Source organism: Scylla paramamosain, chromosome 10 (genome assembly GCF_035594125.1).
Source record: "Scylla paramamosain isolate STU-SP2022 chromosome 10, ASM3559412v1, whole genome shotgun sequence".
In the NCBI taxonomy this organism is placed as follows: Eukaryota; Metazoa; Arthropoda; class Malacostraca; order Decapoda; family Portunidae; genus Scylla; species Scylla paramamosain.
In genome coordinates, this window is record NC_087160.1 from 22078650 (window position 1) to 22144431 (window position 65782).

The 65782-nt window shown below is 39.8% G+C and overlaps 2 protein-coding genes and 1 long non-coding RNA gene across 6 annotated transcripts in view; all 3 read left to right on the forward strand.

The window, feature by feature from the left end:
* LOC135104356 (uncharacterized) overlaps positions 1 to 1047 on the forward strand; it is a 33741-nt gene extending 32694 nt beyond the window's left edge. Inside the window, exon 3 of the long non-coding RNA XR_010270416.1 lies at positions 623 to 1047. This is a non-coding gene — a long non-coding RNA (uncharacterized LOC135104356). The remainder of the gene's footprint in view (positions 1 to 622) is intronic.
* A 15542-nt stretch (positions 1048 to 16589) lies between these two features.
* LOC135104357 (sialin-like) lies at positions 16590 to 44600 on the forward strand. Its single transcript, XM_064011673.1, has 11 exons — positions 16590 to 16731; positions 35474 to 35686; positions 36189 to 36448; positions 37009 to 37242; positions 38223 to 38310; positions 40014 to 40240; positions 40423 to 40572; positions 40978 to 41110; positions 41834 to 42075; positions 42792 to 42918; positions 43570 to 44600. The coding sequence occupies exons 2-11, from the start codon at positions 35563 to 35565 to the stop codon at positions 43647 to 43649; spliced, it is 1665 nt and encodes a 554-aa protein (XP_063867743.1). The 5' UTR covers positions 16590 to 16731; positions 35474 to 35562; the 3' UTR covers positions 43650 to 44600.
* A 3131-nt stretch (positions 44601 to 47731) lies between these two features.
* LOC135104358 (2-acylglycerol O-acyltransferase 1-like) lies at positions 47732 to 60723 on the forward strand. Of its 4 annotated transcripts, none has more exons than XM_064011674.1 (9): positions 47732 to 47924; positions 50748 to 51090; positions 51583 to 51780; positions 52287 to 52355; positions 53948 to 54128; positions 54752 to 54836; positions 55393 to 55567; positions 55793 to 55992; positions 56400 to 60723. In XM_064011674.1, the coding sequence occupies exons 2-9, from the start codon at positions 50777 to 50779 to the stop codon at positions 56552 to 56554; spliced, it is 1377 nt and encodes a 458-aa protein (XP_063867744.1). In that variant the 5' UTR covers positions 47732 to 47924; positions 50748 to 50776; the 3' UTR covers positions 56555 to 60723. The 4 variants fall into 4 exon arrangements, with proteins under 4 accessions (XP_063867744.1, XP_063867746.1, XP_063867745.1 ...); XM_064011676.1 differs by lacking the exon at positions 47732 to 47924 and adding an exon at positions 48017 to 48174; XM_064011675.1 differs by lacking the exon at positions 47732 to 47924 and adding an exon at positions 50364 to 50478.
* The last annotated feature ends 5059 nt before the right edge of the window (positions 60724 to 65782 follow it).

The window sequence follows — 65782 nt, forward strand, 5'->3', positions numbered from 1 at the left end:
ATTATTATCATTATTTTTTTTTTTTAATGTCTGTGTCTGTGTCTGTGTCTGTGTTTGCTTTTGGGAATATGCATGTGTGGATATTTGTGTGGGGTCTTTGTGAGTGTGTGTGTGTGTGTGTGTGTCCTTGTGTGTGTGTGTGTGTGTGTGTGTGTGTGTGTAAGTGGATGGTAATGTAAAAGAAGTTGCAAGAGTTGCAAGAGTTTAGGAGGCGTTATTATTATTATTATTATTATCATTATTATTATTATTATTGTTGTTGTTGTTGTTGTTGTTGTTGTTGTTGTTGTTGTTGTTATTATTATCATTATTATTATTATTATCCTATGGTGATGACGACGACGATGACGATGATGATGATTATAATGATAGTGGTGATGATGACGACAATAACGAGGATGATGATGAGGAGGGTAATGATAACAACGCAAGATAAACCTAATACATCTTTAGCATTATTAGTAGCATTCCAATCATCACTCACATCACATAACACTAATACCGTAAATGCCATAAATACCACTAATACCATAAACAACCCATTTTAACATCACATACATTCTTCCTCTTTACCACGTCACTAGAGAACACAAGGTACTAACGCACATTTACTTTTACACAGATGCAAATGGAACCGAAAGCTTTGGACCAGCACTAGGCAGCGAGCGTCGTTCTTCCCTTCTTCCCTCTCTCAAATAATTCCTCATCCCGTTCTCCTTCAGGATTTTCAAAACTTGCAACCCTAACCACACAGATGCGCGAGGTAAGAACGTAACTTGATCTCCGTACAAAACAAAGATTCTTGCTTGTCATGTGTGAGTTTTTTACGGGCTGTTTTTTTGGTAATCAGTTGTTTGATTGTCTGAGCTGATGGCGACGCAAAACTGTGTCATTTGATGTTGTGTGTGTATATAATATAATATTGTCATCAAGCTGGCCGGGTGTTGCATTAAGGATCTTTGCTCACTTAGTTACGATGTTCAGTATTAAAGTCATGGTATGAGTAAAGGTGTCAGGGGAACTTGAAAGGTTTTAAAGGACGTGTAATGAAAAAAAAAAAAAAAAAAAAGCTTACTTTGTTATTATATTGAGTGTTAAAGCCAAGGTGTTAGTGATGGTGTCAGGGGAACTTGAAAGGTTTAAAGAATGTGCAGTAGTAGGAGTATTTGTTCGTTTTTTTTTTTTTCCTTTATGTAAGAGAGGATCTGGCCAAGGGTAACAAAACTAATAAAAACATGCTCGCTAACGGCACAAAAAAAAAAAAAAAAATAATAATCCACTGAACGTACCAGTCCCCCCCCCCAAAAAAAAGAAAAAGGTCAAACAGTTGTTATTATTATCTATTTATTGTTTGCTTATTGGCTTCTTTATATTGTTTATTTGATTTATCTATTTATTTCATATATTTAGCTATTGACTTTTTATGTTTATGATTTATCTATTTGTTTATTTATTTATTTATTAATTTTGTTCTACTTTTTTCTTTACTTATCATTATTATTATTATTATTATTATTATTATTATTATTATTATTATTATTATTATTATCATCATTATTATTATTATTTTTCTTTTGCTGAGCGATGGATCAGACAATCGAACTCTCAAAGACTACCGCCCTGTGGTACTCCGCGGCCTTGGCGACTCTGACTCATATACCATCTACTCGGGGACGCTTCCCTAAGGTCGTGTTGTGGGCGGGCGTGGGGGTGGTGGGGGTTGGAGTGGACCTTGACTCCTTCCTTGTTTACTATCAGGCTCCTCTTCTTGTCCTCCTCGTTCTCGTCGTCGTCCTTCTCCTCGATTTTTCTTCCATTTTTTCATCGAGTTCTCCTTTCGTCTCGTTCCTGTCCTCATTCTTGTCCTCGTTCTTGTCGTAGTCGTTAATTCTCACCCCTGGCCTGCTTCTTCTTGTCTTCGTTCCCTGTATCCTGTTAATTTTTCCTCCTACTCCTCTTTTACTACTTTTCCTTCTTCTACCTCCCTAACTATCACCACCATCAACACCACTATTACTACATCATCACAAAACATTATCAAACTTCCTTACGGTTCTCTTCGTCTGCACTCATCCTAAATAGACTCCCTTCACTCACCACCTATCTCCCTAACCTACGTACCCAGGCAGCAGGCAAAAACAGCACGAGTCCCAGCTGCCAGTTGTTGGTCAGCCCGAATCCTTGTTATTGGGGAGGTCACGACGAGAGAGAGAGAGAGAGAGAGAGAGAGAGAGAGAGAGAGAGAGAGAGAGAGAGAGAGAGAGAGAGAGAGAGAGAGAGAGAGAGAGAGAGAGAGAGAGAGAGAGAGAAGTTCGTTCTCTCTCTCTCTCTCTCTCTCTCTCTCTCTCTCTCTCTCTCTCTCTCTCTCTCTCTCTCTCTCTCTCTCTCTCTCTCAAACAACTAAGCAATTATCATTAATTTTAATAAACAACCTCCCCAGTAACAGTGAGAGACCCTCCTCCTCCTCCTCCTCCTCCTCCTCCTCCTCCTCCTTCTCCTCCTCCTCTGCCTCTTCCCTTGACATTGCTCAGCCAGATAACAAAAAGGAACTGATATGTAACCTTTCTTATTACACACACACACACACACACACACACACACACACACACACACACACACACACACACACGAAGGATATATTGGACGAACAGACGTACAGACAAATAGGAAGCCACCAGGATTTACTATTTAAACCCGCGTCTTGATGTAGTTCAGCTGTAACGCGTCACTGTACATGTAAAGCATGAACAGGGAGAGCACACCTGCCTAGTACTTACAATAATAACACCTTTTTTGGATGTTGGGGTAGGAATTAAGTGTGTCGTAGAGTGAGAGAGAATGAGAGAAACAGACAGACGGACAGAGATACAAAGAGTGGGTTGGAATCAGGCAGGAAGGCGCGTCATAATGGTCTCTCACTCCTTTTAATGGCACGTAATGCGGCTTTCCGTCACCACCACCTTCACCACCATCAACACCAACACTGAGCCACCGCTGGGTACTGCGAGGGTCATCTACAGGGGACGCGTGAGGAAGAAAGGCACCACACTCAGTACTTTAAGCGGCCGCAGGCTTTTGATGGTGTTGCTTCGGCCTGGGAAAGCGGATGGGACTGCCAGTGAATTGTGGAAGGAAGATGGAAGAGCAGGAACAGGAGGAGGAGGAGGAGGAGGAGGAGGAGGCGTTGAATTGTATATATGTGTGTGTGTGTGTGTGCTTGTGTAGTAGTAGTAGTAGTAGCAGTAGTAGTAGTAGTAGTAGTAAATGTAGTAGTAGATACATAAATTAATAAACACAACACGACTAATATCCTTACTTATAAACAGAACAATTAACATATAAAGAAATATGCACAAACGCCTACAAAACCAATAAAAAAAAAAAAACTAAACACATGAAACACAGAACTAATATAAACTAACACATACATTTCACACACAGAAAAGACATTGATACAAAGTAAACAGACACACGAGATGAGATACAAGGATAAACATAAACCAGTACACCAATTCAAATACACCTCTGTAATCTGAGAGACTTCAGAGGCCACGGGGGGAAATCTATCTAGGTCCACAACTATCTCATATCACATGTGTGTGTGTGGTGCGGGGTTGCGGGGCTGTAGGGTTGGCTTCAATAACAAATGCGAAGCGATGATTGCGTGCGCTTGTGGCTAAAGTTAGGTCAGGTGGGTGGGTAGAACTGAGGTTGCCCACACGCGCCGTCAGTGACATGAAAACTTCACTCCGTTGTCTGAGGAATGCACGGTGATGCCACATGCAAGTGACGTCAACGGAAATGAGTGCATGAACACGAGTCTTGGCTTTATCGTCTCCGCCACTCGACTCTGTGGCTTCTGTTCCGTAGAAAAGTTTTCTTCTCTTATCAGAGATTACTAGTCGGGTTCTCGATGTTTTTTTTTTTTTTGTCGTTGTCAGGCAATGTAAAGATTAAAGCGCATTCTTCTCTCATCAGGATTATTTTCAAAGGCTGCATGAATGATTGGTCGGGTTCGCGATGCTGTTTTTCTCATTGATGATACAGACTACTTATTAAACCAAGACTAGAATTATGGGAAAATCCTGGAAAATGCAGAATATTTACTAAATCATCTCAAGAATCATGGAAAACATTCTGGAAAAGCCTTAATTGTTCCCACTAGGTTCTGTTAAAAGTAGTCGACATAAAACACGCTTCTCTTTTGTCTCTGCGTACTCAGCCAATTATTCGGCAGAAATAGACCTTTATTAAACTTCAACCAACCAGTGCTATTGGAAATGTGAAAACTTGAAGAAATCCGTAGGAAAATGTTAAGATATCTTTGTGAAATATGTGTGGAGCTGGAGGTCAGAGTTATTATCGTCACTATTATCATTATCATTATTATTATTACTATTGTTATTATTATTATTATTATTATTATTATTATTATTATTATTATTATTATTATTATTATTATTATTATTATTATCATTATTATTATTATTTATTCTCATTATTATTTTTATTTATTAATTTTTTTAGAGGAAGACACTGAGGAAGAGAAATTATTCCTGTATCTAGCGGCAAAGAAAATGAGGGAGTGAAGAGGTTTGATAACATCTGAGTACCGTCAGTTTTCAAAAGGGCGATACAAGACACTTCATCAGGACCGAAACTCTTCTATATAAAGATGGCGTGATAAGATCTACTAGTGCTATCAGGAATGGCTACGTCAGTGGATGAGTGAGGGAAGGAAGGAAGGAAGGAAGGCAGGAAGAGGTGAAGTAAAGTGAAATTATTAGAACATAACAACGTAAGAAAATAAGGAAAGTTGCAAGAAGCCATCAGATCTACACGTGGCGGTCCCTGTATGAAACATTTATTTCCACCTATCGTCCCCATTCATAAACTGGTCTAATCTTCTTTTAAAGCTCCCTGGACACCCAGCACTAACAACCTGATTACTGAGTCCGTTCCATTCATTTACCACTCTATTTGAAAGCCAGCTCCTTCCTATCTCTTCCTATCTCTTTCTTGAATCTAAATTTTCCAAGTTTGAAGCCGTTATTTCTTGTTTTATCCTGATTCCTGATCCTGAGAGTTTTGCTGACGTCAACCTTGTTATAACCACTATACCACTTAAAGACTTCTATCAGATCCCCTCTTAACTTATGTCTCTCTAAGGAATGTAAATTCAATAGCTTGTCTCATTTCGTATGATTAAAAATTATCTTGCATGGCACAGCAACAACTAAGGTCATATGGCGCCGGAATATGAAACTGCATAAAAAAAAGTAATGTTAAAACGAAATGTAAATGCAAAAGAAATAAAATATAGTTCAAATTTAAAAGAAAAAAAATTAGAGGATTGGGGGTTTGAGCTTGGAAGGGGTGAGTGAGTGAGGAAAGGAAGGAAGGAAGCAAGGGGGCTGAGAGATAACCAGACTGACATTAAGTTGAGTAATAGAGACTGATCGTAAATCTTAACTCGAGGGGCAAATGACGATATGGACGTCTATTTAAAAGCGGAGTGGAGGGATGAATATATAAAATCATTGGAGTTATCTGCCGCGACGTGCCAGTAATGACGAAAACAGCAAAATTCAAGGAAGGTTGAGGTATAACCAAAGTTTATATTTTGTGCACCCTTATGAACCTCGAGTATTGCATAATGATTGCATATATTTTTCTTAGTAAAGGGGCAGTTTTCGTTCAGCTCCATGTAATAAGATATCGTCTCTGAAGTTTCACGTATAGCCAAGGTTCACATCACGGACACTCTTATGAATCTCGAGTATTGGGAAATGTAATGATTTTTTTTTTTTTTTTTAGTGAAGGAGCAGTTTTTGTTCAGTTCTATGTAAAAATTATAAGGTATTGCCTCGGAAGGTTTACGTATAGCCAAGGTTCATATTCTGTATACTCTTAAGAATTTCGCGTATCGCATAATAATGTGAGAATTTTCCAAAACTGAAGATGATTTTAGCTCAGTTCCACGTAAAAAATAGTAAGGGAACGAGTCTCAAGGTAATGGAAGGCTGTCCTGGGTTGTCACTAGTATCGATGTCACGGAGTCCAGGGAATTTGATGTCTATAAACCAAATAGAAATTATAATATGGACTAATGAACTGATTTGTATTAAGAGTCCTGCAAAGACCAAGAAGTAGCGGGGATGTAATAGATATAGTTTTTATTTTATTTTATTTATTTATTTTTTTGTCTGCAGCATTTTATAGAATAAGATACCAAGAAGAACTGAGAATGTAATAGATAAATACTGTTTTTATCTATCTATTTATGTATTAATCAATTAATTTATTTTATTATTTTATTATTTTATATATTTATCTATTTATTTATTTTATTTATTTATTTATTTTTTTGTCTGCAACACGGCATCACTACCTGAGTTAGCAGTACTCCTTTCATTAGCCGTCACTTCTGCCTTCCCTACCACAGCACAAGGAGTGAGAGTGAACCATGATCCTTTAGCGATAAGATTAGATCAGATGTATGAGGCTGCGGCGATATCAGCCAACCCTCGCATCTTGGGGGTTAGGTTAGGTAAGGTTAGCACAGGTTAGGTTAAGTAAGGTTAGGGTTGGTTAAGTTAAATTATATTATGTTAGCGTATATGAAGTTGGACTGGGTTAGTTAAAGTTAGGTAAGATAAGAATAGTTTACATTTTACTCTTTCCGTGACATGTGGTTAGGCTGTTAGATTGGGTTAGGTTCTATTTTCTTTCTTTTTTCTGTCCCAATATTCCCTCATAATGTGTATATCAATCATTTTATAACTACACAACTAAATTCACACCGCTTATACGCATGCTCAATCAGCAACACAAGAAAGAAAATAAACAACAGAAAAACTAGTAGAGGAAGCCGCCAAGTAGTTGTGCGGGCGATCACCCCAACCTTCAGTGTCCCCTCCACCACCCTTACCCTTAACACCCATTCCCCACCCACCTGTACCCTTCACTCACCCATACACTATCCTTTCCTTAGCTCCACTTCACTGCACTCTCCACACTCTTACCTCCACCCTAACTCTTTTTCTATTTCCCTCCACTCTCTCCACCCAATACCAGATCTTCCTTTCCACTTCACTGCATTCTTCCACACTCTAACCTCCTCCTTAGACTCTCTTCATCCACTACCACGCTCTCTTCCCATTCCACTGCATTCCACTCTCTTACCTGCACTCTAACCCTTTTATTTTTCCCTCCAGACTCTCATATTAACCATCACACTTTTTTTTTCCTTATTAACTCATCCTGACACATCTTGACTCACCCACACATCCACACACCCACACGCACCCACACGCAAACGCTCACTCACACGCCCTCCTCCCTCATGATTGTCATGAAAAGGAGTGAGTAAATGCGGAAGTTCTGTGGGCGTGAGGAGTGAGGGAGGGAGTGAGAGAGGGTTGAGTGAGGGAGGAAGGGAGAGAGAGAAAGAGGAGTGCCAAAAAAACTTAGTCAAGGCCGCGTCACACACACACACACACACACACACACACACACACACACACACACACACACACAAACACACACAGTCAGTCAGTGAACAATGTTAAAAAAAAATGAGGTTCAAGGATTCACAAAAAAAGAAAAAAAAAACATTTATGTATTTAATCCTGTTATTCTTTATGAGTTTTGTTTTCCTTCTTCTCACTTCGTTATCGCAAAATTGAATCACAGTGGTAGGGGGTTGTAAAATGGAGGAGGAGGAGGAGGAGGAGGAGGAGGAGGAGGAGGAGGAGGAGGAGGAGGAGGAGGAGGAGGAGGAGAAGAAGAAGAAGGACGACGACGAGGACGAGGAGGAGGAGGAGGAGGTACCAGACTAATACGAGTGTGATTCCGTTTAGTGAAGCATTTTCTGTCTTAAACATGTACAGTCACAGTCAACAGTTAAGCAACATACATCACTGGCTTTCAGTTCATTTTATTTGTGTATGTGTGTCAGGGAGACTGGCCAAGGGCAAAAAATAGATGAAAAAAGTTCGTTCACAATACCGATCCCCCAAAAAAAGAATCAGGAGGGGAACAACCAAGAAAGATAACCAATTTAGTTCTGAGGCGTCTTGATGCTCCTCTTGTGAAACATTTCAAACCGTAGGAAGGGGAAACTTAGGAACAGGACAAGAGTTCTAGAGTTTGCCTGAGAAAGAGACGAAAGAGTGAAGATACTGGTTAACTCTTGTATTACTAGTTTACAGAATAAATGTGAGAGTGAGTGGAGAGCCTTGTGGAGGGAAAAGATGGGGAGGTATGTAGTTAGGAAATTCAGAAGAGCAGTAATCATGGAAATAACGGTAGATGACAGTAAGAGATGCAACATTGTGGTGAGTGAGAGATTCATTTGACTCTGTTTACCGTTTTCCCTTCCCTCTTAAATCCCTTGATAATAACGGTGGAAAACAGTAAGAGATGCAATACTGCGGTGGTGAGGGATTCATGGCAGCCTGTTTATCCTTTTCCTTCACTCCTAAGTCCCCTAATCTGTTAAAGATCAGTTAAATATAAAAAGACTGTCAACAGATTAGACTAAACAATATATTATTATTAAACTTCTCTCCCTGCTCACTCCCGTGCTTGTGACTCTACCCTGCATCTCCCAGCTTTATTTGTCAGGCGTCCAGTTTAGCAAGGATTAAACACTCCACGCATAAAAACAACAGAGAACTTAACTTTTTATCCTTCTATAGTTTGTGAATGGGCAGAGCAGATCTTGTGGTGTTCAATGCCCCTAAGACTTAATTCCATCTATCTATTCATCATAGCCTTCAAAACTCAATTCCTTCACTGTCTACTCATCATAATCTTAAAAAAAAACTCTATTGCTTTCCTATCTAGTTTTCGTCATAGCCTCAAAAACTCGACTCCTTCACATATCTACTCGTGACAACCTCTAACATTCTATTTCCTTCGTCTACCTATTCGTCATGGCTAAAAAAAAAAAAAAAGTAAAATTGAAAATAAATAAATAAAAGAAAAAATAAATAAATTCACTTAACTACTTACCATAACCTTAAACACACAATTTCATCTTTTTACACGCCATAACCTCAAACAACTTAATCCCTTCACCATCTACTCGTCACAACCTTCTACAATACCTCCTCTTCTCCAATGACACTCAACCTATCCTCCTTCTCATACCATACCTGGAGTGTCCTTTATGAATAGAGAAGAAGAAACGCAGTGGAAGTGAATCCATTAAGATTATCTGATTCTTGACCACGAGTGCCAGTCCGGTGCACATGCCTGTGGTTACCTTGATCCTCAATGCGTCCTGATAACAAGAGGCAAGGAATGCTCAGGTGAAGGTTAGACATGGCAAGGACACTATACAAGGGCATTAAAAACGGGAAAGAGAGAAAGATAGAGATAGAGATAGATGGAGAGAGAGAGAGAGAGAGAGAGAGAGAGAGAGAGAGAGAGAGAGAGAGAGAGAGAGAGAGAGAGAGAGAGAGAGAGAGAGAGACTGACACATCACACGTGCATACCATTAATTAGAGCTGCAGCAGATTGCAACATCCTCGTTATGACCTCAGAACGGCGGCAAAAGTTCTACTGACGTCACGGGAGTTTGCGAGATGCCAGGTGTCACTTAATCTTCCAGGTAACCACGAGTCTCATGAAGCTCTAGCATACTTGTGTCAATTACGTTTTCATTTACACTTTATTTAAGAGCGTTGCTTTATTTACCCAACGAAATCACATGGCTCGTATATATTTTGAAACACTTTGCCTTCTAATATAGACTGCCTTCCAGGGATCTCAGGTAGTGTTACTCGGGTTCTCAAGTCTTTCATTTTCCTAGAGATGATGTTATTTTAATTACCTTACAAAATCACATGGCTCGTATATTTGAAAACACTTTGCTTTCTAATAAAGACTTTTTTTTCAAGGGTTTCAGATGTTATTAATGATTTTCTCAAGGCTGTTATCCTTTATTTATTTATTTATTTATTATTTATTTATTTATTTATTTATTTTTGCTTTTGATGACTATTTTAGTTATCCTACAAAATAATGAGACCCATATATTTTAAGACACTCTTGGTTTCTAAGAACATGGACTGTTTTTTCAAAGACCCCAGATATTGTTGGCTGGGTTTTTTATTTTTTTTTTTCTGTAGATGATACTGATTATTAAACAATTACTAGAATCGTAACACCAATGAACACCACAGTAACGTGCATCGTAGTAACGATGGAGTGTTTAAGAATGCGGTTCCAGTAATGTTATAAACTCAGACTTTTTTGGTTACCCTTACCAGATCCAGCAAACTCCCGAGCTCGTTTTCTTTCTTGCATGAAACTTAGAAAGAAACTCAAGAATCAATAGCCCGTATTTTGAAGCGCATGTGACTACTATTTTCATTAGGTGCAAAGCTTATTACTAGAGTTCTCGAAGGTTTTATTTTCAGACTGATGATGCAGTCATGAAAACACCATTCTGAAGAGAGAGAGAGAGAGAGAGAGAGAGAGAGAGAGAGAGAGAGAGAGAGAGAGAGAGAGAGAGAGAGAGAGAGAGAGAGAGAGAGAGAGAGAGAGAGAGAGAGAGAGAGAGAGAGAGAGAGAGAGAGAGAATAATGATCTTGTACTGTGGATTTAGTGTTATGAATTGTTGCATATTACAGTGAAATGGTAATGTATGCAGTAGAAAGACGGCTATGATAGAAAAAGGACAGCGAGGGAAACCCGAGCAAGCACCAGCCACGCCCTGCAGTGAGAGAGAGGCTGTGTTGATTGTTGCGTCATATCAGCAGCGTGGCAGAGCTTAACGCGGTGATATACTGACTTACATACGGCGATTGTTAGTATTATGCGACACTCTCACCTCTCGGGCCAGACGCCAAGAACAAGGAAACGTAGCTGCCAGATGGCTATGTGGTGTGTGTGTGTGTGTGTGTGTGTGTGTGTGTGTATGTGTGTGTGTGTATGTGTGTCCTAAATGTGGGTCACTTCTTGTCAACATCTTCATACACCCACACACACACACACACACACACACACACACACACACACACACACACACACACACACACACACACATACTTGTCTTATATGCTTGAAACTTAATACTTACTGAGATATTTATTGTAGTCGACAGAGAAAGAACTTACTCTTTGCTAGAACTATTCATGAGAGCTGTTTCCTCATTCGCTTCTTTTCTCTTTTCTCTACAATAATAATTCACTGGGTTACAAAAAAAAAAAAATTGTAAATTGTCTATGTTATTTCAACTGATTTAGGACATTTTGCACCGCTGAATTCGAAAATGACATCCGTTTCTCTCGATCAGGTCAGGTTTTTGTGCTAAGTTGATTTTAAAAAATTCGATCTTCTGACTAAATCGATTACATTTTTGTGATATTATAAATTGATTTTTGTTAATATTTCTCATCAGAAAGAGGTTTTAAGAGAGAAAAAACCGTTTTCTAACACAATGTATAAAATAAATGTTACAAACTTCGATTTCTGAAAACTGAATAATAGGCAATGATAAAGGTAAGTACATGTAAATTGAACGTTACATCAGGGCATGAACTTCCGTTTATTCGAACCTCTAGAATGCTCAGCGGCAGGGATGTCTCTCTTCAGTCCAGCAGTAATCAGTAATCAGCCATCATGACTGCATTACAGCGTCCCTGATACCAGGTCTCCATCTCCTTTATGTCCTGATGGAATCTCTCCCCCTGTTCGTCGCTCATTGATCCTAGATTCTCAGGAAACCGATCCATATGTGAGAATAAGTAATGCATTTTGATGCTCATGTTGCATCCGAGGTTTCTAAAAGCAGTCAGCATATTGGTGACAAGTTCTGCATAGTTCCTGGCTTTGTTGTTGCCAAGAAAGTTCTTCACGACCAGAACAAAAGCCTTCCACGTTTCCAGGTCCACTTCGTTTATTGAGTTCTCAAAGTTAGGATCTCTGATGAGCTGATGGACTTAAGGACCATCAAAGATGCCAGCTTTCAATTTCTCCATGGTCAATCCTGGAAAAGCCTGGCACAAGTAAGTGAAGCAGCTATCATCCTTGCCCAGAGCTTTGAAGAACTGTTTAATCAAGCCGAGCTTGATGTGCAGTGGTGGGAAGAGTACTCTGTCTCTGTCTACCAAAGGGTTCTTGATGACGTTCCTTGCTCTTCAAGGCACCAATTCCTCCCGCACAGGCCAGTCTTTCTTCGTATAATGCTGAACAGTGTCCCTACTATCTCACATGCACAGAAAGCATGGGTACTTGGTGAAGCCGGACTGCTGTCCCAACAAAAAAATTCACCATCTTCAGGTCAATACAAATAAACCACTGATGCTGATCATAACGAATTTTCTCCAGCACATACTTCACCGCTTCATACTTCTCCTTCAGCGTAGTCGAGTGAGCAAGGGGTACAGAGGCAAACTGGTTGCCGTTGTGCAGCAGAACACATTTCAGCGATCACTTGCTGCTGTCAGTGAACAGTCTCCAATCTTTGGGTTCGTACTGTGGCACTCCAAGCATGTGCAGAAGCTGAACAATATCTGTACAGTACACCAAGTCCTTCTCTTCAAAGATAAAATAGAGGTACTCTCGATGCCTGTTGCGGTAAAAGGTGATGCGAGTACTGTCAGACAAGAGGTTTTTTTCCTTCAATCTGGATGCCAACAGTTCGGCAGAGGACTTTGACAAGCTGAGATCGCGAACTAGATCATTTAGCTCCTTTTGGGAAAAAGGATGTGGAGCATCATCGTTAAGAACCACTCCTTCATTTTCTTGAACACTGGAGGAATCTTCGTCACTAATGTTAGGAAGTTCCCCAAAGACAGTTACTGGAATTTCATCACAGAGCTACAGAACGACGTGCTGATTCAAGATCAGGATACTTGAGACTGTTCCGGTTCTTTCTGTTGATCCCAGTCACATCAATATTGCAGAAGTAGCAGCCAGTGCCATGATTTGTCGGCTCCCTCCAAACCATAGGAATCCCAAACTTCAGACAGCTTTTCTTCCCTTTGGTCCATTGACGCAGATACTCGGTGCATGCCTGGCATACCATGAGTGGCGCCCAAGCTTTATCCTGATCACTAAGTTTGATACCAAAATAAGCATGGTAAGCACGCTTTATGAAACTTGTGACCAGTTCCTGTTAGGAACAATGGTGTATTCGGACAGATGTAGCAGAATATATCGGGCTTATTTTTGCAGGATCTTCTGGTCGAAGCCATTTTATTCACCTGTAAAATAAAAATATCAATTAGTTATAAACTGGCGCATGCAAACTCTCCAGAGGTCGTTTATTTCAAGAAATAAAAAAGAATCTTGTATCATATAAAGCGAAAATACCCGTACATGTAAACAAAAATGTCAAAAATCATGTGGCGTGGTTCAAAAAGTTGACCTGATTGAGCAAAACCAATGCTATTTTTGGATTCAGCACTTCAAAATTACTCAAAATCAGTTGAAAAACCTTAGACAATTTTTTTGGTCATTGACCAGTGTATAATAATAGTAATGGTAATAATAATATAATCTTGCAGTGGTGCGCGGTGTTGTGTTGTGCTCGGTGAAAAGTTTACAGGTTCATTATCCTCTCTTACACTTCCGCGCTTCCTGATGATAATAAATTCTAGCACACGTCTTTTGCTTTTTCTATTTTGTCGAGATTATACTGTGGCTGTCTTAAGTTTTCGTGAATAATGATAGTGAGAACAGTAACAATAATAATAATAGTAGTGATGATAGTGATAAATATAATAGAAAAGTTATGGAAAGAACAAAAATAGCAATGATTATAGTGATGATAATAATGATGAAAATAATAGAAGAGTTAAGGAAAGAAAAAAGAAAAGTAACAATAATAAGTTATAATAATTATACAAAATTATAAAAAAAACAAGTGATAAGAGAAGAATAAGAAAAGAAGAATGAAATGAAGTATATTTATTTGTCTCTTTATTTATTCATTCATTTATCTATCTATTTATCTGTCTGTCTATCTATCTATCTATATATTTATCTATCTGTCTATCTATCTATCTATCTATATATCAATTATTTACTTAACTATTATAATTTCTCTTATGAATCTTCAAATGCAGATTAGAAAGAAAATATTTCCTACCTCCTTTGTTTCGCCACAATACATGGTAATGGCTGACTGGAATAGTGAATGTGTGGTAGTAGAAGTAGTAGTAGTAGTAGTAGTAGTAGTAGTAGTAGTAGTGACAGCATTGGTAGTGTTAATAGGACTAGTGGTGGGAGGGGTGAGGTATTGACACATCGGACACTAAGAATAGCTGTCAGAATTCCTTGCGTGCTGAACAATAAGTAACTAGTTCAATGTCATCTCCATTTAAGTGCTGTCTTTCTCCTCCTCCTCCTCCTCCTCCTTCTCCTTCTCTTATATCACCTGCCTGCTGGGTTCCTTCTGTTCATCGTTTGTTTATTCTCTTCGTCTGTCTGTGTTTCGGAGTGTGTGCTTGCTTCTCTTCCTTCTGTGCGTTCGTGAAGTGTTGAAATGATGGTTATGAAGCTCTTGGGTGTTGTATTCGTGGTAGTGGTGGTGGTGGTGGTGGTGGTGGGAGTGGGAGTGGTACATAAGAACAAAAGAAATAAGAGAAGCTGCAAGAAGCCATCAGGCCTCCATGTGGCGGTCCCTGTACGAAATATAGCTACCTATTTCCACATATCATCCCCATCTATAAATATGTATAATCTTCTCTTAAAGGTCCCTAACGGCTCAGCACTAACAACTTGATTACTGAGTCCGTTCCATTCATCTACCACTCCATATGTATTTTAGTAGTCAATTAATCAGTCAGTCTTTCTTTATTTCATAATATACAGTCAGCTGTACTCGTACATCACACAGTATTGCGTTTATGAAATCCTCTACTGGGTTCATGAATTTGCACCCAGCTGATTCGTGCTAAAATAATTACAATATCATAATTTAAAATGTAAACCAGACACGTTTTCTTAAAATAATTAGAAAAACTATATAATATAATTCCATTTAAAAACAAGGTCTTAATAAAAATAAAAGTCGAAGAGTTCTTATTAAGATTTAAAATATCCATAAGAAAAAATAGTTTGCATTGAAATAGTAGTAGTAGTAGTAGTAGTAGTACTAGTAGTAGTAGTAGTAGCAGTAGTAGTAGTAATGGTAGTAGTAGTAGTTGCTATTGTTGTTATTGTTGTGGTTTTCTTCTTCTGATCTTGGTGGTGATGATGATAATGGTAGTGGCGATGATATAGTGACTGAGGTGATGATGGTGGCGATAACGATGGTAGTACTGTACGAGTAGTCACACACACACACACACACACACATACATGTTTTTAACGGTGTCTTTAGTAACAGATTAACAAGATTTCTACATTATCAACAGGAAAAACACTCTTGAGAACGCGACTAATCATCTCTGTGGCCTTTGAAAATAGTCATGGTGAAAAAGAAGAGTGTTTCTAAATATGTGGCTTATTAAATTCCCTGGTGTGCTGAGAATCAATTTCAGGGTTTGTAAGGAGAGTAAAGGGGCAGTCATCTGATCAGGCGTAAAGCTGAGGGAGAAAGCCAAGGGGAAGTACAGAGCGTTATCGGACTCCTGACAGGTTTGCATCACCTTAAGTTTACTGATCACCTGTATTAATTTGTGATTGCTGCTATTTCTGTTCTTTTATTTCTTACTTGTCGTTCTTGTCATTCTCTCTCTCTCTCTCTCTCTCTCTCTCTCTCTCTCTCTCTCTCTCTCTCTCTCTCTCTCTCTCTCTCTCTCTCTCTCTCTCTCTCATGCTTTTTCCTCTTCCACCTTCACTTTCATGGATGACGCAACACTTCTGAAACACACACACACACACACACACACACACACACACACACACACACACACACACACACACACACACACACACACACCGTTGAAGAAATGTAGAACATCAGAGAGAGAGAGAGAGAGAGAGAGAGAGAGAGAGAGAGAGAGAGAGAGAGAGAGAGAGAGAGACAAGGTCAGCCGGGGGAGAGTGAAAGATGTGCGTGGGGAGAGAGAGGGTGTCTGTGGAGGAATCGCCGGCCTGCTTTTCTCTCTCCCTCACACTCAACACTGTGGCGAGGTTGCGTCATCCACACAGGCATCCCCGATCCATGTGCTTCCGGCCCGCCACGATATCCCACGCTATCGATCTCGCCGCTGTCCGTGAGTCGCTATTCCGTATACAAAATCTACGCCTGTTTATCATCCTCCTTCCGCGCTGAATGTCGGTAAGTGGGTAAGAGCAGTGCGAGTAAGTGGATTGATTCATCCCATTCATGATCCAGTAGCAGGAGGCCGGGCGTCTTTCATTGTTGTCTGTCATTCATCATTCCGTCCTTTACTGGCACTGACGAGAGCCCTCCTTATGTCATGAATGTTGGGGCAGAGTCACGACATAGGCCGGGCCAGGACAGAGAGGGGCGTGGGGTATGTGCGTGATTCCTTGCTTTTTTTTGCATTTGATAGTCCTAGTGAGGGTCTAGCTGGAGGTGTGGGCGTGGGGGAGGGAGGGAGTGTTGGGGTGCGGGGGGAGCTGGCCATGTGCGCGTGGCAAGAGGGAGTGCAGGCCGCCACACCCGCCGTCGCAGTGCCTCTGTTTACCTCTGGACGCTGCAGCGAGCAGACGCGCGCCCCGCACTCCTCTCCACGTGCTGAGGCCACGCGGCTCAGCATCTTACTCTCTTCTTAACTCAAGGGACTCTGCGTTCATCAGGTAACGCGACACCAGCTCCTGTACACTTAGCATCCACGGGGCTGTCACTTGGCGCCTCGTGTGTCGGTCCATTATTCCTAAACATTTTCGATCTCGACTACTTTTTAACAGGCTTTAGTGGAAGTTATCAGTCTTCAAGGGTGTTTTCATGCTTGTAGTGACAGTTTAACAGGGATTCTACACCATCATAGGGGAAAAACACCATTGAGAACGCAGCTACTCTTCTTTATGGTCTTTGAAAATAATTCTGACGAGAGAGAAGCGCGTTTGGGAGTACGGGCTTGAAGTGCTGGGAGTACTGAGCGACGTAGCATCCGGAGTGTGAGGGCTGCATCACTCCCACAGCTTTAGTTAGCTCCAACCACCTGACTGTCGCGCCACACTTGTTGATGTTCGCCACTCTGATTTCCTTCAACTCGGGCCACTGCCATTCCCTTCTCTCCCTCCCTCTCTGGCTTATTTTACTTTCGGGTGGGTCTTCTTCTCTTCTTTTTTTTTTTTTTTTTTCGCGCCACACGATGTTCACGACTGACTTCTCTCTCCTCTGGCGTCTGCATTCCCTTCTCTCCCTCTCCTCCTTCCCAAATGTATAGTGTCTGTGGTTTATTTTACTCTCCCTTCCTTCCTACTCTTTTCAGTGTATAACTCTAGTTTTTGCTTATCATAGACGAGTATCTTTTCGTCTATCTCTCTCCTGTTCTCGTGTAGCTTGTTTCCTGTGTTCTAGTAATATTTTAAGTCGCCTCAATGTTGTCTGTAACTAGACGTGTGTGGTTTGGTAAGCTATTGGCCGTTAAAGTGTGTGTGTGTGTGTGTGTGTGTGTGTGTGTGTGTGTGTGTGTGTGTGTGTGTGTGTGTGTGTGTGTGTGTGTACTCCAACCCTCCAATTATGACGTAAGGCCACGCGTGAGGAAAATCTCTTGCTTACCCAGTTACGACACAAGCAAACTTTCCGGTGAAGAGAGAGAGAAAGACGTCTTTACCTAATTAAGGCAGTGCTGAGACTTGACTTTGCTGTTACAGACTTCGTGAAGATAATTGGGGGGTGTACATGACAGATGGCTGAGAATTTTCCTACATTTTATTGGGGATGAGGAAGAATAGTACTGTTATTTAGTCTATAGTATATTCATGATTATATTCTTGGTTGAATTTGTGATCAGCAGTTTGCTATTGTTTCGTTATAGGTAGATAGACAGGCACACATTTACACAGATAGATTAACAAATGGATATATTACCTTCCCCCTCACTCACACACCTCAGCTTACTATTCAAATTAAACCAAATCAATAGAATCATGCATACCCTCCGCTGAACGCACTAACACACACGCACTAAGGCAGAAATAACAATAAAAAATGCATCATATCCATCTCTGAACACACACACACACACACACACACATGCACAGAAATGACAACCAAAAAAGACATACCCTTCATTCAACACGCTATGTATCACACACACGCACTGAGAGGCAGACATGACAGAACAGGAAGTCCTTTCATGAATGCGTAATTGTAGTGGTGTAGTCGTATACTTGTCTTTCACTAGCACACTCTTACCCCCTTACCATCTACGTGGTGTCCGATGAGAGTGGCAGGTACTGTTGATGAATTAGAGTATTCCTGTACGTGGTGTGACTGCTTAGGTGTCAAGGTTGCTGTGAAAGTAATTGTACATGGTCAGTATCTATTCTACTGGTTCGTGGACTAGGTTACGGTGGCTGTTGTTTTGAGTGTCAGTGTGCCTTGTTGACTTGAGTGTGCTTCATTTCTGTCGTTCGGGAGTTTTCTTGTTTTTAGTGTGTTTTTGTTGTTTTGGTGGGCTTTTTTGTGTGTTTTTTGTATGTTTTTTCATTGCAATAGTAATCTTTTTTTTTCTTTTTATGGATTTATTTTTACATTTTAGGGATATTTTTTTTCCCTTTTAGCGTATCTTCTTCTTTCTGTAATGTGATTTTTCATTCGTTTAGCGAGTTTTTTTTTTGTTTCCTGTACCGAGCCTTTTATACCTTCATCATGTTCCCTTTAGCGTGATTTTTTTTTTTTCCCCCTTTAGCAGACTTTTTTTTCCGAATTTCATTTTGCCCTCATGTCTTCCTCTGTAATACATAAAGAGAGGCAATATTTCAGTGAGTTACCAACAGTTATGGTGGCGAATGTGTGTGAGATTGCAATAAAAGTACATGAGAATATAATGAGACTGCAAAGGCAATTCCTGAGCACTTAAACCTTATTAACTGCCATTAAATTCATAACCTATCCAACCTTTTTGATTTAACCGGCATCTGTTTGCACACTTGCCTCGTTTTATTTATTTTTATGTAGGAAGGATACTGGCCAAGGGCAACAAAAATCTAATAAAAAAAATGCTAAAAAAATTTGCTAAGTTCCTTCCTTTTTGAGCCTTCTTGAGCCAATCTATATCAAGCTCAATGCTCGTGCGGTGTTGTGGTGGTCGTCTAGGTGAGCACGCAATATTGTGAAGATTTTTTTCATATATTGGTCAAGGGCAATAAAAAAAAAAAAAAAAACGCCCACTGAGGTGACACCCTAAAGATTAAGGGCGAAAATGAATGTGGTGTTATGATGATAAAAGTTATGTGAGGTCAGTGTCTCTGTTGTATTGTTAGTGATTGTGTGTTGTTAGTATCTGTCAGTGTACAAGGCTATGGCGAACAGCTGGTGGTTATGGTGACGAGTGGTGTGGGATATAATGATTGCAGTTGTGAGTAATCAGTACCGTTGTAGTTTTACGTCCGCCAAAACAATGCGTTATAGTGACAGAATGTTTGTAAGGTCAGTATTGTCATCGCTTTAACGAACAAGATGCTCAAGTAATTTTTCTGCGTTTTAGGGGAGTCGAGGAAAAAAAAAGGTCTTATCTCCATAACTCTCATTTAGTCAGAAACAGGGGAATTTCAGACCACTCACACGCTATCCGGGACAAAAAACAACTAGACCAACACCTGCACCGCTAGATAGAGAATTTATCTAGGCAAAAAATCTCCGAAAAATACCAGTCAGTTTGTGTATGAGAGTGACGAGAAACTTGACAAGGAGTATGATATGAGTCCGTCTTAGTGGGCAGCGCCGTGCATGCAGCTGTTCTCCTTTCGCAGCTGCTTGGCTAAGAATGAGTGAGGCAATGCATTCACCTTGACAACTGTGGGCGGAAGGCGAGACTGCGTGGAGGCTATGGAGGCGTAGAAGCTGAGGAGGAGTGGTGGAGTGCTATGCTGGGCTTGTGGGACGGTCAAGGGGATGTCAGGGTGAAAGGAAATGCGCTGATGAAGGGACTGTGTAGGCAGGAGGGCAAGTGGGCAAGGGCATGAAGCGGCTAGAAGTGCAGAGGAGCGCAGAGAGGGATAGAAATAGTCAAGTTACTAGGAGCCGTCAGCCGTATAGTGTGAAATCCTGTTATGTTTAGACTCTCACGCTCAAAGGCGGAATTTTGTGACGTTGTGATGTTGTGGCGTGGAAGAAATGTGTTTGTGTTATGCTTGTGTTATCTTATCATTGTTTTTACTTTCTTATCTTAGTTCCTTTTATATGTCATAGTGGATCCTTGCAACATTATGTACGTTAGTTTCTCTCTCTCTCTCTCTCTCTCTCTCTCTCTCTCTCTCTCTCTCTCTCTCTCTCTCTCTCTCTCTCTCTCTCTCTCCTCTCTCTCTCTCTCTCTCTCTCTCTCTCTCTCTCTCTCTCTCTCTCTCTCTCTCTCTCTTGTAACTCCAGTCTCTCAAGCATATAACAGCTGGATAGAAAAACTCAACTAACACCAGCGTATCTATGAGTAAATAAAGCCACGAAGGTGTTGAAGGAGTAATTGGAAGGAAAAGTGATCCATGACCGTTACTCACACTTACTAGGTGATGGAACACGTGTGGCTGTGAGGTACGGCAATAGACAAAGTAAAACAATGTAAAAAAGAAAACAATATGTAAGTGGTGGGTGACGGTTGATAGTGTGTGTGTGTGTGTGTGTGTGTGTGTGTGTGTGTGTGTGGTTGAGAGAGAGAGAGAGAGAGAGAGAGAGAGAGAGAGAGAGAGAGAGAGAGAGAGAGAGAGAGAGAGAGAGAGAGAGAGAGAGAGAGAGAGAGAGAGAGAGAGAATGAAGTTAATAGGGCAATTTATACCATATTTCCAATTACACTTTTAAACTTCTAATAATTATACTTTATTAATTTTTACTTAGAGGAGTAGCGATTCAACTTCTATCTTTTCTCTCTGTCTCTCTCTTTGAATCTTTATATATATATATATATATATATATATATATATATATATATATATATATATATATATATATATATATATATATATATATATATATATATATATATATATATATATATATATATATATATATATATATATATATATATATATATATATATATATATATATATATATATATATATATATATATATATATATATATATATATATATATATATATATATATATATATATATATATATATATATATATATATATAATTGATCAGTCTCAAAAGCAGAATCTTTTCTCTAGACTGTTTGCGTTATGGGCCTTCTTTTGTTCTTGCATAGCCACAGTGGATGAACAGTCTTCGTGTTATTCTGTCTGTTGCGTATTCTTGTACATTCACCATCATTATGTCTTTCTTCATTGCACTCATAAACAGTCTTGATTTTTTTGATTTTTTATTTTTTTGCTTTCTATTTACTTTTCCGCCCTCCTTTAGGCCTTCTCCATCTTGCTTCATCTGCTGGGCCTTCTTCTTATACATCTGTCACCCGTATGTCTTTCTTTAGTCTGCTGCTCTTCCTTCAGGCTCCGTCTTCTACATCCTTTTTTTTTTTTTTGTGACATGTATCGCCAGTATGTCTTCCTTCACTGCATTCATAAACATCCCCTGTAATTTTCTCTCTTCTTCCTTCTTCCACCTCACATCGTCTACGTGTTTTTCTTTTGCATCTATATCTTCCTTCATTGTATTCATAAAACTTTCTCTTTGGTCTTCCTCTCTTCCTCCTCCACACATACTCCTGATCTCTCCTCTACGCAAGGCCACCGCACCATAGCCTCACCTCCCTTGTCCTTTAGAGGCAGAATAAACGAACGCAGGGTGGCAATGTACTAAACACCAAGTACTAAACACCAAGTCTCGTGGCGTATGTAAATAATCTTCATAATCCTCCACTTCGGCGTCTTAGAACCTGCAGGTGTGAAGATCGGGGAGCGTGACTGCAGCAAACCTGTCTATGGCGAGGAGAGGGGAGGGGGCGGAGACGAGGGTTAGGTTTAGGTGGCAGGAGGAGGAGGAGGAGGAGGAGGAGGAGGAGGAGGAGGAGGAGGAGGAGGAGGAGGAGGAGGAGGAGGGCATTGGTATGGTTTCCTGTTTATTCTGTTATCTTTTACTTCCTGTGTTCCTCTTACTTTAACTTAGTTTTCCATTATGAGTAGTGTGTTATATTCTCTCTCTCTCTCTCTCTCTCTCTCTCTCTCTCTCTCTCTCTCTCTCTCTCTCTCTCTCTCTCTCTCTCTCTCTCTCTCTCTCTCTCTGCACCCTGCCACTATCCACTACACAAATTCTCTCAACCACATTCACATTCAGTCTTCATTCCTTCCTCTTCTGAACACACGAGGGAGATACGAAAGGCGAGGGAAAGGCAAGGGGAAGGCCGGGGGGGAAGGCTGGGAGGGTTAGGTCTCTGTCACTTACCCTGGCAACACCCTGCAGGCATTGACCCCGCCAGGCACGCGGCATAAAGTCAGGTATAGATAGATGTTTTAGAGCAGCAGCAACAACATGAACAGCAAGCCAGGAATATTTTCTGATGTTTCATGATCTTTCATTTGTCTCCTATCAAGCTGGTCTGTTCTCTCTCTCTCTCTCTCTCTCTCTCTCTCTCTCTCTCTCTCTCTCTCTCTCTCTCTCTCTCTCTCCTCTCTCTCTCTCCTCTCTCTCTCTCTCTCTCTCTCTCTCTCTCTCTCTCTCTCTCTCTCTCTATGTTTCTCTTCTTTTTTGGTCGTGATGTTCTTGTTTTGATCGTCTTTTCTTTATTTATATATTCATCTTACTTTCTCCTATTTTTTTTCTTGTTCTATCTTGAGGATCTTGTCTTGAGCGTATCTGTATATTTACACATTCGTCTTGCTTTTTTTTTTCTCTTCAATCTGGTTTAGCTTCCTTTTACCTGGATTTTTTCCTGTTTTCGTCTGGTATTTGTTTTTTTTTATACTTAGATTTTTCTTGCTTTCGTCGTTTTCCTTTTTTTTTTTTTTTTACTTTGATTTTTCTTGCTTTCCTCTGGTTTTCTTTCTTTCACTTTGTCTGCTGTCGCGGTGCATGACTTCTCAGTTTCGTAGTGAAATTTTCTTTGATTATAGGGTAGCCAAGGACATTCATGCATCTGCGAACTGGTCTTTATTACTCTCTCATCCTCAAATCAACGTCAACTAAATATTCCACACTATCCATAAACTTTTAATGCAATATAAGTCCTATAAACGTAAGCATTTATCTTCGTTTCAAGGTGAAGGTTATTCATGAGCTCACATCACCAATGATAAAACGTAGTGATTGAGGACTTCCAAAACCCTACATTGATTTCAGAACGTTGTCACTTGAGTTTATGATCATTAGTCAACCACTCTGACGAACTAACTGCGCAGAGAGAGAGAGAGAGAGAGAGAGAGAGAGAGAGAGAGAGAGAGAGAGAGAGAGAGCACATTCACTCTAGGAGACGCTGCATTAATCAAACCTCAAGGCACTGTAGCGAGGTCATATGGAGACACTACACTCATTCATCAAGTTATAGTCAATGAAGTGGTTGGTGAGAGTACTAAGCAGACTACACGTCTGCTTAGTGTAGTCTCCTTGTACACTTGTACACGTGTAGGCCTCCTTGTGTATTCCTCTCCACACAAATGACTTACCTGGTGGGCGCAGAACCAAACCCGGTGTGCGCAGTTTGAAAGGAAAGATACTGAGGAAACAAAGAGAACAGTGCATAAATGCTAGATAATAAGAGAAAAAGACAGAGAGAGAAAAAAAAAAAGAAAACGGAAGACTCATGGAGAAGGGACATGTCAGGGAGTACCGTTTTAAAAGCTAAACTCTCGAGTAACAGTTGGACTCTTCGTACTGTTTGTCCCACATCACCAAGCAACACTACACTACACTGCGTACACTCGTCACATCCTCATTCATCGTCAGGCACAGGCACAGGCGTCCGGTCACTTAATCTCTGCTTCTCTTTCCTTCTTTCTTTCTTTCTTTCTTTCTTTCCTATTTTCATTCATTCTTCTTTCTTTCTTTCTTTCTTTTTTTCTTTCTTTCTTTCTCCTTGTTCTTCTTGTTCTTGTTCTTGCTCTTGTTCTTCTTTCCGCTCCTTCCGTTAGGTATCGCCACAAGGAATCAACTAACACACTCAGGTTTCTGCGTCTTCCTCAGTCACGTCTTTTCTTCATTGCATTCACAAACCTTTACTTAGTTCTCCCTCCCTCTCTCCTGCAGTGTACGAGTAGATCCACCTCCAGCATCCTCTTCCCCACATACTCCTCATTATTTAAACTTTCTCTGCTTGCTTGTTTTATATATATATATATATACATATATATATATATATATATATATATATATATATATATATATATATATATATATATATATATATATATATATATATATATATATATATATATATATATACATATATATATATATATATATATATATATATATATATATATATATATATATATATATATATATATATATATATATATATATATATATATATATATATATACACACACATATAATTTTATTTATTTATTTTTTTCTCAGCCACCCCTATTTGTACTTGAAGTCTTTTGTATGTTTAATGCAGCGTAGAAATATAAATTAAGCTCCTGTTCTTGTGTGTGAGTCTGTGCGAACTATTCTATTTACTTATTTACTTATTTATATATTTGTTTATTTATTTATTTGTGTATTATCTATTTTACCTATTTTATATTAGTTATCTATTAATCTGTATTATTTCATTTATGTATTTATTTATTTGCTTATTTTATCTATTATCTTTTTATAGTGCTTATAAGACGATCGTAATATGACAGTCGTGGTCGCCAAGAGAGAGAGAGAGAGAGAGAGAGAGAGAGAGAGAGAGAGAGAGAGAGAGAGAGTCAGATCTTAGTGCTCGCCGCCATCTGCTTGACGTTCATTATATCCTCGTAAAAGGTGGAGCTGTACCCTGTCTTCGCCGCGAGTCTTCCCGCCTGTTTTATTTTAGGTCTGCGTTTTGAAACGGTTTGTTTTCTTGTAAGGAATATCTCTTCACTGTCATACACAAGTTGTGTAAGTAATTTTAAGGTATTCTTTATCACTCGGCGCTCCTCTTGTGTTGTGTTGCTGTGTTCTGTCCGGGGCGTGAGTTGTTTTAAATTTGCCTCAATCTTGATATGATAAGAAAGATCAGTTTCTCATCTCGATTTCCCGAAAACATGGAAAAAAAAAAAAATACTGTTTATGGAGGTGACGATTTTCAAAACACCCTACATGCTATTAGTTAAGTTTATATAAATGTTTTTTTTTTTTTTTCATTAATGGTGTATAGTTATTGTTGAAGTATCACTAGAACCATGAAAACATCCTCAAAAAATATGATGTTTTCCGTAATGATAGTGTACAGTTAGCGTAGCAACAGAATCACGAAAACATCCTCAAAAATCCGAGCGACTTCCAGTAGAGTTAAGAGTGCTCGAGATAAGACGCTGCCACGCTTGGGAATGCGACCCCTGGTGATGATGGGAGCGTTATTACGCATGCCTTGTTTACCTTAATGTTCGCTTTTAGATAACAAAGGGAATCTGGCCGGGTCCATAATCTGATCAAAATAAACAAGGCCATTGCACGGAACTTTCTCTGGAGACAAACAAGTAAAATAGAAGAGTTTAACGAAAAGTAATTTCTTGCCTTGTTTATTTTGAAATTCGCGTTCAGGTAACAGAGGACATTTGGCCGGGACCATAATCTAATAAAAATAAAAGAGGTCATTGCACGAAACTTCCTCTAGAGACAAACGAGCAAAATAGAAGAGTTTTGTGACAAGCAATTCATTTTCGGTCGCTCAGAAATAGTACTAGTTATTGATAATTCTACATCTAAGCACGTAGATAGTCTTTGTGTGTTTTGTTCCAGCCATTCACTTACTTATTGCCAGTTTTTGCACTTCAGTCACGAACAAATCACCTCATGGGAACACTTAGGTAAGGTGGTGGTGTTGGTGGTGTTGGTGGTGGTGGTGGTGGTGGTAGTGGTGGTGGTGGTGCAGTGACGCAGTGCTTAAAGTAACGGGAATGCTTGTACCACCACCACCGTCACCACCACCACCACCACCACCACCATCACGTCATGTTTTGCACTCTACGGCCTCCCCTTTTTTCCTCATCCCGTGGTTCATGTTCCTCTTAGCTGAGAATTTATGGAATCTAAGGATATGTGCTCCCTTTTCCAGCCCAGGTTAGGTTGAGTTAAGTTCCTTCCACGCGAGGCAGCTACTTATGGCTTTCGACTATAGTAGAAACTCGTCAGTCTTATGCAAACACCTGAAGATATACGCTTGAAACCCCTAATTCAAAACAATGCTTCGAGAAATCGTGGGAAATGGCCCATAGATTATAATTTAGGCAAGATAAGGACGAATTAGAATGCATGAAAGCCCTAATTCAAAATAACGTTCCGCTAAAAGGTGCTATAAACTATAAATCGAGGAAAATGCACTTAGATTTTAGTTTGGATCATATTAGAACGAATTAGGTTAAGTTCAAATTCAGTTAAGGTTAAGATAAGTTAAGTTTAGACCTTAGAATTAGATAGGTTTGTGATTATACTTCATTAGAAGGGCCAAAGTTAGTGGCCATCAGATATACACACCACCTGCCGTCACCAGCGTCTCCATGACATGCCAACTACTACCACGTCTCACTCGTCGTTCATGCACGTTTTCAAGGGCGTCAGGTATATATAGAGGCATCCGGGTGCAGATGCCCACTGCAAGTCAAGTCTTTGCTCACTTCAGGATGGAAAAGTAAAGATATTTCATGTATTCCTCGCACATCCATCACATTCTCTGCTTGATTCAATCGCAGTCCTTCCTATTCAGCCTTCAGCTTCTTAAAAACATCCTGCGTACGGCCCTCACCTTGAATAACTGACAAGGACGGGAATGCTTTTAGCCTTCCAAATCAAGCAGCCTAGACGGAAAGACACTGTCTACTACGCACTGATGTCACTAGTTTAAGTTGTTCATGTACGCTGCTAATACCTTGCTTAGATCATTCATGTCTATACCACAATTCTACTTAAATTCCTTCTACACATACTTCAATACCTTACTTAGAGTGTTCATATTTATATCACAGTCTTACTTAACTCATTCACTGCTGAACAAATTTTTCCTTATAACCTCCTACAACTTTTAGGGCATATTGTTTTGTGCTAGTCTTTTAAATGTTCTGCAGTACAGAAAAGACAAACAGAATACTTTGTCTTCTTTTCTGTGTCTCCATGCAAATGTCCTTATTACAGTGTCCTGAATGTTCACAGAAAAGGTCACCATAGCAGTTAAAAGGTTAGATTCTTTCTAAACATACGCCAGCGCCTTACTTAAATTATTAATGTATGCAAATCATTGTATTATTTGGATGATTTTTCTACGTGTATACGCCGTATCTCATTTTCTTTCATGCATTCCAGAAGCAGGAACGACCCATTATTTTCTTTTTTATTTTTTTTCAAGATAGGAATACTTTTGAGTTTTGTCCTCAAATGGTGACAGACTAGATTTATAAAGACTGTTGTTTTGAGATGCCCCCCATTTAAGTTTATTAGTTATATTTACGAAAATGCATACTTATTTTTACACGTTTTAGATATATTGTAAAAAAAAAAAAAATCTTGCCTCTTAAGGGTAATACTAAGTAGATTTTCCCCTGAAGTGCATTAGCGATAGTAAAAAAAAAAGTCGTTATCTTCTTTGTCTTTTCAAGATATGAATATGTCAACTTTTTAATGCCCTAATGTACACTGATTATAATGATAAAAAGCCATTATCTTCATCGCGTTTTTAAGATAAGAATAAGTTATTTTCCCCTGAAGTGCATTAGGTATAATCAAGAAAACTGTCATTACCTTCCTTTCTTTTGAAGATACGAATTTGTCAACTTTTAATGTCCACAAATGTACTTTTCATATCTACAAAAAAAAAAAACAAAAATATCTTCGTCGCTTTTTGAAGATACGAATGTAAACTTTTATTTACTTATTTTTTTTACCTAAGACCGCTGGTCATATGAATAAGAAAAAAAAAATCTTCCTCGCCTTTTGAAGATACAAATTTGCGAAATTTTTAAATAATTTCAAGAGCTCTTCTCATATCTAAAAAAGTGATAAAATAAAAAAAAAAATAAAAAATTTCGTCCCTTTATTTTCCTTTTCATTTGGAGTATATTGCCTATACTCAAAAGAGGATCGTTATCTTTCTCGTCTTTTGAAGATGCGACTTTCCGAACTTTTACATGTCTGAGTGACAATTTGCTGCGACCAAAACAACACTGCTTAAGCCGCCCATGTGTTTGCCCTTCGCCTCCGACCACAAACATCGGGGTAGAGCATCGTGGCAAGGACTGGTGGTGTAAATAGGTAGGAACGCTGCACACACACACACACACACACACACACACACACACACACACACACACACACACACCTTCCCTGACTCATTTCGACGCACACAGACACAACATCGATGCCAACAACGTGACTCCACCGACAACACAAAAAATATTCTCTCTCTCTCTCTCTCTCTCTCTCTCTCTCTCTCTCTCTCTCTCTCTCTCTCTCTCTCTCTGAGTTTTCATGAAATTTTAATAGATTATAGTTTTCTTCATTATTTTTTACATTCATTCGTGGTTTATATGTGATGTTTTTGTAATGCTATGGTTAGTGCATTATCTGTCTGTTTGTCTATCTATCTGTCTGTCTATTGATTTATCTACCTATCTATATATTTATTTATGTATCTATATGACTATCTAGTTGTCTCTCTCTCTCTATCTATCTATCTATCTGCCTATTTACTTATCTATCTATCTATTTGTATCTGTTTATCTATCTATCTATATCGATCTGTCTATCTATCTATCTATCTATCTATCTATCTATCTATCTATCTATCTATCTGTCTATCTACCTTCCTACCTACCTATCTATCTAGTTATCTATCAATCTATATAACTATCTATTTATTTATTTATCTTTCTATCTCTTTAGTAGTCTATCTATTCATCTATCAACCTATCTATCTACCTACCTATCTATGTGTGTATTTATCTATATATCCATGTGTGTGTGTGTGTGTGTGTGTGTGTGTGTGTGTGTGTCCTTTTTTTTTTCTTCCTCAAGGACCTCAAACCCGAGAGATGGGAGGTTCGCACGTGACTTCCCGCACACCTTACTTTTGTAGTACCCACATATGTCTGTCCCCGTGCTACGCCTCACCTACGTTCCCTGACACTCTTCCAACACACACGTGACTGTCTCCCTATGTCTCTAATTACCCTTAAGTCCCTCGCGACGCCTCTTTGTGCCACGTGTCCACCATTAGTGACCACTGATGCCACTCTGATATTTCCTGGTTCTTTCTAAGTCTACCGAATGCTCTTTAATGTCTCTTGAACTTTTGAGTGCTTCTTAGAAACCTCCGATCGTCTTATAAAAGTATCTAACACTCTCTGATAGTTTCTGGAGTCGTTTAATCCGTTCTGATTCTTACTAAGTGTTATACAATGCTATTCGGTTGTACTTTATGATTCTTTATCTCGTTTACTTCTTCTTAACACTTCCTTAAGGCATTATAAATCTATCTAATACTATTTAATAATTTTTTGAGTCTATATACTATCTCTTAGGAACACCCAAACACTTTCTAATCTTCTAAATACTCCAACATTTTTCTTTAACTTCTGAAATACCACACTAACACTCCACGATTCCATTAAGCCCTACCTACTAGTCTTTAATGCTCCTTGTGCTAAAACCTCTCAACAACCTTCCAGCGGCAAACAAAATCCTTGGGTAGCAGATGGCACGTGTTCGAATTCTGCTCCCTTTTTGACTCCTCTTGAGCGCTCCAGGAAAGACCCCTTGATGCTTCCTTATGTCCCTCCTTTTTTTTTTTCTTTTTTTATTCCGGTGCCGCTCTTCCGCCTCCCTCAAGTCGTTGCCCCCGCCGTGTTTGCCATCCTGGACACACTACAAGGAGAGGCGGCAGGCGGCAGTGACATTTGGTCTGCGTGCGCTCTTAGTGCATCCATTGTGAAGGCCTTGGCAATGATGATAATTATTTACGGTGACGAGAACCAAGTCGTTGCTGAAACATCTTCCTCGCCAAAAGAAGCAAAGCAATAGTGTGGAACGTGAGGTAGCAGGAGCAAAGCAACATGAAATAGAAAGTAAGGTGATAGGAGCACACAACATAAAACAGTGAGGTAGTACAAGCAAAGCACCGTAGCATAGAACGTGAGGGAATATAATACAAGCAACAGAGATAAAGGAACCATGATTACTTAGGCATTTGTGTAAGAAGGAAAAGCGAGAGACTGGTAGAAAGTGGGACAGAATGCAAACAACAGCGACAAAGAAAAAAAATGTTTGGCTAGGAATTCATGCAAGAAGGAAAAGGGAAAGACTTATAGAAAGTGAAAATTGAGATGATGGCAGCAGGTAACAGCGACAAAGTTAAAATGATTGGTTAGAAATTCATGCAAGAAGGAAAAGGGAAATATTCTTGAAAAGGGGGAACTATTTATAGTGCTAAAAAAAAAAAAAAAGGCTAGTTGCTAAACTTATCCCTTGCCAAAGTTCGAATGAGCAATGCAAAATAATCGACACAGTATTAAAGAGTAGTGAAGAGAAAAAAAAAATACCTGGAAATTCACGAGAAGGAAATGAAGGACTAACTGTGGGGAGTTAATATGTAAACAAGTCGCTCCTAAACGTTTCCTTTTGCCAAAAGTTAGGAAGAGAAACAGCAGGAAATCAACATAATATAGACGATTGAGGAATAGAAAAGAAGCTTTAAATAGAATTCAAAGAGAAACGAAAAAAAAAAAAGTCATTTTGGGAAGACAGAACTATACAAATGTAAAGTCGTTGCTAACCATCGTCCCCAAAAATGTGACTGAAATAGATCCAAATCAACACAACATACACGATGAAATGATAGAAAATATAACTAAATATAGAAACTGAGAGATAAACAAAATATGAAGTTAAATCTAAAGTAATACTGCTCGTTACAAAAACAATATTTATATATTATTTTATAATATTCAATTAAACGTCCACATTTGTACAATAACCAAGTGCTATGTAGTTTTACTGCTGCTATCACGCTAAAATGCAATCGTATATCATAAGCTTCTCTATGATTAGTGTACCTCTGGCTGAGATTTAGTTTTACTTATGAGCCGCGCCACATGACAGTTATATCAGAATATCAAATCAATAAGTTAATTATAAAGACTGCAATATAGTTTTGACGAAATAAAACCAGTGAAGCAACATAATCTATCAGTAGGTTAACACGTTGAAGTGAAATTCTAAGAAACACGAAACAGAAGAAAAGTAGAAAAAAATATTCAAGAAATAAACAGGAAGAAACTTTTTGATACATTATAGTAGCAGCAGCAGCAGCAGCAGCAGCAGCAGCAGCAGCAACAACAGCAGCAGCAGCAGTAGTAGTAGTAGTAGTAGTAGTAGTAGTAGTAGTAGTAGTAGTAGTAGTAGTATAGCTTTTCACGAGGTTATCACAATTAATGATAAAACAAAATAAAAACTAAAACCGAAATCTCATCGACTGAAAACATTACAAACCTTTTTTACTGTTATGAAAAAAAAAAAAAAAAATCAGCGCTAAAACGGTTAAATAATCAGCATGTTTCATTATTCCCTTCTTTTAAATGCTGACAGTTTAACAAGGAACACAGTAAGGCAAACGTTACGTGAGTATGTAAGCAATGTGACGGGTGGGGGCGATTCAGGGACCGGCGCTGGAGACTTGGTGCCAAGTGTTCTCAAAGTCTTGCCTTGTTTAGTATCCTCCTCCGTGTGTTCGTGGCCTCTTCGATCGCGGGAGTCAGACTCTTTGAAGACTATCGATCTCTCGCGGCCTGCTCATCTTCCTCCTTCATGTTATCTCTCCCTTCTCCTCCTACTTCTTCTCTATCTACTTTTGTTGCAGCTCCTCAAAAGAATCACACGCTCTTAATGATACCGATCTCAAAGTCTTCTTATCTTCTTCCTTCATATTTTGTTCCTCCTCAAGTCCTCGTCACTCTCCTCCTCCTCCTCCTCCTCCTCCTCCTCCTCCTCCTCCTCCTCCTCTCTTCACAACATTCAACGTAAAATCGATCCTGGCACGCAAGCATCATCCAAAGTTTACCCAGAGTACTACACTTCTCGTTCATCTGCGGCTTATTGATCAGTGGCACGCCTCCCCAGCTCACCATACGCAGCTCCTCGCCACCCCATCACCACTCTAGCCCATTCGCACGCCATCCCACCCACACGCTAACCTATCCACACGCCATCCCATCCACACGCCGTCCCTTCCACATGCTAACCAATCCACACGGCATCCCATCCACAAGCCACCCTATCTCCATGATAACTCATCTCTTCACCACACTATCCCCATGCCAGCCACGCCCGTATCTCCTGTCCCTCACACACACACACACACACACACACACACACACACACACACACACACACACACACACACACACACACGCACACACGCACACACGCAAAAACCAGAACTGCGCTTTTCAAGAAACACAAGATGAAGAGTTCCTGGGAATATCAATGTAAAGTTGCTACGCTCTGTTAATTTGTAGTTCTTCTGACGGTACAAGTGTTAAGAGAAAATAAATGCTGGTTCCTTCTATTTTTAAACTACTACGCACTGAGGGGAAGCACAGCGGTGTGTTTAAGGAATATGTTACTCAGCTCTTCTTCGCCTTTTTCCTTTTCACAGCTCCTTGCCACCTGCTAAGTTCAGTAACCTTAAAAATGTTGAATTCTTTTATAGCTAGGCTTTTTTTTTTCGATAATCAGGCACTTTTTCTTGTCCTAAAACGTGTTAAATAAAGGGACGATCGTTTATTTATCTCTCTCTCTACTCCATCTGTTCATTCAAATTGAACTCTTGCACTGTATCTTTAGAAATAATTATGGTAGTTGTTAATTATATTTCGTGTTTCGATATTACGGTATGTTTTAATTTGTGATAAATAATGAATAAGACTCAACAATAACCGCATTAACAATTCATGTCTCCTTTATTGGCTTGAAGTCCAGGAAACTAATTAACGATTGAACTTAAAGAAAATAGAAAAAAAGAAGAGAAAAAGCATGAAGTACATTTTAATCAATACTTTCTTTTAACTGTTCAATTTTAACCTAAATTTTAACGTTGGGAACTGCAAATAGTGTGTATGTCACATAATCACAGTTAAATTTAAGATATAAAACACTGAAAAGAAAAAAATAAATAAATAAAATAACATATGTATTTCTTATGTATATTCTTTAGTTCAATCTTCAAAGCAACCTAGCATGTGTTCTCTTTCACATTAAAGTTAAATTACAATAGACGTAGCACTAAAATGAAAAAAAAAAAAAAAACTACACATATTACTTTGCCATTCGTTTTTCTTTCACTCACCGCAACGCATATCACAGTTTTCCAGTTGTGCTCGGCTGCCTTAAAGTTGATGCTAACATAAGGTTCAGAGGAAAACTGTTGTCTGTACTTTTACTTACCCTCATTCTGCCCTTAGTTGTGTCCTTCGTCCTACCACAATATTCTCCCTTATCCTTCATTTTGTCATAGTTTTTTTTTTTCTTGTCTTTATTGTTGTTGTCATTATTCTTCTCCTTCTCTATGTCCTTGTCTTCGTCCCTCGTTTTCCTCCTCCTCCTCCTCCTCTCCTCCTCCTCCTCCCTCCTCCTCCTCCTCCTCCTCCTCCTTCTCCTCCTCCTCCTCCTTATTAATATGTACCAAGGAAGAAAAAAAATTGGTGATTTAAGATGAGAATTCCCTAATCTTATCACTAATATGCACACACACACACACACACACACACACACAGAGAGAGAGAGAGAGAGAGAGAGAGAGAGAGAGAGAGAGAGAGAGAGAGAGAGAGAGAGAGAGAGAGAGAGAGAGAGAGAGAGAGAGAGAGAGAGAGAGTTGACGGGGATAGGGAATTAAAGATAAGTAATGAGAGGTAGGGGGGTGAAGAGACAGAAAAAAAAAAGGAGGATGAGGGGAAAGTCACGTTGAGAGGCACGTATTGAGAGAGAGAGAGAGAGAGAGAGAGAGAGAGAGAGAGAGAGAGAGAGAGAGAGAGAGAGAGAGAGAGAGAGAGAGAGAGAGAGAGAGAGAGAGAGAGAGAGAAGCTGAGGGAATAGTAGGATGGAAAGATGAGGAAAGGAAGAATTGAAATAAAGGAAGTGAAGGAATGTGGTGAGAGAACAAGTGAATGAGAGGAAGAGATGGAGGAAGAGAGGGAGAAGGAAGAGGAGGAGGAAAGTCGATGATCATGCTTGTACGCCCCGTGGCATTCACTCAAACTAAGGCCAACGGGACAAATATAGTAGAGAGAGAGAGAGAGAGAGAGAGAGAGAGAGAGAGAGAGAGAGAGAGAGAGAGAGAGAGAGAGAGAGAGAGAGAGAGAGAGATGGGGGGGAGTTATTGACTGTAAACGAAAACTTCTCATTCTGTAACAGGAGCTTCAAAATACAGCCTAGTTTCTCGCGTTACGAAAATGAAGCAGTAATTTAGGACACGACAGGCGAAGGCGCAGAAGGAGGAGGGTGAAAGCAGACCATTAATTGTTTTCATTCTCTCGGCCCCGCGCTATCTTGCAACGTCACACACTCTCCCTCTCCCTCTCCCCGCTCCCCCTCCAGCACTCTCTCCCGCCTCTCCCTCTCTCTCTCTCTCTCTCTCTCTCTCTTTCTCTTGCTCTCTCTCGCTCTCCCCAGCCGCCTGGTTATATCTGGTTTGTACCGGATTCGTGCCAGACGTCTCTCTCTCTCTCTCTCTCTCTCTCTCTCTCTCTCTCTCTCTCTCTCTCTCTCTCTCTCTCTCTCTCTCTCTCTCTCTCTCTCTCTCTCTCTCTCTCTCTCTCTCTCTCTGATGGCATCTCTTCTAAGAATGCACATGTGTTGCCGGTTTGGATGGAGGTGTGGGAACTGGGTGGGTATGAGTGGTGGGGGAGAGAAGGAAATAATAGTTGTGATACTGTTGGGTTTTATCAGGCTACTTACGTACGTCAAACTTACCGTTTCATTTTTTTTTGTTTTATGTTGTAGTTATGTCTTGGGTTCTTTTGTTGTTGTTGTTGGTGGTGGTGGTGGTAGTGATGGCGGGGGTGTTCTTCACCTTGTTTTTCCTTCTTGTTCTTGTTTTTTTCTTCTTCGTCATCTGGTGTTGGCGATAGCGACGTTACTGTTGTTGTTGTTGTTGTTGTTGTTGTTGTTGTTGTTGTTGTTGTTGTTGTTGTTGTTGTTGTTGCATCATCATCATATCACCACCATCATCACCACCACCACCGCCATTCATCTTTACATTCATCGTTCATATTATTAATTTTCCTTTTCTTCTTTCCACAGTAACAAATTGACAACCTCGACTACCACAACTACCACCACAACAACAACAACAACCACCATCACTACTACAGACGGCTGCTACCACTATTATGTCCCCCAGCATGGACTCGGCAGGCGCACAGTCTCCCCAGGACTCAGCGCCGGATACCCACTCCAAGTCTCTACTTATCAACTTTGACGGGACCATCGCGGAGCCTCGCCAGCCTAGGAAAGGTGCGTAGCAGAGAGGTGGCGAGCGGTACTCAACGGGCGATGGACATATGCTTTAATGTCCCCTTCTCTTCTTCCTCCCTGGTTCTCTGCCGTTCTCGTTTTCGTTGGCGTCAGTGACCTTTTTGTTTCGTTGCGTTTCTTCTGCTCTTGCTTCTTATTTTAGTGCTTGGTTTTTTTTTTTTTTATTTCTGCTATTATTGTCTTCGTCATTGTTGTTTAATTTTTTCCGGTTATTCCTCGCTCTGATCTTTATCTGCCTTCATGTTCTCCTGTTCTTTATCATTATCTTTATCTTCGTACTTACTTCTCCTCCTCCTTCATCCTGCTCTCCTTCCTTTTTTTTCTAGTCATTCTTCCCCTCTTTTTTTTCTTTTTTTCTCATAGTACTTATCATTCCAGTCACTAATACATATCCTCACTACTTAATATATATATATAGGTAAATTAAAAAGGTATCTATATTCACACACATAGTCACGGTATCTGCTCCTCTGTGTTCCAGCTGATGGCACCGTCAGGGAGCGTGTGGCGGATAGCTGCTGGCAAGTCCGCTACACCTTTGCTCTGCTGGCTCTGTCCGGCATTGCGCTCATGTATGCTATGCGTGTGGTGCTTTCCATCGCTATAGTGGCTATGGTGGGCACGAGGGCGCATCACGGTCACGGTGAGGACGGGAACTTCACTGAGGAGGCTGAGGATCTGTCTAATACATGCCCGGACACCAGGCACGGCATCAACAGCACCTCCGGAAAGACTGCTGTGGTGAGTTGTTCTCTCTTCTCTCTTCTTATTCTTGATCTTTTTGTTGGTGGTGGTGATGATGGTGCTGATTGTGTTGGATTTTGATGTTTTTTTAATTGCTTATTGGCTGTTTTTTTTTTCTGCTCTTATTTTTTCAAGTTTCTATCTCTCCTTGTTTTTGTTCAATTTCTTCATTTTGTCTTTTTTCTGTTATCTTTTTTTCTTCTTGTTACTGCCATTATTCTTCTTGTTCTCCTTGTTTTGTTTTTTTCTATTCCCTTGCACTGAAACCTCCAATCACCACTTCGATTTTTCCTTGTTCTTCTTGTTTTTTTATTCATGTTATTTTTCACACTCTTTCTTTTGTTTAAATTCCTTATTCTAGTCCCTGTTTTTCTTCCTGTTTTGTTCTTCTTTTCCTCTTATTCCTGCCATTTTTATCTTTGTTCTCCTTTCTTCATTTCTTATACTTATTTTCTTCATGTTCTGATTTGTCTGTTCTTACCCACTTGTTTTTTTTTTTTTTTTCTATTCTTGCACACCGAGACCTCATCACCACTTCGATGCCTTCTATCCTGCAGGAAGGAGAATTTGATTGGGACGAGACGATCCAGGGACTCATCTTGGGCTCCTTCTTTTGGGGTTACGCCTTCACCAACATCCCAGGAGGTCGGGCGGCGGAGTATTTAGGAGGCAAGCTTGTGTTTGGCGGAGGCATCGTGCTCTCCGCTGGACTCACTCTCATCACTCCAATCAGCGCCAGAACCTCCACCGAACTTCTTATCGCCGTCAGATTCTTTCTTGGCACAGTTCAGGTAAGTCTGCTTTTGTTTTTTTGTTTGTTTTTTTAGCTCGATTCGGTAGTTATTGATTTGATTGCGGTGTTTTCTTGTGTTTTCTTTCGGTTTTGTTTTGTTTTGTTTTGTTTTGTTTTGTTTTGGTTTTCTCTTTCTCGTCTTCTGATTTTCTCTCTTTCTCGCTGTCTATTCCTCTCTCTCTCTCTCTCTCTCTCTCTCTCTCTCTCTCTCTCTCTCTCTCTCTCTCTCTCTCTCTCTCTCTCTCTCTCTCTCATATACTCGTATGATGAATGAAGCAACAATTATTTTCTTTCATTTCTTTTTATTATTATTACATATTTTCTTCGTTTATTGTCCTTATTTTTTGAGGGGAGATGAGTGACGGAAGGTAAATGATCTAGAAAGATGACCACAATGTTCAATAAAAAAATAGGTTATACGTCTTCAGCAACGAGTAAGTTGCGTAGCGTGAGAGGCTTGCGCAAACTCTACGGTTCCGCCATGCCGTATTTCATCACTCGCTGCCACTTTTTTCCAATGTTCTCCGGTGTACTGCTGTTATTCTGTTCCCTGGTGGTGAGTGAAGTGTTGCAGTAGTAGCATAGCACCTCAAGTCCGCGATATATACTATTGCTCCTCATGCAGCTATTTGGTTTTCGTGTAGTGAGCCAAAGAACAGTAAAAAAAAGGAAGAATGTTCGTGTTAGTAATGACTATAAAACAAGACCTGCTGGGAATTAAACTGGTGTGTGTGTGTGTGTGTGTGTGTGTGTGTGTTTCAAGTGGACATATTTCTAGCGTATTCAGCAAAGACACGTACATAGATAACATGTACATAGCAAAACATACTGTACATACGCAATATCACCAGGCATTATCTATACAACTATACATGATAATCCTTCCTTACACATTAGTCATATATTAGTACTCTTTTTTTTAGTTCTCCTCCTTTGTGTGCCTCGTATGTGTTAGTGAACCGTGGCGTCTCCTTGCAGGGGGTGGTGTTCCCTGCCATCAACTCCATGATTGCCACGTGGGTCCCGCCACTGGAAAGGAGCAGGTACAACACCATTGTTTACTCAGGTGAGCAGAGCAACACATGAACGAGGAACAGTAACGATAATATCATGACTGGTTTGCTGAATTAGGCGGAGGAAGAAAGCAGGTGTGATACAAGTAACGTAATAAAGATTTTCATCACAACCTCCCACTCCTTCTCCTCCTCCTCCTCCTCCTCCTCCTCCTTCTCCTCTTCCTCCTCTTCCTGTGCCTACTTTGCTATCCTGTCTCTCCTGCTAGTAGTTCGTGTAGGATAGTTATACAAACAGCCTAGTAAGGACCTAAAGGTTTGTTGCTGTTCGTCTTTCTTTTTTTATATTCCTTGTAATAATTTTCCTCCGTCTTCCCCTCTTCCTTCTCTATGATTCCACTGCAAGACAACACTTCTACGTACCTTCCTCCACTTCTTCGTATCAACAACTCTGTTTACTTCTCTCTATCCAATCAAAACCTTTACACATCACCTGTTCATCTAGTCCTGTATCTTCCCTGTCCAAGTTCTCTCACTCTTATTTTACTATTCTCTAACCTTCTACGCAATAAAAATAATAATAATAATAATAATAATAATAATAATAATAATAATAATAATAATAATAATAGTTGGGTTAGCATATCATCCCCTTAATTATCGTCTACTTGGGTGCAAAAACGTACTCATGAAACCCGAGCACGGAACACGGAGCTCTGACGTCACATTTGCCTGGAAACGTGAGAGCGGGCGTGACGTGTAGCCTCGTGTCATAAAATCCCTACTTGTTGACGTCGCACAGGCGGGAAACACTGTGACGTCATTAGTCTCATGGTCAGCCCTGGTCAATACTGGAGGGGAATAGGCGGAGAAGGAGGAGGAGGGGGAGGGAAAGGGAGGAGAAGGAGGAAGGAGAGGAGAAGAAGAAACGGGAGGAGAAGGAGGAAGTGTAGGAGGGTTGTTCCAGAATTCAAACCCTCGCACTGCATGTAAGTTAAGAAGGAGGAGGAGGAAGAGGAGGAAGAGGAGGAGGAGTAGGAGTATGAGGAGGAGGAAGAGGAAGAGGAAGAGGAAGAGGAGGAGGAGAAGGAGGAGGAGGAAATGGGAAGCCCTAGAATTCCTGCCCTCACTCAGCATTTGGCTTAGGAAGGAAGGAAACAGAGCAGAAAGAGGAGGAGGAGGAGAAGGAGGAGAAGGAGGAGGAGGAGGAGGAGAAGGAGGAGGAAGAGGAGGAGGAGGAGGAGGAGGAGGAGGAGGAGAGGAAGGAGAGTGAAGAATAGTAGTAAAGGGGACAAGTTCTAGAATTGTAGTCCTCATCCGGCACATAACTGAGGAAGAGTAGAGAAGATGCAAAATGTCATTGTACACAAGAGAGAGAGAGAGAGAGAGAGAGAGAGAGAGAGAGAGAGAGAGAGAGAGAGAGAGAGAGAGAGAGAGAGAGAGAGAGAGAGAGAGAGAGAGAGAGAGAGAGAGAGAGAGAGGAGAGAGAGAGAGGAGAGAGAGAGAGAGAGAGAGAGAGAGGAGAGAGAGAGAGAGAGAGAGAGAGAGAGAGAGAGAGAGAGAGAGAGAGAGAGAGAGAGAGAGAGAGAGAGAGAGAGAGAGAGCTGGTGTGGGTACAATGAATGCAGATATAAAAAATACAGAAAGGTCTACTAGAGTACAAGCAAATCAATACCTATCCATGGGTAATGACAGACGAAGGTCAGATAACGTAGGAGAGGATCGTGATTCTAACCTTGTGTTCCTCCTCCCTCAGGCTTCCCTCTCGGCACCGTGCTTTGCCTTCCGATCGGCGGGTGGCTGTGTTCCTCCGACTTTCTGGGAGGTTGGTCCTCCGCCTTCTACCTCTTCGGGACCCTGAGTGTGGTGTGGGGTCTGGCTTGGTTCCTACTCGTGCACAACCGTCCCGAGATTCACCCAAGAATTTCCACCAAGGAACTGATGCACATCCAATCCTTCGAGAAAGATATCAAGAGTGCCGAGGTGAGAGAGAGACAGAGAGACGGAGACACAAAAACACCTTTTTAACTATTTACAAAGTTCACATATACGTAAACGTCTTTACATCACTCTTCATGAGGCAACACATTGCTACAAAAACTTCATAGCATTTACTATACCTTCCCATCTTCTCTCAAAACATGACTAACCATCGTCTCCTTCAGGTGGTTCCCCTCCCGAAGAAGGAAATCGTGCTCTCCTTGCCTTTCTGGGCCCTGGTGGTCGGCGCTCTGGGTTATGACTTCGGCTTCTACACACTTCTCACCGAGCTGCCCACGTACCTCAAGAACATCCAGCACTTTGACATGAGCGAGGTGAGTACTTAGGCTTGCTCTGTTTGTAACGTAGTAGTGAACGGAACTAGATTGAGAGATGATATGTTTTGTTAGGTTGGTCTAGAATAAATGAGGTGTTGATAGAAATAAGTGGAAAATTAGACTAACTTTTTCGTTTGTTATACGACTTCCTTTCTTTCATTCCTTCATTCTTTTAATCTCCCCTTTTCTTTCTTTTCTTTCTTAATTTCTTTCTTTCTCTTTATTTTCTTTCTTTCTTCTCTTTCTTTTTTTCTCTCTTCTTCTCTTCTTCCTCCTTCTTCTCCTCCTTCCTCTTCAAATATCAGATTCATGCATTCAACCCAAGGCCTCACAAAGTTACACCAACCTACCTCCTCCTTTCCTAAACCCAAACCACTCATTAACATTTTCACTGACCCACAGAACGGCCTTATGTCAGCCATGCCCTTCCTGGTGATGTGGCTGTGGGGGTACGTGTGGGGCTCCCTCATGGACCGCCTTACTGCTGCCAACAAGATCTCCCTCATTGCCATCCGCAGGCTTTCTATGGCGCTGGGTGAGTGAGTGTGGGTGGTGTTGGTGGTGGTGTGGTGGGTGATAACGGTGGTGTTATTTATGTGAGATGGGAAGTTATGTTATTCTCTCGTATTCACAATTCTTCATCCCTTTTACTGGTAAATTGAAACTCTCTGCCTGCTTCTGTATTTCGCCCTACCTATGATTTGAACTCTTTCAAGAGGGAGGGTTTCAAGACACTTCTTTAATTTTGTTCAATACTTCTTGCCCCTCTTTTTTAGGAACTCAGTAGGCCTTTTTTCTACTTTTTTTTTTTTTTTTTTTTTTTTAGCTTAGCCAGAGTCCCTCTTACAATGAAGTGATATATAATCTCTTCTTTTTGGCATTCTTCATTCACTATGTTTTATTATTATTATTATTATTATTATTATTATTATTATTATTATTATTATTATTATTATTATTATTATTATTATTATTATTATTATAATTATTGTTATTATGTCCTTGTTCTTGTATTCGTCAATATTTTGCACTTCTAAACTTATCTACCAAGTCAAAACGAACTACAAAAAACAATCTAAAACTCACCTTTAAAGTTCCAAAAAGCCACTGAAATCCATCTTCTCAGTCACAAAAGCCATTTAAATCCATCCTTCCATCACAAAAAATATTTAAATCCATCTTTCCCATCACAAAAGCCATTTAAACCCATCTTCTTCATTACAAAAGCGATCTAACCCAATTATTTCTCTCCCTACAGCTCTTTACGGCCCCATGTTTGGTCTGATGCTGATGTGCTTCGTAAACTGCAACACCACGCTGGCCATGATGGTTCTCTGCGTCGCCGTGGGTCTCAGTGGAAGTGCCAACTGCGGCTTCCTCTGCTCCCACCAAGAACTCGCCCCCAACTTCGCCGGGACACTGCTGGGGATCACGAATACTGTGGGCTCCGCGGCGGGCGTCCTGGCTCCTGTCATCACTGGAAGCATCACTGAAGGCAACGTGAGTGTTTGGCTGTGTGTGGGATGGAGAAGTCTTGTTGTTACTTCGTAGTAGCAGTAGTAGTTGTTGTTGTTGTTGTTGTCTTTTGTGTGTTTGGTATTGTTTCTCGGGATTCTTCGTTTTTGTTCTTATTGTTCTTGTCGTTCTTGTTTTTGTTCTTCTTTATCTTCTTGTTCTTGTTTTTTTTTCTTTTAATTCTGTATTCTCCTTAATTTTTCATATTTTTCTTTGTTTGCTTCTGTTTTTTTTATCCTCCTCTTTGCTTCACCTCTTTTTCTCTTCTTTTCTCCTCCTCCTCCTCCTCCTCCTCTTCCTCCTCCTCCTCCTCCTCCTTCTCCTCCTCCTCCTCCTCCTCCTCCTCCTCCTCCTCCTCCTCCTCCTCCTCCTCCTCCTCCTCCTCCTCCTCCTCCTCCTCCTCTTCTCAGCTCAGTTCCTTAAATATCACAATAGAGATTGATGGATTGTCAGTCGTGATATCGAATCATCAGTATATCTTTCTTGCCCTTTACTGTGTGTGTGTGTGTGTGTGTGTGTGTGTGTGTGTGTGTGTGTGTGTGTGTGTGTGTGTGTGCGGCGCCTTTTCACTAAGCTGCCACACCCTGTACTGTTCTTCCTCTCTCGTTCTCTCGTCTCTCTCTGCTCTGCTTTGTGATTTCACTGTTGAGGCTCCAAAATCCAGTAATTCAATCTCGCTTCTCTCTCTCTCCCCGACGCAGCAAACCCTGAGTGCGTGGAGGACAGTGTTCCTCATCACAGTCGGCGTTTACTTCCTCACCTGCACAGTCTACATCGCCTTCATCACCGACCAAGTGCAGCCCTGGAACGAACCCAAGACGAAGAAACGTAAGGATATAAGTAACCTGACTCATTGCTCTGTATTTTCCTTCCATAGATAACATTTTTTTTTCATCTTGTTTGCTTTATTTATGATCTATCCTTACTTTTTTATAGATAATGTTTTATTTGTATACATAACCTAAAGCAGTGTCATTTCTTTCCATAAATAACATTTTTTTTTACTTTTTTCACATTTATGTTCTGTCTTTTCCTTCTATAGTGATTTCTTTATTTTTTTCCTTATTTAGACGAAAAATATCACCATGAGCAACAGAGATTCATGATCATAGCATAGCATTAAGATTAGATCATAGATCTAATCTTCGTATTCAATGGAAATGGTGTCTTAGTACCTGGTCCCTTTTTTTGGGTTTTCCAGATGTATATCTACTTGTATTTCATTGCAAGGGAGAAGCCACGTATAGTACTGCTTAATGTGCCCGTGTGACTGTAAGACACAGAGGCATGATGGCTTCTTGCAGTTTCCTTTACATTATGTTCTCACGATATAAACAGTTACAGGAAGGAGAAACATTAACACTTCAGTAATGCACCCACGTGACTAGCAAATAAAGTGACAATACAAATACGCTTGTCTTGACGGGATGATGAGGCAGCAGTGATCCTGATCCTTTTCTTGTCTCTCCATTAAAACAGAAGGCGAGCATCGTAACGGGGATCTGGACACCGCCGCGGCCTTGCTGGTGAATGACCCCAAGGCCCTGCCAGTGTGCTGAACGCGCCACGAAGCTCAAGAACACTTAGACACACCGCAGCCAGGGTACATGACACAGACACGAGAGTAACACTGAGGAAGACAATCACTAGCAGATCATTATAGGAATCTCTTCAGGTTCAGAACCAGCAAGAGTTTGCAATATGAAGATCTGTTTTAGGTGCTGATGTCTTCTATATAAGTGGGTGGAATGAGCTCGTTAATGATCAGTAACCGGGGACTCAAGAGAAGGTTCACAATCACTCGCTTCTTATTCAAGTACTGCATCACGACACGCATGCTTCTTCACGCTACAAGAGGAAGACAGGTATTAACAATAGAGGACCACGTTCTCAAATGTCTCAGCGTCTCATCTCAACTCCTTGTAAGCTCTAGTGGAAGTTAATAAGGTTCTCAAGAGTGTTTTTTTTTTTTTTGTGTGTGTGTGTGTGTGATTCCAGTGATAGTTGAATAAGTTTTTCTACATAATCAACTGGAAAAACATCCACGAGAACACGACTAATCATATCAGTGACCTCTGAAAATAGTTCTTATGAAAGGTAATAATGTTTCAAAATACGGGCTCAGGATTTAACAAGAGGTTCACGATAACTTACCTCATGCTTCCTTGCACTGCACTAGAGGAGGCTGCGAAGTTCTCCAGTGTGTGCATGTCTCCGTGTCTCTCAGGACGCGCAAGAAAAACGGCCAAGTGTTAAACGAAGAGTATGTTTATAGTGCATGAGAGAGAGAGAGAGAGGGGAAGTAATACGAAACATGGGGAAGAAAGAAAAGTGTGCAGAGGCGTGTGATGTATGAAGGAAATAGAAGAGGATTTGTAAATATTTAGTGTGAAAGAAAAGAACTGTAGAAAAAAAGAAAATAAGTACGTACGCATGCTCTCTCTCTCTCTCTCTCTCTCTCTCTCTCTCTCTCTCTCTCTCTCTCTCTCTCTCTCTCTCTCTCTCTTGAATGGTTTCCACTATCAACTATTTTTTACAGCTGCATGGTCAAAAAATAAAGAAAAGAAAAGAATTGTGAATCTCCTATACTCTCAGTTGATATATAATTATGTTTGTAAAAGAAAACGAAATAGGAAGTGAAACAAGTGAGCATCAAGAACAGTAAATAATCATGACTAACTGTGGTTTTGGATGCTTACGTGTCGATTTTATTTTGTTTCTGTTTCCTCTAGGAGGCATTGTTAAATTTCATGTCAGGTTCCTTTCTTTTCTGAATAGTTACGTAGACATTATGCATCTCATTATATTCAGTATACATCATTATCACCATCATCACCATAACCTCATTCACTCATCATCAACTCATCACGGAAAGGGGAAGAATATACTGTTTTCCTCGTGTTTTCCTCGTGTTTATAGGAGTACTTTAATATCAGAAGGCTTCCATATTAACCCATGTCGGCTGAGTGCGTGGCTGGCCCGTGCACTCCGTCAGCAGTCATCTCATGGCAGCCTCGTCAAAGTGCCAATACAGCGCCACTCTGCTCGACAGCTCAGAAGTAGCGTAGCCTGCCGAGTGGCTGGCTGAGCGACGAGCACCCACTGATATTCACGTCCCGCTCAAGTCGCAAAGGTTATCACCGAGCGAGTGGTTAACGTGACTGTTCTTGAGCAAGAGAATGTGTGATATCTGAAAGAGCTTTACCAGTAGAGCGGACTGTATTTAAGCTTCCACCGGGTCTCGCATTCTCAAACGTCTCAGCGACTCATCTCGACTACTTTTAACAAGCTTTTAGTTGAAGTTATTAAGGTTTTCAAGAGTGTTTTCATGATGCTAGTGATAGTTTAAGAAGAATTTTGTATCATCAACAGGAAAAATCCCCATGAGAACCTAACTAGTCGATTCTGTGGCCTTTGAAAGTAGTCCGAATGAGAGAACAGCGTTTCAAAATACGGGGTTTGGCGGGGAAGCAGGTGCAGCACACGATCCTCAAGGACATACGTGGTGAATTACAGCAATCGCTTCCAAAACGCTTAGCAATTGCATAGTCTCTGCCGGCGTTACTTTCACCGCTATCTGTATGTGTGCGCGAGTGTACGATAACCGTTACTTTCACCATGATTTGTTGCATGTGTTAATAATGATAATAACTTAGATGATAATAGCGAAACTAATGGTAATACCGTGTACATACATTATATATCTGATATTTTTATAAGAGAAATTTACTCTAAGATTTATTTTTTTTGTGATTCTACTTTTTTTTTATTTCTTTCAGAGTATGTAGATTTTTTTTTTTTTTTTGTACTTTCTAGTGTGTTTACTGATTATCTTGTTGAATTATGTGTCATTGTAATGTTCTGTATGATGTGAAGGTGTGTGAGAGGAACGTGTGTGTGTGTGTGTGTGTGTGTGTGTGTGTGTGTGTGTGTGTGTGTGTGTGTGTGTGTGTGTGCGTGTGTGTGTGTGAGTGTATGCATGTGTGTGTAAAGGGTCTTAATTAGAGTGCCTATGTAGACTAAATAGAGGATGTGGCCAGTAATGCAAATTGTGGTTGTGCCCCACCTGTTTCTTTTTAATTTTTTTTTTCATATACTGTTCAACACACACACACACACACACACACACACACACACACACACACACACACACGGTAATCGTAAGACCTTGAATATTTCATGAGGCACAAAATAATATCAATAATAATTACTTCCATATCAGTGAGAGGTAGATTAAGAAGTACATAAATAGATAAATAAATAAAACTAAGAGAAATGGCAATTACAGTTGCTTTCATCATGATTTTTTTCTTTTTTTTTCTTTTTTCTTACAAGTGGAGTAAATAGGCACAAAAGACAAAAAGTTAGGGATAGAGGAAAAAGAAAAAAGGTCCCTTCATTTGCTGCTCAAAACAACAACAACAACAACAAAATCTGACAAAGTTTCAGAGTGTATAACAGAATCATCCAAACCACTTTTTTTTTTTTTTCATGAGTATGTAGCTCTAACTACCTACTCTTGTATTCAGATTGTAAAGATACTCAAGTGTAAATATATACATAGATGATAATTAATGTGATGAATAACTCTAACTTTATTGTGATAGCTTACTAGTTTTGACTGATTAATGTTGCTCTTTTGTTTTCTTTTCGTTCTAACTTCAGCCATATGTATACAAACCTTCAACCTTCCAGATGCGCTGTGTATATAATTATGATGCTTTGCTGCAGAGTGTGTGTGTGTGTGTGTGTGTGTGTGTGTGTGTGTGTGTGTGTGTGTGTGTGCATCGCTGCTGTAGACTGTGACCATCGAAATAAATGTAATACTGCCATGAACGTGTTGCTGTTTTATTTCTGCACCCGTGAAAGCTAATCGTGAGTGGTCAGTGAGTGAGAGTCATTGTATCTAGTCGTTTTCATCGTTGTCATCATCATTATCATCAACATAATCATCATCAACAACAACAACAACAACAACTAGGAGCAGGAATCAGCTAAAGATATATGGATGGATAGATAGATCAATTGATTGATTGATAGGTAGAAAGATATATATATATATATATATATATATATATATATATATATATATATATATATATATATATATATATATATATATATATATATATATATATATATATATATATATATAGATAGATAGATAGATAGATAGCTATATGCATGCATACATACATACATACATACATACATATATAGACAAATAGATAGACAGATAGATAGATAGATAGATAGATAGAATTTACAACGTTATAGGATGACCTGAAATGGAGATTCAAGTTTAGAAATTATTAGTATAAGCTTAGGTAGTGATAATTTGGCAATGCACTTCGATTGTTAAAAGGAAACAAGATAAAAAGTAACACGAAATTAACCAAACCGAACGCAAATGGAAGTTCTAGAAAGATATAGAACTATGTACATAATAATATACGACAACTCTACCAGTATGTATGAAAGTCACTACGTTTAAACTAACTTCCAAAGGCAGGACAAAAAAAAAAGAGCAAAGAAATATAAGATCACATAAAAAAAAAAATAAATAAATAAAACAGTTTACAAGTATCTAACATGAAGGAGGAGGTGAAGATGTACGATAACTAGAAATGCGTACGGGAATGACCGCTTCTGAGACGCTTCGGGACGAGTGGACAACAACAAGGTGGATTAGCTGTGTGTCTCCTTCTGGTGGTTATTTATTTCCTTCCCTTCCCCACGAGTCAGGCGGCGAGCAGTGAGAGCGAGGCGTGGCGGTGCGGAGGAGGCGGGAGGCTGCGGACGAGGCGCTGACAGGACGTAGAACAGACTGACAGGTAAGAGGGAAGAGAAGGCTGGGGGGATGTGTAGTGTTGTGCCTTGCCTGTGTTGTGACTTCTCTAGTGTGTCAGTGTCACGAGGTGCTGTGTCACGGGGTGCGGCGCGGTGTGTGAGGGACGTGTGGTGCCCGTGCCCTTCCTGAGTGTGGTGCAAGGTGTGGTGGGCAAAACACACTGGATCTGAGGGCTTCTGGTTAAAGCAGCAAAGGGTTCATTACTGCTTGGTGGCCCTTTACGGGTCTTGAGGGTGAGGTTATACTTTCTTGTAAGGTTTGGTGTGTTTAAGTTAATATGTTATTGACTCCCTTCAAAGGTCATTATTTATTTACTTCTATTTTTATATTTTATGTTCATAAGGTGAGAAGAATGACAGCAGCCTGCTTTCCATGCTGTTTGTTTTCTTTAGGGTCAGTAAAACAGTTTCTTTTCCTCTTTCTTTAGGGACAGCAAGCTTGGGGATCTGATGAGAGACCTCCACAAAGTTTTAAGGTAGAGAAAGTAAATATGTTCTCTAGGAAGGCTTTGCCCTCACTGGACCCTCCTTGTCAAGCTGACTGCCATTTATCATGTGCCCTTAGCCACATGACAGTTAGGACATTTTGAACTAAATCTAGCCAAATATTTTATCTCACAGTCAGAGGCATTGTCCTCCTGGTGCCTGCCACTCACACTTGGGCTTGTTGCCATGCTCCTGCTGTGCAAGACTGCCATGCTGTGGTCTTGACTGTGTCACTTTTCCTCTTAAGAATGTCAGACGTGGGACTTTACTGTAGGTAATGTTCTCAGAGGAGAAAGATGAGATCTACTTGATGTTATTTATATGTGCCCATCCAGGAATTATCTGTTATTGTGGGGGATGAAGATAATGGTCTTCATGTAGATAGTGTTCAGAAAGTGATAAGATTGTAAGATGGTGGAGGTACAAGATCAGGACCTTGACACAGCTTGGGGTCATTGTGCATGGCACACACACACACACACACACACACACACACACACACACACACACACACACACACACACACACACACACACACACACACACACACACACACACACACACACACACACACACACACACACACACACATATTGCCACTAATCTATTAGTGACTACCTCAGATCAAAGTATCCTCCATTCAGACTCACCATACAAGTAAGCTGAGCCATATGTGTTTATCCATGTACAGCCATCACCCATAGCACACCTAAATAGGGCTATCTAGATTGTCTAATGAGAAGATATTATAGTGATACACATCACCAGAGTTGCACAATGAAGTGCTAACACTATTCTGATACCCCTCATAGACCTCACAGCCACAATTACCTGCTCACTTAGTTCAATTCATCCATGTGTGTTGTCGCATCTTCACACAGTATCCTTGACTCTCAGAGAAACAGATCAGTACTTAAACCCATGGCTCTCCACCATTGATTGGATCATCAGATAGCACAGTAGAGTGAATAGAATTCCCACGGCTATCACTGGCATGGTTATCTGTGATTTAGACTGAAGCAGTTATAAGAAATGGCCGTTACTAATGGTAGGAACACTGTTATTCATGCTGTATTGTAGTAATTCATTGTCATGAATTGCCACAGTGCCACATGAAAATGGTTTGTGTGAAATTTACTTGCTTTGGTTCTGGTCAATGACATGTCTCAGCCCACTCAGACATTGAGCACTGGATGTTGCCAATGTAACCATGGCATGAATCCAGATCACCCAGGCTTACTGTGGTCACAACCATCTAATATGTGTCTTATTTATCCTCTTATGTGGTGGTCAGGTCTTTCCCTCTAGAGCCCTATCATAGAACCTCTTCCCCTTGAGGAAAGCATTTCGGAGCAGGCAGATATAGAAACACCTTAGTAACCCAAACATGTTATCTAAGTCTGGCATGAAGTAAGAGATCAGTGTTTAAAATTTGGTAGATTGGGACTTTGATAAGAAGCAGTCAGGTAGTTGATTACAACTTTTTCTATATCTTACTAGTTACTTTGTCAGGTATTAGTGAACTTTTTTTTTTTAAATGCAGTAAGGCCTGCATACTCATAAATATATTCTAGCTCAAGGGGATATACCAATACTTGATATTGGATAGCATAGTGATCATGAGAGAGAGTATTATATTCTGAGGACTGAATATTATGGCATCATTATAATACTGAGGTCATCCCAGAAATCATGTATCTATGCTATATTAAAAGTGGAATAATGAGAATGATCTCTGAAATGCCAGGTTATGAAATGCTGCCATGTATATTGAATGAAGTTGCTGTGGTTCATTTACTTCATGCACTGTATCTTTTAGCATTGAAGTGTTGAGTAAGTAATTCACAAGCCAGAACATGTGAACTGATGTGACTTCCTCAAATATGTAATATTTCTAATCAAGAATGCTTATCAGACTACTACACATGTCAGAAGTTATCTCAGTCTGCTTATCTCTCAGTAAGAGGCTGGTCCAGTCCTGCAGTGCCAGCAGTGAGGCAGTGAGGATGTGTGGTGTGGTGCAGGGCTAGAAAAGCACCCTCACTGATTTCTGTAGTGTTCAACATTTATTTGTGTTTAATATATATATATACATGCATGCATATATACATACACATTATTTAAATTAGCATATCCATCTAATCTTATCATATTTAATGTATTATACATTTAATGAAGCAAGAAAACATTATGCATTCATGTCTTGCCTTTTCCTTGTACATAGAAAGTGACCACCAAATATGCTTTCATTGATTTATGAGTATGTATTCAGCACACATCCCAACAGGAGATATATCAATGCCTTTTATTCATTCCTGCAGAGAGTGTCATCGCTGCTCCACCAACCATCATGGACGGGTGCAAGGTTGCCACTGCTCCTGACACGGGCATGGAGTCTCAGTTGGGGCTCCAGAATACCCTGAAGGAGGACACAGTCAGTCAGAGAGTAGAGGAAATAACACCCAATGAAGAACAGAAACCCCTATCTGAGGCACCTGCTGTTGAGAATGAACCCAAGGAGCAGAATGGTGTGAAGCATGAGGGGAGTGCCAAGAAGGATGCTAAGAGTGAGGAGTCAGATGAAGACCTCAAGAAGTACAACAGGAAGATCCCCGAGGAACGTTCAGCCGTCAAGAAAGATGAGATAGACGCACACTTTGACAGGTGTGTTCCTTGTGTTTCCTTGTGTTGTATTGTGTATAACTTTTTTGGCTTGTTAAGTATTTCGTTGCTCATTACATCTGTTGACTGTGTTCCTTTATTGCTATTGCCATTATTACCTTTTGTGTTCATTATTTCTTTGGTTATTGCATCTGCTGACTGTGTGCCTTTATTAACATTACTGTTATTACCATTGCTGCCATTACCACTTCTATTACCACCATTGCTATCTCTCATTCTAATCAGGCAGGGCAAAAAGTTACAAATAAAGGAAAGAGTGAAAGAAAGAGAGAGAGAGAGAGAGAGAGAGAGAGAGAGAGAGAGAGAGAGAGAGCAAAACAAACCATGTAGTTAGTCACGCTCCATGCAAAAATACACACACACACACACACACACACCTGTCTCCATCCAACCAACCAGTCATATCCAACCTTTCCCTCATCCTTACCTTCAATACACCCACTTCATTTACTTATCCACCACTGTCCCCTACAGACTGCCCTGGGTGGTGGGTGCACTGAGCCGTGTCCTCAACCTGGGCATCAGCTATGGACCACAGTTTGCTCCCATCAATATCCCAATCCGTCGCCGCAAGCAGACCTTTGCTGTGCTCTTCTGGATGTCCACCTTCCTTTTCATGGGGGCTGGATCTCTCCTCATGCTCCTCTACCTCTTCTTCTACACACAGTACTGGTGAGGATTGTTGCCCATGGTTCATGCTTATTCTCTGTATGTCATGGTGAATGTTCCCTTCTCATTTACATATTACCCATGTTTTCATATATGACATTATTAAGTATTGGGATGTTATTGAAATGTGTAAATTCATCAATTAGGTTTGCCTTGATTGCAGGTGCCCCCTTGACATTTTTCATGACTTCTCAGTAGAAGTAGGTAATCTGTCATTGCTCTCTGAACTCTGAATTCTCTTGTTTCCATCTACCAAATATGAACTATGATTTTTTTTTTGTAGTATAACATTTATTCCTTCATTTTCAAGTAGTGATACAGCAAATTTTGTCATGTGGTTTCATGCATTGCCAGAAATTATTTGTTTCACTTTGTCTTGTCTTTCCATGAAGAAAAATCTGTCATTCTCATCATAAATTTCATACTTGAACAAGATGTATCAAGGCTCTTCAGATCATTTAGTGTGTGACATATTGTAATATTTGTATACATGTGTGTTTGTCTGGCAGGTGGGTGTCCCTGTGTTACCTGACTTGGTTCCTTGGCGACCACTCCATCTGCAGCCGTGGTGGACGCAGGTTAGTGGGTCACTTTGTATGTAATGAAGGGATTCAACACTTCCTTATGAAGCTGTGTAGATGTACATTCCTTTCAGAAGGATGTGATATTTTTTTTGCTTTATTTTTGGGGACTGAAGAACTTAGTGTAGAGAATTATGTGTCTCAAGTAGAAGTATAATCCCTTAGAATCTATTATGTAGTCTATTTCTTGACAGAAGAGTCTCCACTTGTTTTTGTTTATACAGTCTACTCTTGCACACTTTATCCCTCTCAACCTCTTGCCCCTTTCCTCTTTCAACTCTAAAGTATTCTAGCACTGTCTTTCAACATCCATTCCATCTCCGTATATTCTTGTTACCTCACTTGACATTCTCCCCACACACTCAAATCATCTGAAGATGTTGTGTTTGACCACCTGTGCCTGTTTATAATTTGTTCCTTCATCTTTAACAGATATCCACATATGCTGGTATTATTCTCTCTCTCTCTCTCTCTCTCTCTACACCACAAACACGTATCAGATAACTAATTTTTACTTCTTGAATCATAGATCTTTGACTTTATCCCATGCCCACATCTAACTTGCATTCATCAAGGATGGTGCTGTACTGCTATCAGTTATTGCCTTCATTATCACTGTGCTTATTGTCCTAACCTTTGTCAGATGTTCAAAGATCCTTCCCCATATCCCCTTTTAATGCTTTCTTTCACATGTCTTCCTGTTTGCACAGGATCGAACCAAGGTATTTAAATTAATTTATCTCCTCCATTAATTTTGTCTTCAGTTTGATTTCACTTTTCTCACATTTTTCTTTCACTTTATCTGGAGTTTTAAATTCAGTTATATCATGTGTTTCTCAGAGAGAGTCACCTTGCTTTTGTTACACTTACTTTCTCATTTTCTGCTTATATCAAATAATAATAAACATTTTAAAATTTTTACATATTTCTTTTGTTTTCTACTGTCAACACAGTATCATCTGCAAACAACATGGTAATCAGCTTCTATTTAGTACACAGTTTTACTCCAGCATCACCAACCTTCCATTCACCTCTCTGCCAACACTTTTCAAAAACAAGTTGAATAGTAATGAAATTATAGTTTTGTCACACTTCTGTCTTGGACTATACATGTGCTGAAGCTTTCACCCACTTTTCTATTCCCTTTAACACTGACATTTGCATCTGAAAAATTTCATTCTTTCCTCACATTCCATATGCTTTCCACACATTCACTAAAGCTTTCTAGTCAAATTTGTCTTGATGAAGAAATTAAATACATGTGTTTAGGAAGAGTTATCAATGAGCTGAAGATGAGAGCTTTTCTTGGTGTCTTGTTTATTTTTACTGTTAGTTATTAGCTTTGTTATTCTGATGTTTTCGGTTTTGTTGTGTTTTCCCATTGTGTTTGTGTCTGCACTCCCCTTTACATGTCCAGAAGTCAAAAAGGTGCATAAAAATAAGTTGTATGTATTTCCCAGATATATAATGTAATTGAGCACAGTTTTCCTTTACTTTAGAGCAGTTTTCCTTTATTTTTGCCACAGTTCAGGAGACACTATAATGTTTCTTGTAGTGCTAGTAATAACTACAACTATCTGGCGTACCAGAGTGGAGTGGGTGCGACGACTACCCCTATGGAAGCACTACCGAGACTTCTTCCCCATCCACCTCATCAAGACGTGTGAGCTGGACCCCTCCAAGAATTACATTATGGGCTACCACCCTCATGGCATCCTCTCGGCCGGCGCCTTCTGCCACTTTGCCACCGAGGGCACAAACTTCAGCAAGGTGAGTGCCAGGGAGTGTGTTGGTGTGTGGCACTGTGTATCACCAGGCATCATCTGTGCCATCCTGTACTATAATCAGCTACTTACATCACATGACACTTGCCACACCATGGCATGCCTTACCATGATCAAAAGTAAGGGGATAGGCACTCTTAGATTAATGATGCATGTAATTTATCTATTTTACACACCACTTGTAAAGTAAAACACCTCTTTTCAAGTAAAATGTCCCTTTTCATTCTCTAAAAACTTTTTAAAAATGGCTTCTGCTTCTGTGCCCTCTAAAGTATTTAAGGCAAAAGTGAATAGCCATGAGAAAGATTAGTTCAGGCATATCCACATAATTATGTCAACACTTAACAGTTATATATGTAAAAATACCTTGGGTGGTAAGGTAAATGCATGAGGTGGTTGTCCAGGGCACTGTACCACTAACTTAAATCCTTTAAAGCATTAGAATTATAAAACTTAATATCTCCTCTTTTTTGAAGGGAAGCTTTCTTTGAATCTGAACATAAATAATATAAGTAAGTTGCTTCACCAGGTAGTGGTTAAAATAGTGCTTTTTTTTTTTTTTATATATATAACTGATATATAACCTGTGATGCATTTCGCCTCTAACAGAACTTTCCGGGCTTCACTCCCCACCTACTTACCTTGGAGGGACACTTCCTCCTCCCTTTCTACAGAGAGTTCTTCATGGCCTCGGGTTAGTATGCTGCCACGCTGCATGCATCCCCATACACCTCTTGCTGCCCTTTTGAGACTTGGAGAGCAGCCTGACCCAGCTGTGTGCCATCATGTGTACTTGTTGGTTGCTTGTGAGTCTCGTATTAAAGAAAAAAATGGTGAAGGTGGATGCCTTAAATTAATGAGGTTCAGAAGTGGGCTTTCTCATGTATGTCTTCTTTGTATGTCTTTCTCTTGTATGTCTTTGTCTTTTCTACATAAATTGATCGCACAGTTGTATTGTATATATATCTGTTGTACTTCATACCATTCATATTTTTCCAACTTCTGGGAAGTAGTTTTAGTTTTCTTATTTTTCAGTTACTCGTCAAATTGATTTAAGTATAATATTACAAGCTGGGATATATTTTCAGTTTTAAGAAGTAATTTAAAATTCGCATTATTGTAACACATAAATATTTTGTTTCTTAAAAGCATAAAGATAAGTGTTAAAGTGTTTTATAACTGAATAATTAAATGTAATTGCCACCTTTTTATATTGTTCGTCATGTTATGTGTGTGTTGTGTTCCTGCAGGTGCTGTGAGCGCCACCCGGGAAAGCATGGACTACCTGCTGGGCCGGGAGGGAACAGGCCGTGCCCTCTGCCTTGTGGTGGGAGGAGCCAAGGAGTCACTGGACTGTCACCCTGGAGAAGTTTCTCTCCATCTCAGCAAACGCAAAGGATTTTGCAAAATGGCTCTGAGACATGGGTAGGTAAATTGCTCTGGCATTCAAGTTGTGATAATGTGTGTTTAGTATTGTTATAATCCTTCATTTATATTCATCAGGTGACATCTTCCTCTTGATTACCTCCACAGTCATGTGACAGCTAGGATAATCTCCCATTTTAACTTTAACAAAGTCAACAAGTCAGTAGTAGGGAGACAAGAATTAAAGAATGTAGGTAACTCCTGAATATTTTCATTGATTTACAGGGCCTCACTTGTACCAATGTTTTCCTTTGGGGAGAATGAAATCTATGACCAAGTTGCTAACCCAGAAGGCTCCCTCATCCGGCGCATCCAAAACTTCCTGCAGGGCATCATTGGCCTCGCTCCTTGTTTGTTCATTGGACGTGGTGTCTTCCAGTACAGCTTTGGCATTGTTCCCTTCCGCAAGCCCATCTATACTGTGGGTGAGTTTGCATTGCAGACACTGCATAAGCTGCTGCTGTCTTTTTCAGAATATGATATTGTGGTATATTTATGGCTGACTTACTTATAAGAGAAAGTGTGCTCATGATAACAGGATTTCAACATTACTATGTTATTACTTTATATCAGAATTTAACTTTATTTACACCAGTTCTTTTTAAGAATCAGAAATGACTCAGGAAAGAGCTAGGAGAATTTTCAATAATTTCTCAATGAAAGAAGGTTAAATGTGAAAGCTGGAGGTGTAGTTGATCAAGTGGGGTGTGGGTGGACTAAATGAGAATAGAGATTATCCTGTGCACAGCAAAACATATTAGAGAATGTGGACGTGCTTTCCATGGGCACAAAGAGCCGAATTAATATCCCATTTCTCTGCTTACCCACACAGTTGGGACTCCCATAGATGTGCCACAGGTGAAGATGCCCACCAAGGAGCAGATTGTGGCGCTGCACGAGAAGTACGTCAAGGCGGTGGTGGACCTCTACAACAAGTACAAACACAAGTACTCAGAGTTTCCTGAGTGCGAAATCAAGATTGTCTGAATGAGCTCCCCCAGTCTCTACACTGCTACCTTGATAATGTAGAATAGTGCTGTTGTCCAAGGTGTCTTATACTACTTCTACTACTATTACTACTACTACTTTCCAGAAACATTCATAAGGTAAGCTTTTAAAATTGTGATAACCCATCTCATTCATGCACCTGATAACTGTCATAATCATATAAACTTATACAAACATGTCACAGTAATTTATACATATATAGTGATTTGACAAACTCTTGACTGCTATAGTTCATGTCACAAATCTTGATATTTTATTTGTGTTCATTGCATATTATAGGAGCATTTCATTTATTGTGTTCATGTTTACTGGTTCCAAAAAAACAGGGCTAAGATGTTTGTGTTCTGTAAATGTCTAACATGCTATGCCTGTTTTTTAAGAGGAAACCAAAACTATGTGAATGACAGGATATGGAAACAATTCTTTTGTCAGGTCACTTCACCTGGTGTCCTGTTGATGCACATGATGATGTGTCAGGCAGAAAGAGATCTTTTAGATTGTGTGAATAATGAATTACAAAATGAGATGAAGGGAAGTACTTTTTTACAGTTAAGTTTTTTTAAAAATACATCTAACTATTGAAGCTATTAAATGATACTTCAGTGTTTCTAGTAATAGCTTCTAATTATGGTTACTCTTATATTTCTTCATGATAATTTTGCTCTTAATATTTACTTATGCTGATCTTTATTTCAACATTTTGACTAGTTCATGACAATGTTCTCTATATTTCTTTAACGTTTACTCATGACGGCTTCCACATAATTGCTTCCAGGTAAGTTAGTGAATACTGACATATGTTATACCACAGTTGTTAGCAGTCATATCAGGTTACTCAGAAAATGCTGCATGCATCACTGGATAAGAAATGCATTTATTGGTCAATTTTCTGATGCAAATGTTTGTTTTCTGTGCTGTTGCTTTCATGAACCTGGTGTTAAAGCATGCAGGAGAGGCAGGAACCATATGGCAGGCTAAAATATGGTGGGCAATGAGTGTCTGGAACACAAAGTTGATTTCTTGTAGTACTACAGAGCACAAACTGAAATATGAAATTTGAGCTTCTGTTAGTCATATCAGGGTCTGTTTATAATATGCAGTATGAAAGTATTTTTGTATTACACTACTACCTTACATGAGTATTTGATTTTTACAATGTAGCATTTATCTTTGTTACAGTTCATTTATAGTATACCCCTGCCTTTAAAACAGTGATATTTAGAGAGCTTTTAAGTAAAGTATCCATGACATAAAGAATAAAATTAAAAGTTGAAGCATCAGGCAATCATTCAGTGTATATATGTGTATATCTAAATAGCTAGCCATATACAAGTCTGTTAAAAAGCCTTGTCAAGACAAGGTGATTACATACATGGATTTACAAACACTCCCTTACATCTTGGCCACTAGACCGTTATGGTATCAGGTGAGGATCAGATATAGGTATAGCAGATATCTATTTGAAAATATAATTCTCTATAATAATTTTTACTTTGTCCAGAGAGTTATCAGTAGTAATTTCTCAGATAGAGGTGTGAGGCTGATTCCTTAATCCTTATCAGTGCAATGGTATCTGTGGAAAGAACATCATCTCAACATGGCATGAAGTTTAGTGAAATCTACTCATGTTTACTCAAGTATAAAGTTAGAGATAATTCATTGCCTTTCACCTGCCTGTTACAAGAACTTAGCCCAAGAATATCTGTTCATTTGTCTTTATAGCAGCATTACTGCTTGGTAAGTGTACACAGCAGTGTTTTTCAAGTTATTTGTGCCAAATTTTATTCATTGTGGGAGGGAAATGTTAATGTCACGTAAAAATAGCAGAAGTTTACATGGATTTTATTAGTGTAAAAGATAATATGAGTATGTGAGTGAAATGAAGGCACCAGTAGAAGGCTTCTTGGAAGGTGTAAAGATAGGGCAAATGAGTTGGTGTGAAAAAGCCACTAGTAGAAGAGGAAGACTTGGACAGTTGAGAACAGTGTTTTGATAGAGGTGGAGGCTCTTTTGCTGTGGTCAACCCTTGGAGATGCTCCCAGACAAAGCAAGGTGTCAGAAAGAGGTAGATTGTTTGGTTGATTGATAGGAAAAAATATTACAGGATATATGCTTGGTACCATAAGATTGTGGATGAAATTTTTACTGCATTTATCTAGATTCTAGAGATTTGATAATCATTGCTTAGTTTTGTACTAGTATCATCATTTTTAGTCGTTTTTAATCCTTACATTACTTACTCAACCAAGAACCTGTTATTATATTTTATGTATCAATAACTGCAGGTCACTTTATAATATGCCATGTGTATGTTGAATGACTTTTTTTTTTTTCCTTCTAAATTGTGGCAGTAGAATTTTTATTCTTCTGCAAGTGTTTGTAATAAAAGTCTCAGTCATAATTTTTCAGCTGTCAGAAGGTCTGCTATATATTATTACTTGTGTATATGAATAATAAGCCACTAGTCTTTGTTCATTAGTCTCAGTATGAATCTTTGGTACTTGGTAAACTCTTAGTCCACAGATGTATTACTTCCTTAACTGATGTCCCTTAATGGCACCTTGACATATACCTACCTCTCTTGCCTAGTCCTGTAACCAGGTTTATAAGTGATAATTTACAACTAGAAGTGTTATGTGTGGCTATGTACTATGACCCATATTTAATTGTTTTAAGTATTTTGCTGTCATATTATATCCACTAAGGCAAACACGAATTAGAAATACAAGGAAAAGATGAAAGTGAAGCAGCTGATAAGGAAATATTAATATCTATATGTACTGACCAAAGTTTTAAGCACAGAACAGAGTAAAACTATTTCTCCTTTGTCTTGTGTCAGTTGCATTTCTCATAAGTGTACTCAGTTAATGGATAAATAGATTTACTGTTTGCATGAGGGTGGTATCACACGTGTAGCAGTGTTTAGAGTCGTATATAACTTGCTCATGTCAAGAGGTTTTCGGCATTAGATGGAGGACTATCCATCACTCAGGCAAGACACTCAGAATTATTGTAACCTTTAGTTGAGTAGTCTCGTCTGGCATACATAAATCACAAAGTCAAGATAGAAGTTATGAATACGGTGCAGTGTTTAGATGAACAGTAAGGGTATACTGTTGAGGTGATGGATGTATAGTACTCATGCATTAGGAATACCGATGTGATATCAGACATCAGAGACCCAGGCCATATCAATATTCCCCGGTCAGTGATGAGACAAGGGCAGCATCAGTTATATCGTTGGCGTCCTTTGCAGGATGTAGCATGTGGCATACGGTTCCTCAGCACACCCAATGAACGTTTGCCTTCTAGAAAGACGCCAGCCATTCCAATAACATATTTAGCATAGTTTTGTTCATGTACTCATTTATTAATGTTACTGTGTTGAGTAATTGAATATACTTAAATATCAGACTGACTTCAAACACGGTAAGCTAACTAGTGTAATGAATAATGTTAGGTCACACTTTGATGTCCCTTAGCAGTGTCAGGAGGTCGTCGTCCACGACACGAGATTAACCTTGGATGTGCACACGCAGTAGTATACCGAGTAGTGATGGGTTGTCCATGGCTTCACACCACCCGGTTCTGATAGCGATAATGCCGCCGCTACAAAGAGCATTACATTAAGTGAAGTGGCGACGCCGTGGTGGCAGTGAAATGAAGCTGTCAGATGTGGGAAGTGTTGGTAGAGATGCACGCTACATTAACCTTGCGTACTACGTTTAGCTGTACGAACACACTAATGATGTTTTGAACTATAATAGCAGAGTTACATATGTTAGTATTTTACGTACGATAAAAGTTTAAGCATAACGCACATGTGCCAATGATATATCCGTGCATTAAATGTTTTCACTTCCTGGTGTGTGGACATGTTTTGTTGTGTTCCAAAGTAGTCAGTGAAGCTGTTATTTGTGAATGCAATGCAATACAAAGGTGCAATGATGTGTGCTAAAGATGCAATTGTATGTACATCTATAAGGAAGTTTTAAGTTTATCTCGTTTTATGATGTCGCTATATTTTTGTATGTATATATATATATATAGATATATATATATGAAAAAAAAAAAAGAATGTGTCCTTCAGCTTGTTGTTTACGTCTATTGTAGAAACAGAAGGGATGATTGATAAACAGTAGAGACAAGCATGAGTATCAAACCCCCTCGTTCCTCCCTCATTCCCTCTCTCATTATCCGTTATTGTGGTGGTATACAAATCAGATCAAAAAGTAATCGCTACTCATGATGATGCGTCATTTTCATGTCTGCACTACTACTACTACCACTACCACCACTGCTGCCACTACTATTACTAGTATTATTGGGTGCCTGCCACGCTCGGTACCGCCTATTTAATTTGAAGCGAAATTTGGTTAGTGCGTAATCTCGTGGGATTTGGGAGAACTTGAGAAACTAAGTTTTGATGCTGTTGAGAGAGAGAGAGAGAGAGAGAGAGAGCGCGCGCATTAGCATTACAATACCCTTCCACAGTGTATAGTATAGTGAAAATAGTTAAATCATACAGTCAGTTTCTTCACAATAAAGGGCACGTGTGTTATAAAAAATGACACAAGGTTTAATGGGTGCTGGTGGTGGTGATGAGCCGATATTTATCTCTACGGTGGTTGTGGCGGCTCGGGTGGGTGATACGAGCGGCGTCAAGGGTAACACGGGGAGCTGGCAACATTGACACACCACGCGCTCCTCGCCCTTTCGTGCCGCGGTATACCTACAATTTCCTCAGCAGCCATTGTGTGATAGTATTGTTCCGCCGTCCATTGTGGGGAGCCTGGTGGTATTGGTGTTGATGACGGTAGTGGGAGGAAGAGAGGCTCGCTGGCTTGGTGGTTGGTTGGTGGTGATGGTGGTGGTGACGGTATGACAGAGAGAAAAAAAAAAAAAGAAAGGTTAGGAAAAAAAATGGAATGATTACTTTATGGGGAATTGTGTGTGTGTGTGTGTGTGTGTGTTGTCCCGATAATAAGTTGCCTAATTCCCCCTCCCCTCTCTCTCTCTCTCTCTCTCTCTCTCTCTCTCTCTCTCTCTCTCTCTCTCTCTGGTCGTGATATAGAACAGGCAACATCCCCACGGGTGTGAAAGTATCCACAGACTCCTACCTATCAAGGCTCTAGTGGCCGAAGAGAGACTGGGAGAGGCCTAAGTTAACGTAATGCTGACGTATTCCCTTGACACACACACACACATGCGCCAGTCATGAGAGTCAACAATGGCACTGCTACGTAAAGACCAAGATCTGGCTGAGAAACACGACCAAGTTATGTAAATGTGCCCTTGTGCTGTGATGCGCGGACACCCGAGGGAGTTTTAGGTCCGAAGGCACTATGGCGACAGACACAGGATATTATGTAGGGTCGCCACTAGTCTGTGTGTGTGTGTGTGTGTGTAAACAGATGATCCACTTACTACGACGTGTGGCAGATTGGAAGTGAATGCCTAGTTGTTGAAAGTACACATATTTGATTTTTTTTTTTATTAAGCGAGTCAACACACAAATGACCTCTGCGGCAACACGTTTGAATAAATAGATAAACTAGAAGATGCAATGATAGTGTAAGGACGAAGTGGAAGTGTACTGTAAGAACTATTTACGTTTCTGTGTAAAGTTTAGTAGATGATTGACTCACGGCTAGGCCACAATGGGTATATATATATCTAAATGCAAAGGCTCTAAATGTAATGGGATAGGCTACAGTAAAAAAGAACATTGAAGATAGCAACGGTTCTCTTTAACTCCGAGGATGTTTACCATAACAAACGAAATCAGTGACGTACGTAGCTGATTACATTCATGATAACTAAAACCAACCCAGCGCTCACCCAGAAGTACCAAGTTTAACCTAACCAAATAAAATATACCGTAGAAAGTACTTTAACCCAGCACTAGTCTGAACCGAAGAAGCGTTAGTACCACCTCCCAAAAAAAAAATAAATATAAATAAATAAATAAATAAACAAAATAAAGAGTAAGAGTAAATTAATAGCTATAATCTTGGGTCAGGAAAACAAACACCGTTCAGGGTTCTGCGCTAAGGATGTTGACTGGCGGAGAGGAGAGAGGGAGGGAGAGGGATGGGTGGACGCGGCGCCCTTCACGACACTCGGCGCCACCTCCTCACACACAAGCGCACCCTTATTGTCTGTCCCAAAGATGCTGCGACCTTGCCCTAGACGCCTGGACACTCTTTTTGAGTAATTAATGAATGTCTCCACTCGTCTCTCTCACTCCTAAAGCTTCTTCGTGTACTTCCTCGGTTAAAGGCGTAAAGATGAGAAGTTTTGTTAGTTGCATGCTGAAATTATTTAGTGGTGTCTGTATTATTAGTTATTTTGTAATCTGTAATTAATTAATGTCTCCACTCGTCTCCCTCTCTTTCTTAAAACTTTTTTTCATGTACTTCCTCAGTCAAGGACGTTAAAAAGAAAAAAAAGGTAATGTTAGTTGTGTATTTGAATTATTTAGTGCGGTCAGTATTGTAATTATTATTATTTTTTTTTTTTTTTTTTGTTAGTAATCCGTTTATTTTAGCCAAGGAAGTTAAGGTATGAAAAACTGCCTATTTTCTTCATTTAGTGATAATCAATATTGTACCTTTTTTCTACTAATTCAGTGATGCCATGTGTCCATTGCTATTATATTATATTAAGATATTGTTATTATATCTATTTATTCGTTTATTTTTGTAAGGGACTAAAGTTATGATAGATAATCCATCTGACGAGTAGATCTTGCATATGTCCATTAATAATCACGCCATAAATACTGATTTCAGGATAATGTGAGGCTGTGTTGCGAAGCCTGGACTGCACAGTTTTTATTTGTTCACTCTCCAAAACTCGTTATTAAACCCTCGAGAGTTTTATCATAAATATACGAGTGAGAAGCTTGTCCCTCACACCGCCCTCCTCCAGTCCCGCCCCCAATGAAGCCAAGTCGCTAACACGAAGGTCCTTGATTACCACGCACATCGCTTCAAGCAAGACGAGACGCAAAAAAATGCCCATCGCTTCTTGTCACTCCTCGATCCATATTTGTAACACTTCATATCCTCATAAGCACTATTTTCAAAAGTCATAGCGATGATTAGTCAGGTTCTCTAATGTTTCTCTCTCTCTCTCTCTCTCTCTCTCTCTCTCTCTCTCTCTCTCTCTCTCTCTCTCTCTCTCTCTCTCTGATAATGCAGAATCTTCGTTAAATTGTTACTGAAATCATGAAAACATATTTTGAAACTCTAATAGGAATTTGAAACACGAGATTTAAATAAGGAATCTTTGCAGAGACGTTAGAGACGATTAGTTGAGTTATATACCGTGTTTTTCTCATTGATGATGCAGAACCTTTGTTAAATTATTACCAGAATTATGAAAACATCCTTGCATATTCTAATAAGAATTTGAAACACTTCAGAATCTCACAAGGAATACTTTCAAAGGTCATAGAGATGATTAGTCGGGAATTCTAGCGTGTTTTCTCATTAATGATGCAGCATCTTTGTTAAATTAACACTAGAATCATGAAACACCCTAAAAACTCTAAATAATTTTCACTGAAGCCTTATAAAAGTTGTCGAGGAAAGATACTTAAGAGAATGGAGTACCTTATATTACAAACTGTTAATTTGTCCTGTCTTGTAACTGACTCTCCTCTAATGTTAGATATACAGTAGAACCAGAATGATAAAAACTCAGATGATACGAAGTTACAGAGAGAGAGAGAGAGAGAGAGAGAGAGAGAGAGAGAGAGAGAGAAATAACGTCCTCCGATAGCAAAAATCAGTATATTAATCCTCAAACTCTCTCTCTCTCTCTCTCTCTCTCTCTCTCTCTCTCTCTCTCTCTCTCTCTCTCTCTCTCTCTCTCTCTCTCTCTCTCTCTCTCTCTCTTCTGTTAGTCTGCTCCGGTTTACTCTCGGGAATTTTCTGATCTATCTTGTCTTTTTTTTTTTTTCCTATATACTTAGCTGGTTTTTCCTGGACTGTCGTCTGTTGCAAAACCTGAACTGTCCTCAGGTATTTTGTTTATCTGTTTCTTGTGTGTTTGTATGCATGTGTGTGTGTGTGTGTGTGTGTGTGTGTGTGTGTGTGTGTGTGTGTGTGTGTGTGCGCGCGCATAATATCCTTAGCTGCAGTTTCCATAATGTTCCCTTCTTGTGGTTGTGTTGCGCGTAATATTTTTTCATCATCTTTAGCACGAAAAATAAATATTATTGCTGCAACAACAACGACCAGCACGACCACCGCCACCACTCCTCCTCCTCCTCCTTCTCTTTCTCCTACTACTACTACTACTACTACTACTACTACTACTACCACTACTATTACTACTACTACTACTATCACAACCAGTACTTCGTCAGACACATACATATTTCATAGACAAGGACATATCACATTGTTCTCTCTCTCTCTCTCTCTCTCTCTCTCTCTCTCTCTCTCTCTCTCTCTCTCTCTCTCTCTCTCTCTCTCTCTCTCTCTATCTATCTATCTATCTATCTATCTATCACACACACACACACACACACACACACACACACACACACACACACACACACACACACACACACACACACTTTCAGGCCAAACTCCTGTACTGTTGAGTCCTCTTAGCGACCTCTACTGCAAGGCACAACGTAGAGAACAACCAAAGCACCACCACCCTTGCGTCATGATTCCCAAGCTTTACGTTCACCTCACGCACTTCAACTGTTCCTAAGCTACGTGGCTCCTGGCAACTTCCTAACCAAGTCACCAGTCGCATCTTTGCATTCATGAAACGCAGGGACTGGTGACGGAGAGGAGATGAAGCGAAGAATGAGAGAGGAGAGAGATGTGAAGGTGCATAAATTAAATCTCTTCACTAACTAACAAACGCAAGGACGAGTGAAGGAGGAGAAGAGGTGGAAGGAAGATGAGAGATGTGAAGGTGCAGAATGAAATTCTCTCTCTCTCTCTCTCTCTCTCTCTCTCTCTCTCTCTCTCTCTCTCTCTCTCTCTCTCTCTCTCTCTCTCTCTCTCTCTCTCTCTCCTGTTATAACGATGCACTAACACAAAACGAACCGAAAGCAATCAAGGTATAGACCGCCACCCGAGTAAAACGTACATACGATACCTACAACGCGTTAAGATCACACCCCAACTCCGCTTACCCTGCATCACTTATAACTGTATTCAGATGCGTAGTGGAGGG

Bases quoted from the DNA above. Each gene is read 5' to 3' on its own strand.
- LOC135104357 (XM_064011673.1), top strand. From the start codon at position 35,563: ATGTCCCCCAGCATGGACTCGGCAGGCGCACAGTCTCCCCAGGACTCA. The intron at 38,311-40,013 runs GTGAGCAGAGCA...CTCCTCCCTCAG, and splicing joins CAACACCATTGTTTACTCAG to GCTTCCCTCTCGGCACCGTG. The intron at 42,919-43,569 runs GTAAGGATATAA...CCATTAAAACAG, and splicing joins CGAACCCAAGACGAAGAAAC to AAGGCGAGCATCGTAACGGG.
- LOC135104358 (XM_064011674.1), top strand. From the start codon at position 50,777: ATGGACGGGTGCAAGGTTGCCACTGCTCCTGACACGGGCATGGAGTCT. The intron at 51,781-52,286 runs GTGAGGATTGTT...TTTGTCTGGCAG, and splicing joins TTCTTCTACACACAGTACTG to GTGGGTGTCCCTGTGTTACC. The intron at 54,837-55,392 runs GTTAGTATGCTG...GTGTTCCTGCAG, and splicing joins AGAGTTCTTCATGGCCTCGG to GTGCTGTGAGCGCCACCCGG.